This window comes from Dendrobium catenatum, unplaced genomic scaffold (assembly GCF_001605985.2).
Source record: "Dendrobium catenatum unplaced genomic scaffold, ASM160598v2 fragScaff_scaffold_665, whole genome shotgun sequence".
NCBI lineage: Eukaryota > Viridiplantae > Streptophyta > Magnoliopsida > Asparagales > Orchidaceae > Dendrobium > Dendrobium catenatum.
Genome location: NW_021319127.1, coordinates 1,081,634 through 1,153,722, shown reverse-complemented (window position 1 = coordinate 1,153,722; position 72,089 = coordinate 1,081,634). Strand labels below are relative to the sequence as shown.

The 72,089-nt window shown below is 36.4% G+C and overlaps 2 protein-coding genes and 1 pseudogene across 7 annotated transcripts; 2 read left to right on the top strand and 1 right to left on the bottom strand.

Annotated features, from left to right (window-relative positions):
* Nucleotides 1-11,704: 11,704 nt before the first annotated feature.
* Nucleotides 11,705-30,925, bottom strand: LOC110111303 (U-box domain-containing protein 52). The gene is made up of 9 exons (XM_028695698.1): nucleotides 30,227-30,925; nucleotides 18,815-18,867; nucleotides 18,627-18,721; nucleotides 17,949-18,067; nucleotides 17,666-17,860; nucleotides 17,183-17,528; nucleotides 16,988-17,095; nucleotides 16,462-16,890; nucleotides 11,705-12,580 (listed from the first exon to the last, which is right to left on the bottom strand). The coding sequence occupies exons 1-9, from the start codon at nucleotides 30,403-30,405 to the stop codon at nucleotides 11,726-11,728; spliced, it is 2,379 nt and encodes a 792-aa protein (XP_028551531.1). The 5' UTR covers nucleotides 30,406-30,925; the 3' UTR covers nucleotides 11,705-11,725.
* A 10,632-nt stretch (nucleotides 30,926-41,557) lies between these two features.
* LOC110111310 lies at nucleotides 41,558-70,634 on the top strand. Of its 6 annotated transcripts, none has more exons than XR_003701053.1 (3): nucleotides 41,558-42,811; nucleotides 53,174-53,337; nucleotides 70,292-70,634. XR_003701053.1 is itself a non-coding variant. In XM_028695654.1 (3 exons), exons 1-3 carry the CDS (start codon nucleotides 41,584-41,586, stop codon nucleotides 70,310-70,312), a joined length of 1,251 nt encoding a protein of 416 aa, XP_028551487.1. In that variant the 5' UTR covers nucleotides 41,558-41,583; the 3' UTR covers nucleotides 70,313-70,634. The 6 variants fall into 6 exon arrangements, 4 of the variants coding, with proteins under 4 accessions (XP_028551487.1, XP_028551489.1, XP_020698778.1 ...); XR_003701054.1 differs by having other exon boundaries at nucleotides 53,149-53,337; XM_028695654.1 differs by lacking the exon at nucleotides 53,174-53,337 and adding an exon at nucleotides 43,256-43,257.
* Nucleotides 49,849-51,340, top strand: LOC114579842 (annotated as a pseudogene).
* Nucleotides 70,635-72,089: the final 1,455 nt, after the last annotated feature.

Sequence of the window (72,089 nt, the reverse complement as noted above, 5' to 3'; positions counted from 1 at the left end):
ATTTTCAGTTGAAATAAATATTTAAAATCAGAAAGTTTATGCATTTAATGACAATATTTAAAATAAGTGTACATTACACAAGTTTTCAAAAAAAAAAAATCATGTCATCATTTATTATATTGTACTTTATATAGCTTTTTCAAAAAAAAAAAGAGAAAAAAACCCAATTCTAGCTTCTTTTCGAGACCTTTCATTTCGACGAAGCATGGGCTGCATAGCACTCTCTGCAACCTCTCCATGGCTAGCTCCACCATGGTAAGTGACTTTGCCAACAAAGAAAAAATATCGCTTGTGACTATATATCTAGTCAAGCTCGTGAGCTTGAGTTTGAATGATCGAGCCGAGTTCGAGCTCATTTGTTGGGCTCAATTCGAGCTCGAGTTGTCTATTTGAGTGATGAATCGATCTCGAGTTTGTTGTGTCTTGAGCTCGACTCGACTTATTTATATCCCTAGATAGAAACAATGTCCAAAACCTTCCTATTGTTTGGGTGACATTATGAGTGTTCTAATGTGTGTCACTCACACACTACTAGTCTGAAGTCTCAGTTTAGGGTCCATTTGGGACGGCTTTGATGTTGTTGTTTTGTATAAAAAATTGTTAAATGGATGTTTGGGGGCATTACAGCAGATCTGGGTTGGAAAATTTTTTGCGGCCCATCACTGCTTCATGTGACCTTTCACTGCTTCCCGTGGTTTCAAAGGGCAAAAATGTCGTAAATGCCTCATTCATGCAAAAGTGCTTGATTATTCTGATATTCCTCATCATCGACGATGTCATGTCGTGACCATGCCACAACAACTGTTGTAGCTCGGGTGGGGGTGGTCGGCAACGACAAATCCTTAGCATAAGACTTACTATCCGTGCATCAACTTTCTGGGTCAAGTATCTCACATCTTCTTGTTAGCATGCGGTTCATTCACATTAAAGTGTACCTACTCTATTTACTCCTTTACCTATATTAGCTTATTTAAAGCTCTCTGTACCGTCACCTATATGATATAGAATTACTTTTCCATTTCCTTTATTCTCTCTGTCGCTGTTTCATCCCGTCTCTGCCAAGGCTTCCTTGGCAGCTCTTTCATGGTATTAAGAGCCACAAATGGGGGACTAAAGCTCCACTTCTTCCCTCCCTCCCTCTTCCTATAATCCCGCCGACAACAATGCCGATGTCTCCATTCTGGCGCCTCTTAAATTTCTAGTCTCCAACATCAATAACCTCATCCCTCATCCTCTCAACACTGACAACTATGCTATTTGGCGGATTCAGATCATCCAACAATTTTATGCTAATGGGTACGTCGGCCACCTCATAGGCAGCAGTGCTCCGCCCTCCATAGAAGCAATGCAAGAACTTGCTTGCTAGCGACTCATCGATAGCAATTTGATCTCTGCTCTCTTCTCCACAATATCTGTAAAACTCCTCCGAAATGCATTTTTTTAGTGCAGTTAGTCCGTACGAACTAACTTTAGTATGGGACGAACTGAAGAAAATTGTGAAGAATCTGTATGGTTCGTCTGGACGAACCTGTACGAGCCTCGACGAACCGTCGGGACGAAATTTGTCCAGAGAGAAAATCGTCCAGGAACGAATACACTTCGTCTGGACGAGATTTGTCCAGAGGGTAAATCGTCCCGGGATGAATGGAAATCATCTAGGACGAACATGTTTGATAAGTATTTGAATTGAGATATTTTGGATCATTTTGAAGAGAGAGAAAAAGCTGGAGAGAGAAAGAGAAGGAAAAGAGAAGAGTGCTTGGTTTTGGAGCTCGCGGTGCGCTTTTCGTCTGTCGCCGTTGTTGGAAGATTTGTTCGCCTTGCAGTAAGAACTCCGAATCCTATTTCTGATTTCAAAGATTTTGAGTTTTGGTATTTCTTTGCTCAATTTTGTGTTTCTGTTACCGAAAAATGTGCATATCTTTGTATTAACGAAACTTTTACCGCGTAACTTTTGGTATGTTATTGAAATGATGTTTTGTACGATTTTAGCATTTTCTGGAAAGTTTTCACCAGATATTTTGAGTTCGGTGCAATTTTTATCGAATAGGAAATTATCTGGACATTGGAAAATATTGCTTTAGTACAAGTAAAGCTTTGAAACGTTGTTTTATTCGATTTCTGGTAATTTGGTGATTTTCTTAAACTGTGTTTTAACTCTGTTTGGAATTCTATCGACTGTACGATATTTTAAGGGTTCTCCTTAATTGAGCTATTTGTATTTGTTGTTCTATATGAATGTGCATATGATTGAATCTATTACTATTATATTCTAAAAGACAAGTGAAGACTGGTTGAACCGTTGGTTGGAGATTGATTTGACCTGTACAGGATGATGGGCCGACGGGCTTTCCTTTAAAAAGGGCTTGGTGTTATCCTCTATTGATCATGGATACAACGATTGAGAGTCATAAGGAGATTATTATGCTGACGGGTGGCCGACGGGCAAAGAGTGACGACTCTATTATTGAGCCAACGGATATACAATGGATATACAACGATACATTGAAAAACGCCTTAATAACCAGTGATTGTACTTGTTAAGTAAGACTATTGTATTGTATTGCATGTTTAAAGTATTGTTCTTATGATTTATTGATGGAATTATCGATATTAAATTGATCTATTGTTTACTGATTGATTTATTGATTATTGTATGAATTTCTTGATATCGACCGATTTTTTGATTTATTGATATTGAATTGATTTATTGATACTTTATGGATTTACTGACGGATTTACGGGTTTACTGTTACTGTACGATTTTATTGATACTGCATATTGTACATGTCACTGAATACATATACTGATATGGATATTGATATTGCATTGATTCATTGATACTATGGATACCGATATTATTGATTCATCGATATTATGGATTCATTGATACACCGACTACGAACCGATACCGATACTGATACTACTGATTCACCGATACTACTGATTCATTGCACTGATCTTATGGCACGTGATACACCGAATACTAATTGATACATGTGATTCATGTGATTTACCGAGCACGTGATCTAGAACATTACTGTATTGATATGATTTTAATGCGTTGATTTATTTTCATTGTTATTATTGATTTATTGATTTGATTTCAACTATTTTTCACGATGTATTGATTGGATTATTTTATATGATTTCATACCAATTGATACTATTGACCGAAATTGATTTCTTTATTTAATTATCTAATTGATTCTATTGATATGATTGATTGATGTTAATAATACGATATTGATTTGACGGATTTACTAGTACGGACTTATTTACTGAGGATTTATCGTTACTGTGCGGATTTATCGTTACTGTACGGATTTACTGTTACTACACGATTTCACTGTTATAGCATAATCATTCACGTCGTCACAGGATTGTTACTGATATTGATACATACGCTGCTACTACTGATTCACTGTACTGACATTATACACGTGATATAGATTACTAGATTGCATATGATTTATTGAGCAAGTGATATTGAATAACTGGAATAACGACGATTGTAGCCCTCAAGTCACTCGAGAGTTCTTCAGCTTAAGAACGAGCTTCACCACCTACAAATGAAAAATCTTACCATGTAATAATATCTCTCGCAAATAAAGTACATCGTCGACAACATCGCTGCCACAGGCTCCAAGATCGATCCGGAAGACATTGTGCTCTCCATCCTTAATGGGCTCCCAACTACTTACAATTCTTTCAAGACAGCCATCCGCACCTCTTCTATTCCCGCAGATCTTGACAACCTATATTTGCTACTTTGCAGTGAAGAAATCCATGTCAATCAAGAACTTCTCAAAGATCAATCCACGCCTTCGTCCACAACCACTCTTTATGTTACTTCCTACAATCAAGCAAAAGGGAGAAATCAAAGACGCCCAATATGGAACAATAATACTTCAACCAGAATATCCTCTCCGATTAATCCTGTCACGCAGCCCATAAACATAAGCAACCAGTGCCCAACTTGCCAAATATGTGGCAAAACAGGACACATAGCCATAAACTGTTGGCATATATGCAACTTTAAGTACGCGCCAACCACTTCAAACGGGCCTCGAGCCATGCTAGCTCAACCAACATCCTATGGGACTCAAGATTGGATTCTTGACTCCAGCGCCTCCACACACTTGACGCCGGACAATACTCATCTCTAGCAGCCGTCCACCTACACTGGCCAAGATACCGTCTTTGTCGCCAATGGCTCCACATTACCAATTCACAACTCTGGCCAAGGTTTGCTTCCACTACCGGACACACCTCATAAGCTTCAGTTATGCAATATTTTACACGTTCTATCTCTTACTCACAATCTTCTATCTGTCTCCAAGTTAACATCAGATATCTCAATCTCAATTACATTTGACACTAATGGTTTTGAAATAAAGGATTCTCAGGACCATCATCTTCTTCTTCGTGGACATCTTCATAACGGGCTGTATCACATACGACCAGCTCCGGAGGCCCCTCCCCCCGCCCTTCATGCCAGCACCACATCTTCCCAGCTTTGGCATGCCCGCCTCGAACACCCGAACAATAGACTTCTTTCTTTTCTTGCTAAACAAATTCTTGATTTTTGAAATGTATCTTTTTCATTTATATGCAAATCTTGTAATGTGGCTAAGAGCCATAAGCTCTCGTTTAACAAAAGAAGCTCAGTTTCCTCGTCTCCATTTGAGCTTATACACTCAGACGTGTGGGGACCGACACAACAACCATCCTTAAATGGGTTTCCATACTACGTAATTTTTATCGATGATTTTACTCGTTTTTCATGGATTTACTTCATGCATTCTAAAAATGAAACGTTTACAAAATTTTAACAATTTTGCAGTCTTGTTTGCACTCAATTCTCAACTACCCCAAAAACCTTTCGTTCCGACGGCAGAGGTGAATTCGTGAGCACCGCTTTTAAATCCTTTCTTCAAAACCATGGTATTCTCCATTAACTAAGCTGTCCACATACACCTGAACAGAATGGCCTAGCTGAATGCAAGCACATACATCTTCTAGATCTCACCCGCACTCTCCTACACGCGTGTCAACTACCAAATCAATTCTTGTCTGAAGCCACCTCCACAACCAACTATCTCATAAATCTCCTCCCCTCCAAATCCATCTCGCTCCAATCTCCCTACCACATTCTCTATAACAAATTTCCAACCTATTCTCACCTTCGCACCTTCAGGTACCTCTGTTATCCATGGCTACAACCCTACACCACCAACAAGTTTGCCTCTCGCTCTTCCGACTGCATCTTCATCAGATACTCCTCCATCCACAAAGGTTACAAATGTTACGTACAACCTCGCCACACATAAAGTTCACATCTCTTGTCACATAGTTTTTTACGAACAAATTTTTCCTTACACCTCAACTGCCACAAAATGCACACCAAACACTCTACTTACCACGACTGACACTTCCCCTCTACTCCTAGTCCCAACTTCAGCAACCATTCCCTCAATTTCTTCTGATAACACCAAACTTCACACTCACTCTTCTACTCCTAACACCCAACCCGCTACATTGCCTGCTTCTCCCTGTCCAACCCAAGACATGAGCTCAGAACTACAATCGGCCCCTCTAATTCCCAACCGTCCTATTCACCCTATGACAACTAGATCCAAGTCTTGAATATCAAAACCCAAACAATTCTTTTCAATACTCAGCAACACTACCCCTCCCTCCACTCCGACAACCTACAATCAAACAACCAAATTCGACCACTGACATCTCGCTATGGTCGAAGAGTTCACCGCTCTATAAAAACAAATGACTTGGTCTCTTGTTGCTCCTCCGTCGAACAAGAAAATTCTTGGATGTAAATAGATGTTCAAAACCAAAGTGATACCTTCAGGTCAAGTTGACCGTTACAAAGCTCGACTCGTCGCTTTGGGCTATGACCAAATTTATGGAGAAAATTACACCGAGACTTTCAGCCCCGTCTCCAAGATGCCCACCATCCACCTACTTCTTACTCTTGCCCTGCACAGAAAATGGCAAATACTTCAACTCGATGTTTCCAATGTCTTCTTGCACGGTGATCTTCCAGATGATATCTATATGCGCCAACCACCGGGGTTTGCAGATTCTTGATCACCAAACTATGTATGCAAGCTACATAAATCCCTCTACAGGCTCAAGCATGCACCTAGGCAGTGGTTCCAAAAGCTAACAAACATCCTACAATCTCACGGATTTCGGTTCAGCCTCTCCGACCCATCTCTACTTATTTTTACTCACAGTCACGTTCAGATTTTTCTACTAATCTATGTCGATGATATTCTTGTAACAGGGAATGATTCTCTTTACATCCAGTCACTCCTTCAAGATCTCAGCTCCCAATTTACTCTCAAGCAGCTCGGACACATTTCCCTCTTTCTTTGCATATAGGTTCTTCAAAACACCAAGGGATACTTCCTCACACAACAACACTATGTAACCAAAATTCTCAATAAGGCCCACTTTACTGATTGCAAGGCTTCACCTACACTACTTGCTCCTGCTTCAGAACACATACTCGACACCAACAAATCGTTCCATGATCCCTCTCTCTATTGTCGTCTCGCTAGATCTCTTCAATATATATCAATTACCAGACCCGACATAGCATTTGCAACGAATCGTACTTTCCAACACATGCATCAGCCCACGGATCAAGACTTTCAAGCTCTCAAACGTCTTATATGCTATGTCAAAGGCACTCTATCCTTTGGCCTACCGATAGTCACAGGCGATCTACATCTTCGAACCTTTACCGATGCAGACTGGGCCACTAACAACACCGACAGGAAATCCATCTCTGGATTTTGTATTTTCTTGGGTCCAAATCTCATCTCTTGGACCGTCAAGAAACATGTAACCGTCACCAAATCTTCAATAGAAGCTGAATATCAGGCTCTCTCTGTAGCCACCTCAGAACTTATCTGGCTTCGTCGCTAGCCGCCGAACTCTCTCTTGTACAAGACTCTCCGACGATCATCCACTGTCACAACATCTCTACCATCGCACTCGCCAAGACCCAGTCTTCCATGCTCGAACGAAACACATCGAAATTGACAGCCACTTCATTCGGCAACACATCTCCTCCGGTGACATCACCATCAAGCACATTTCTTCCAAAGAACAAATCGTGGACATCATAACTAAACCTTTCTCAATTGCCCTCTTTAACAAGCTTCATTTCAAATTAACCATTCAATCCTTAAATGATTAATTTGAGGAAGACTGTTAGCATGCGGTTCATTCACATTAAAGTGTACCTAGTCTATTTACACCTTTACCTATATTAGCTTATTTAAAGCTCTCTGTACTGTCACTATATGATATAGAATTACTTTTACATATTCTCTCCATCTCTGTTTCGTCCCGTCTCCGCCAAGGCTTCTTGGCAGCTCTTTCAGTTCCTCCCCCGGGCCGAATCCGCTCTGCACCCTCACCTCGTATCTCTGATCTTCGGGAACTTCATGCCGCATCTGACGGGGAATGCAACGGCTAGGGCAAGATGGACATAGTTCGTGGCCAAGTTCATCTGAAGCCTACCGGTGATTCTAACTGGGTGCTTATTCTGATAGAGATGATTTTCCTGCGTATAATTTGACTCACAAATCCAAGGCTTCGAAGGGAATTTATCTCACGAAAATCATGACAGGGAAGAATCAAGATGCGAGCTGGCGGATCAAAGTCGTGCTACTAGGATTGGCATGTCTAGTGAGTTCTTACAGTTCAATAAATTTGTTCGCTGTTCATTTATTCAACTCATCTTCTCCTTTTCTGTTTGATGTTTCCAGGGGATACTTGCTAGACGAAATCATGAAAAAGATGGAACTTCGTGATCTCCAATTGCTATTCAATGATGTTTTATTTCATTCTTATTTTTGTATTTTGGAGCACTCAGGGCTGCTAGAGGATTGGCATTTCATATCTACTTATATTGAATTCTATATTTTTGTTTACATACAATATTAAAGCATAATAATTTGTTGTTTTTATGTTTTGTTAAACATAATTTATTACAGCATAAGTAATAAATTATGATTTTGATTTCCATTGTAATATGCTCTGTAAGGCATTTTATGCATTATATAGAACTGCTCATATGCCTGATGTCTCATGGGATGAAGTTCTGCAGCAATGCAATTATGATATCCTAAAGTTTTTTATCAGGTTGGTTTTGATTTCCACTGTAAGCAGTTGATATCTCGAAGTTTTGATTTCTGAACCTTCCTTTCATCCTCAATTCTCTGGATATATGTTCTGCTCATATGCAATTATGATCATTAGAATCGGAAGAGAATTATATATCATTAAAGCAGGTTTTTGTACAATAACAAAAACTACTGTTTGAATTTATATAGTTTAAATTTATGTACAATGAGGGTAGTAATATAAATTATTCTTATACAGCAGCATCAAAGCAGTTTACAGTTATACTATCCAAACAAAAATATTGTTTTATGTACGGAAAATTCAGAAAATAGCTTTCTGTGCAATAATTTCACAACCCGTCTTACCTATAGTTGTAGCCGTCCCAAACGCACCCTTAGTTTTCCCAACCTAACTACATGATCCCAATCATATCTTAGAAGGTTTCTCACATCCCTTGGGTTTCCCGCCAATAAGATATACTAGGCTTTGGAAAAGAGATCCCACGGGAATCAGCTAGGGTTTCACACAAATACGTAAGAAAACAATATTGTATGGAATAAATATCATATTAATAAGTAAAGTTGCAATAGAATTACTGAAGTGAAGTAAGGATTTTGTTCGGAAATCATTCCATCTTCCCGTCTTTACTCTCTCTGTAATACTCGAACCGGATCGGCCTGGTCCTGGTGGGACCGAGCAAGCCGATAACAGTGCTGGTCTCTTTTGCAGGAACTTTTATTCGGTCAGAACACCTGATGTAGCTCTACATCCGGACGCCAATAAAATGTCGTCACATGCTCTTATTCTTTACCGTGCGGTCAGACGACCTGGCCCGGACTGGAACACGATATTGCTATGTATTAGCTGATTTGTGCAGACCAGGGTATTGCTAGGTATTGCTCGGTAACGAGAAATACCACTCTGTCAAGACCAAGACCTAGCAATACCAAGCAATACCGAGTAATACCCCAGTTTTGCTAGGTATTGCTCGGTATTGGTAGGTATTACTCGGTATTGGTAGGTATTACTCGGTATTAGTCTTGGAAGAGCGGTATTTCTCATTATTGTCAAGCAATATCTAGCAATACCGAGCAATACCTAGCAATACACGAACATAGCAATACCGGTTTTCGGTCCGGGTCGTCTGGCTGTGCGGTAAGAAGTAAGAGCATGTGACGACATTTTATTGGCCTCCGGATGTAGAGCTACGTCAGGCGTCCTGACCTAATAAAAGTTCCTTTCACAGGCAAGTGATCCAAGCGGTTCCCTTGCTAGGGTTCCCTCTCTCCAATCATGAAAATCACCTGATTGCGCCGCCTTTCTAAATTATTCTGCCTTTGCCGACCTTCCCTCGCTATATAAATAAAACCTTGGCATCATTCTATCCCCCTTTTGTCCTCTTAGCAGCAGCGAAAATCCTATTCTCCTTCTTCATTTCTTTCTCGAGCACCTCTCAACAAATTCTTCTTCTCAAACTCTTTTCCTATTACAGTGTGTTTTCCTTCTCCTTCTCCCTATCCTTCTCTCTTTCTTCTTCTTATGTTACTAATAGTCTAATTAAGACTTCTTTCAATTTTATTGTGAGATTAAATTTGATTCCTATAGTCTTAAATTTCTCATAGGAGTTTTGTCTTTCTTTGAAGAGAAAGTTTTATCTAAATTTGATGTTCGACTTAATCAAATTCTAGATTATTTTTATATACATTAGATCATATTTTTTTCATAACTAAATTGTTGTTTATGGCATGGCTAAGGTGGATTAAGACATTTTTCTTTATGCTTCGATGCGTGCTTAATATTCCAGTTGTATCTTGTATATGCATGTCTCTCTATGTAAATACAAAACAAGTCTTTATATCATTTCATCATGACCCGTGTGGCCGGAGTGTACAGCCTTCCGATTCCAGAGTGTGACACTCTAAATGATATATTTTGCCATTTCCTCTAATTCTTTATCAATTTTCCTATAAAAATAGGGTGAAATTCCATTGTTTCCATGAAATTTGAGAATGGGACAATATATCTTCTGAATGGAGAGAAATAGTAGCTAGAATGTGGAGATTGGTGGTAAGATTCGACACAGAAGGACCTATAGCCATAGGAGGTGGAGAACCGCTACTGGATGTTCGAAACTCGGATTAAACAGGTGGAAGACTTCCGACTAGAGGTGGTGGTGGGGGTGGGGGTATTTCATTCAACCCTTATTAGATTAGTTATAATGATTCAAATAGGTTCTCATTTAAAAAAAGTAATAGTCTGATATAGGAAACATTAAATTCTAAGGCTTATTTGGGACAATTTTTTTACTGTTTTATTTTTTAGACATCAATAACAATTTTTATTTGGTCACTACTTTTGACTACTTTCAATAAATTTTTGTATTAGAAAGTTGATTTCTAGCAATTTTTAAAAAGTTTTTTTTCTAAACAACAGCTTTGCTATCACTTTATAAAAAGCAACCGTTGTCCCAAACGAACCCTAAGTCAATCATAAAATTAAATTTTATCACTTTAAAGCAGCAACAATTGTCCAAAATCTAGAAACTACTCTATTGAAATAGTACAACCTCATAGAAAATAGCATCTACTTTCTAAATTGTAGGAAACGAATAAAAATTATAAATATAAGCAAATAATTCAAATAAATCCCTTTCAACACTCACATGCTTGATCAAACCAAAGCTTGGGGATAGTTTTATTGGAGAATGCATCACTCAATTCCTCTTCAAAAGCCATTTTGGCAGCAATATTTGAATCTCACATCTTCAGGCATGGCCTAACCCCTACATTTTGTTAGAATCATTCTGACTTAACAAATTTCCTAAAAGTTCTTAGGATCCGCTGGAGCAGTGTATCATACCATACGCATGTTACTTTGATATTTCATTTGTGATATATGGCACCTGGGACAAATTTATCCAAGCCAAGTTTCTAATTTTACAAAATCCCTGATTTCAACATGTCGGCCTTGCTGAATCCCGTTGTATAGCAATTTTCTCTTCATTTATTGATTTGAATGAACTGACAGCCTTCAAGTTTTGTTTCATCTGAGGTCTTCCATGAAGCCAAGTTAGCAAACTTCAGGCAATTGTGAATTAAGATTAACCAATGATTCTTCCATAATTTTTTTTAATACAGATTCTATTAATTGGAGAAGGAAAAAATAAATAAATATGAATAACTTACAGCTGACATGCCCTACACTATAATCAGCCATAAAATTATAATTTTCTTCACCTTTAATATCCATCCTAAGCCTGTAACATCCATCCAAAACGTTTAGCTTATGCAAACCTTCTTTTGTTTTGAATCCTGTGCTTTTATCCAGCTTTGACATCATCATCACTTGGTGATGTCGACTTTGCTGTAACACCAGCGTTGCTTGCAACCTGTTCCTGGAATTGACAACATGAACAATGTTAAATTTCAGGTAATTGAATATGGTTGTGCCATGTTTTGTTTAGAGATCTAGGCTTCGTTTGGGACAGCTTTCTTACTTCTTCTTAAAGCAGCTTTTTAGTAAAAAATACAAAAAATTTTGTATTTTTTACTAAAAAGCTGCTTTAGGAAGCAGTAAGAAAGACATCCGAAACGAAGCCCGAGTCAACTACCTGCTGCATGAGTGGCCCTGTCCGTGGCTGTGAATTGTTGTTGCTATGTGGCCTTGGTGGAGTGCTGAAATTGCTGCCAGTCCTGCAGCTTTTTCCTTTATGTCGTCTGTTAGCTTCATGGTCGCGTCCAAGTTTTCTTAGTTTGTTCAGCTCTGGCAAGACTACTGTTGCAAGATCAGGCCGGTCCTTTCTCCTCAGTTCAGCACATTTCAAGGCAAGCTTAGCATAGGAAAGTGCATCTTCTACTGGCCAATCAGTTATTGCTGGATCAAGAAGCCTTGCAAATGTTCCTTTCTCAATTGCCCTCTCCACATGGTGGGTGAGGCCCATTGGAGGCTTAGCCGTTATCATCTGAAGCAGCATTATTCCTAGAGAGTAAATATCAGACTTGACGCCGAGCATCCCAGTTTGTTGGTACTCAGGGTCGATATAGCAGAATGTTCCTGCAGTTGATGTCATGTGGTACTGTGTTACAGTGTCAGCCACACATGGTGGCACAAGCCTTGCTAGACCGACATCGCTGATCTTGCTGACATAGTTTCGGTCTAGAAGGATATTTGCTGGCTTTAGATCACGGTGGACCAGCGGCTCAGGTTTTGCCTGATGGAGGAACAAGAGTGCAGTAGCTATTTCAGCTGCAATTTTGAATCTTGTGCTCCATGGAATTGGTGGGGTGTTTCCTTTTCGGAAGAGCCTGTCATCTAAGCTCCCATTGTCCATGAACTCGTACACTAAGCATCCATTCTCAGGGCAGGCGCCAAGTAGTAAGACCATGTTAGGATGACGGATGCAGCTCAAGACTTCAACCTGAATAGTCATCATCACCGGGTTAATCCAAAGCATGATGGATTTGGTAGTATAGCAGTTGGGTTCAACTTTTGTTTCGATACAACAACAATATGGTAATCAGAATAATAGTTTGGGAACTTGGATAAAATTTTGAAGTAGGTTGCGCAAATTTGGAAGGAGTTCAGAAGTATGAAAGAAGTTCAATCCAGAGATGAGTAGAAGATACTTTACTCCCAAATAAAATGTGCATTTTAAAATTCTTATTATTTGTTTATTGTGCCCAAAGCTTATGTGAACCAATGGAAGCAATAGTGGATGTAAGCCTCATCCTTCTTGCTTGGTCCATATAAGTTGTGGGCACAAGAAAAAGCAAACAAGCATTCTTGCTAGGGCTGTGAATTTAACTAAAAGATTGAGGATAGGTTGGAAATCAAATCAATTTATGATTTGGATCAAAATCAACTAGCGGAATAATGAGCCCGACTCATCTTGAATTGAACTTAAACTTAACATTGAAATGAATCAAGTCAGCTCGAGATCGAACCAAAATGTCTATATACGTATGTATGTATATGTAAATGCCTATATACATATGTTTATATGTATACATTTATATTTGTATTAATGCATATATACATGGATGTATATGTACGTATGTATGGGTGCTTGTTTCAAGCTTGGACTATGAATTTTTTTAAAATTATCGACAATTGATAATTTGTGGCTTGAACTCAAATAAATAAGGTGATCTTGTTTTGAATCAGCATCAAATTGAGCAAAACTATAGCCAGATCCATCTCTATTTGAGATTTAATTGAATGACTAGGAGCTAATCTTGTACAAGGGTTATATCAACTTAAGTTTGAACCATTCACACCCTAATTCTTGTAACTTGCTGTTGCATCAGTATTATTGAATGGATAACTATTATTCAGAAGGTTTTATGATATTATTTATATTAAAGTATGATATTATTTATATTAAAGAATGTTTAAGCAGCTGGTATTAAAAGTAAATTCAGAGACCCAAGTACTAAAAGATGCATTATACAAGGAGATTACTTTTGACTTCTGAAGATTGGTTTGTTTGTGTTTATTTGTATTATGTAGCAATGCTTTTTATAGGAGTAGTTTAGGAGGATATATCAAGTAACTACTCTAATTTTGAATAATATAATTTTTCAGATATTTCAAAAATCTACACGGAGCACTACAACACTGTGCTTTTGGGCGCAACGGCTTTGAGAAGCACCAAAGAGTGGCTCCTCAAGGCCATAGCTCTCTGTTTTACAATAACTTTGGAATCACATGTGTCGCAACGACGCTGGGCAAGGTTTAAATTTGCACAGTTGGGTATTGAGGCATTTTTCGTTTGTGAGGTGAGGAGTAAGCCTCATTGCGTTTTGAGGCATAACCCTCAAAATCTAAACATTGCGTAAAGTGAAAATAAAAATTAAAAGTGATTTTTATATAATACCTAAATAATATATTAAATGATGGCATATTAACTTATATTGAATTATAAAGTAATAAATTTACATACATATGAAACAAAAAATTGCTTAAGATGTAAAGTGGTAGGTGATAATTATGTCAAATTAAATTGAAATCCAAATATTACAGGAACAAAATAAAATAAAACATATAAATTAAATAAAATTATCATATAATATCAAGTTTAGCTCTAAATTTTTTATTTCTCAGTTTCCTACTCATCTATGTTTAATTCCTAAAGAAAGTTGAAATAATTGACAACTAAAAAATCATATGTATTATCATTACTAAGTGGATTTTTTATTTAAGTCGTTGTCATAAAAAATTATTCTCTTCCTGCCTCATCATGTAGTGTGGATACCTCTTAATGTGCTTCTTTTTCAATTATTTCAGTCATCTTCATCTTTCATAAATATTTGTCATCAATATAAAGATAAGAGTAATACTCCAAAATTTTTGGAAGAGATAGTGGCGGCGTGCGGCTTTTAAGTGATCCCATATAGCAGCTGCAACAGTAGTGGCTACGGTGAAGGCGGAGAGCTAGAGGACGAGAAAGTTGTTGCAGTTTAGGGGTGCAAGAAGGCATGAAATATTTAGGCTTTTGTATAGGATTTAAGTATATTTTAAATAAAAAATACATAAATAAAGTGAGGCGTACACCTCATGCCAGCGAAACGAGGCATGCCTCAAGGCGGACCTCAGCTAAGATGAGGCGTAAGCCTCATTAAAAGAGTTTGAGACGAAAGCCTCAAGACTTTTTTCACTAGAATTGCGCTGGGGCGGGCCTCAAGATGAGCCACATATTGCTCAATTTTAAACAATGGTGCTGGTTACTTGGACGCCACGGCGCAACTCACTGAAATGATAGGTTGATTTGTATTTTTACTTTCACTAGTTAAAATGAAAATTATTATATTCTGTATGATTTGAATAAGAATAATAATTATGATATTTTAATACAAATATATTATTAATGTAAACATTGTGAATGAATATGAACATATGATTGAGTAATAATTGATTATTATTACGTTTGTAATATTATAATAATAGTGTGTTTGAGAACAAGTAAAGGCTTGTTATTTAGTTGGGCTTATTTATACATATGTTAAATGCTGGGTCGACACACTTTCCTTTAAATACTATTATTTATGGTGTTACTCTTTATTGATTTACTGATTGAGAGTTATAAAAGTTAATTATTATGTCGACAGACAGGAATGACGACTCTATTTACTGAGTCAACGATTAATGATTACTAAAAAAATATCACATAAGCTAGAACTCTTTACTTGTTTAGTGTATATATAAAATACATTTTTTGTATTGATTTACTAAAAAAATATCACATAAGCCAGAACTCTTTACTTGTTTAGTGTATATATAGAATACATTTTTTGTATTAATTTACTATTACTGTACTAAGATACTTTCATTGTAATGATTTATGTTCACTGTATGGATTTAATGTTACTGTATTGATTTTATAGTTGCTGAGCATTTGATTTCTATTATTGAACATGTGATATGAGATGATAATACTAATACTAGTATAATTGAGCAACCTGTGTACACTCCTATATGATTACTGCATAGTACTATTCAATATTGCTATAGATTTTGATAGTTTTCTTAAGTACTTCTATTTTATTGGTTTATATGATTTCATTAATATTTGGACAATATTGCTAAGATGCATGATTTAAGAATGATTGTTTATTGGTTTACTTCTTCGACATTCGTACTGCACTATTTTTTTCAATTTTATTATTTCGGCATGTGTTTTATTATTTGTGTAAAGATTTATGATCATATTGACTACTACTATTATGAATTGAATGATTATTTGCATGCTATTTCATTTTCGTGCTTTGAATCCAGTAAGAATTTTGGTGACGGGCAGAGTTTTTAAGCTCATTATATGTGATTTAATGATTTCAAGTTAGAGAAGATGATCAGGAGCGTGAGACTAATCAGATACAAGATTTTCATGGTTTACTATTGTTTTGTCTCGTAATTATTCTTTTATAGTCAAAAGTGGGTAGACAGTATGTTGTATTTATATATCTCCTGACTATTGTATGTGATTTTTGGATAAATGAATGCATATGTATATTGATCTTTTGATCAATAGATTTATTTCCGCTAATATTTTATAATTGGAAGAAATTAGATAATTATGATTATTATTTTTATTAAAAGATACAATTATTTTTAATTTAGATTCTAGGACATGACATATCATCCCAATTGTCATAGGGATTTGTATAGTCTATAAAGTACTTTATAGTTCATGTGATGCTATTGATGTATTTGAATTTTGAACATTTTGTTTTGGTTATTAACTTTTCTTATTATCACTAGAATGTTTGCTGTTTATCTGCAAAAATCAAAATAGTGATTTACCTCTTGTTGGAATTGTTTTCTTCCCTGTGCTGCTTCTGCTCTTAAGACCTTAATGGCAACTGGTGTATGATCCAGATATGCCTTGTACACAGGTCCATAGCCACCTTCACCAATCTTATTTTCTGCAGTGAAGTCATTAGTTGCTGCTTTAATCTCATCAATGGTGTATCTCCTGTAGCGGGTGTCAGTTTGAGTTAGTGCATCCAATGCTTTCTTCTTTTCTTCAGCCTCATGCCTAGCTTTCCTTTCTGCATTTTGTCTCTTATGTGCTTCGAGCTCAGCAATCTTTCGTGCAGTTTCAGCTGCTTCAACGGCAGCTCTACATTTTACTTTCTCCATTTCAGCCATAGCAAGAGCTGCTTCTTCTGCATGTCTTAATTCCTCAAACTTTTGGGCTTCTTCAATTTTCCATTGTTGAAGCTCCATTGCCTGCATCCAAACAATTACAAGATTTTACAAACTTAATCTTGGCGCTTAAGGTTACAAATATCTTATTTTAATGGAATAGCGGGAGAGTTTTTCTCACCTTCTGTTTAGCTGTTACAGCTTCTTTGCAGGCATTGCTATACATCTCCATTGTTTGCTTTAGCTCAAGTTTCAGCCTTCTCATTTCAGCCTCAAGTTCTCGATTCACCTAAGATTCTAAAAAAACAGATTAGACGATGCCTAAAAATGAACGTCACATTACAAATGATGACTTCAATCATTTTCTTGCACTTACACCAGTAACTGAGTGTCGTTTGCTTGTAGGACTATCAACAGAGGCTGAAGAAAATTCAAGAGAATTTCCAATGTTCATTGATTGGAAGCTGTGTCCTTGTATATCAATGTCATCTGAAAATGAGCTTCCATAATCAACAGAACTTCCAGACAGGTTAGCAAAATCGAGCTTCTCCATGAACAGATTGTTGGGTGGCGGTGCTGAACGAGCTATGGAAAGTGGCCTATCTCTTGCAGAAGTATTCAGATAATCAGGCATAAGATCTATTGATCTTCGTTCTGTCCTTTCATGCAAGGGGGTTGGTGGACCTGAAACTCTCCAGCTCCTCCTTGAATATGATGATCTACTGTATGATGCAGAAACGGGAAGTGAGGTCTTATCCTGTTATAAAACCTAAAATGCTTTGTATGTTGGATAAATAAGCATTCATATCATCTTTCTGTTATAAATTCATAAATCAGTTCAATGTTCATAGGCACTTACCTGCTTGAATCTTCCTGGTCAGGTAGGACTAGTGAAGTTGCTGTGATGCTCAATTGCCTTGGTGGAATAACGTTAGGAGTTGAGTTTCTTGCTGCTCGGATGCTAGTTGTTTTCCCTTTGGAAAGGACATACACAGCACAGAAGTCTGGTGCTGATTTCATCAGGCTACTTGGGACATCAAAACTTCTGAGTTTTCTGCATATTAGAAGAACTGATGTTAGTAAGGTTTGAAAGGCTCAATATTGCGTTGAAGATAAAATGATGTGCGGTGTGTTGGATAGACTTCATGATGCTCCTATTTGAAGCCCCAACGACTATGTTTTGGATGGAGCTGGCATTGATGTAATCAACTATGGCCTTAGAAATATCAGCACCCTCCAGGACTACCTCCTTTAGCTGCATCTGCAAATTCCAAAAAACAACATGTAAGCCTGATGTATCTCTGGTGTTTTTTTCCAATGAAATATGAAAGGCAATACCACTCTGCCAAGGATTCAAAACTATGGTATTTTATCTAAAAAGAAGCTTTCTTTTTGAAAAAAAAGTGATTTTTAGCTACTTGTTCAGGTTTGTGGTGTATCACAATCTCAAATTTTATGACACAATGCGTTCTTTGGCATCTTTTCTTGTGAATTCTTTCAAATTCTAAAATGCAGAAAGTCATGAATGAACATCATCATCATCGTCGTCATCAACGTTTTTCTGATTATTTGGGGATGGTTTTATGAATTCCGATTGTTCTGTTGATGCAAGCATTTCTTAATTTATTCCTATACATCTTATTTTGAATATCCTCTTTAAATATCTCCATAAATTATTGCAATATTCTCCATAACTACTCAAATCTTTATTATCTTCTTCATATCTAAACTCTATTTTGTTTCTTGAATCAATCTATAATATACATCATTTTATATTGATAATAATGGTGATGAAAATGTATAGTTCTGCTTATGATTACCCCTTTGCGAGCAGTAAACCCCCTATAAGGGAGAAACAGCTGATTTACTTCTTCATCTGCTTGATCTCTTGTGGTTTCCGGCCCAGCTTCCGTCTCTATAAAAGCAACCAATGGGGATTAGAAATGACATCATCTGCATTACTGAAATCAGGCATTGCAGCTTTTCATAGAAACATATTACAGTGTACTAAAGAGAAGAGCTATATTGATCTTAGGCTTTGGTAAAATTGTGTTAATATTGCTGTAGAAATACCGTTACATAGATAAAGTGCAGAAACAAGGAAGGAATTTTCGAAGCATAGTTTTGATGCATAAATCAAAGTAATTTTAAATGGCATCAAATGAATGCTTAGTTTTGTGTTCGTTCTTCTTATTTCATTGATGTTTGCAACAACATCAACAGAGTTTCTAAGGCCTTTCATATTTCATAGTTATAAATCAATTCAGATACTGTGATGATTTGTAACAGACTTTTCCTCTTTTTCATACATCATATTTGAGTCCTTTTGAGGTAGTTGTGGCTATTTGTAAAATTAGCTGCAGAACTGTTGTGTTTTAAAACAGATTTTTTGAAAATTATTATGGATGTTATAGATTTTTTTCTTAAAAAAGTTAAACGAGAACTATTTTATAGCGATATGCCTAATAGATGCATAAAATTAAGTTAAAGTGTTGTAGAGATGAGGATGCTCAGGTGGATGAGTGGTTTTATTTTTAGAGACATAATGCAAAAATAGTATATACTGTTGAAGCTTTCGGCACAGAGCTCACAAACAGCTAACAAAAGAACAGACGAAGATAAATAGGAAATGAACATTAACCATAGCATTGATTCATATGTGTTCTAATACACTTGGAGATAACTTTATACATAATGGTAGAAGGAGAATTTGTAAATACTAAAATACCCTAGGCTGTTACATAAAGTAGAAAAGTGGTTGTTAGTGGGGGCTGGCAGGTCTAACGGACGACAGCTCTGTGATTTGGTTGGAGTGTGAGGAGAGTGGAGTTGAAATGCTCGTCACCGTCCCTCAAGTTGATGGTTGGGAGGACTAGCAACTTGCTTTGAAGAGTTGACAATCAAGTAAAGGGAAAAGGCTTTGTTAATATGTTTGCAACTTGGTCGATGGTGGAATGATGAACCGCAAGGTGTTTGGCTTGAATGCAGTCACAGATGAAATGATGATCAATCTCGATATGTTTGGTGCGTGCATGAAGGATGGGGTTGTACGCTATGGACATTGCTGAGATGTTATTGCAGAAAATTGGAGTGGTAGCTTGCGAAATAAAAAATTCATCATAGAGATGACGCATCCAAATGATATCGGCGGCAGCAAAGGCGAGAGAATGATACTTAGCTTCAATGGATGAACGTGCAATGGTAGATTGTTTCTTGATCGACCAATTGAGAAGGGATGTTTCGAGAAAAATGCAATAGCCTATGGTGGATTTGCGATCAAGGTTGTCAACAACCCAGTCAGAATAAGCAGAGAGCTGAAGCTCTGATTTCGGGAGAAAGAGGCCATGAGTGATTGTGCTCTTCAGGCATCGAAGTACTATTTTAAGCAGCTGAAAATGTAAGAGCAGTGGTTGATTTATATATTGGCACAGTTTGTTGACTGAAAAAGCGATGTCGGGGCAAGTGGACGATAGATATTGTAAGGATCTTATAGGAAGTTGAGGGGGACATCAGAGCATGAATCAAGGCGTGGCCGTCGATCTACGGCCACGATCGAGTCGTTGTATTTTGTTTTGAGGCCATGAGTGATTGTGCTCTTCAGGCATCGAAGTACTATTTTAAGCAGCTGAAAATGTAAGAGCAGTGGTTGATTTATATATTGGCACAGTTTGTTGACTGAAAAAGCGATGTCGGGGCAAGTGGACGATAGATATTGTAAGGATCTTATAGGAAGTTGAGGGGGACATCAGAGCATGAATCAAGGCGTGGCCGTCGATCTACGGCCACGATCGAGTCGTTGTATTTTGTTTTAGTCATTTTTTTCATGTATTTGTCGTTTATTATGTTATTTGTCGTTTATTATTTATGTTTTAATTATTTTCCCGTCTTACCCGATTACGTTATTGCCTAAGTGGTAACATCCCCTTTGGAAATAAAGTAGATTTCCTATTTTCTTTTCCCTGTTTGCCGCCCAACTTCTGTTTTCCCTCTCTCACCCGTAACTCCCCTCCTTCTCCCACTTCTTCTCCACATCTCATCCCCTATTGTTCACAGCCATACATTCAACCCTTCCCATCCATCCTCTCTACATTTAGAGCTTATTTTCTTCTCAGATTTGAGAAGAAAACCTGAACTATTTCAGGCTTCTTGACAGCCATATCTAGAAATTCTTTGGAGGACAATTGGAGGTCATTATTTCTACTACTCGAGAAGTCTATCAACTGTTATTGACTCTCTACTTCCAACCATCCATGAATGGCGGATCCGGAGACTGAGTACGGTATCACGTGGGACGACGACGGCTACACCGACATCTTCCGTTCTACATTCTTCGACGTGAACCCGGAGATCGATCATACAATTGAAGAATACGTAGATCGTATTTTGTTCCAATTGACGAAAGCCATTGAAGAGCATTTCGAAGGTCTTGAGTGGAGGATTTCAAAATCTTCTTAACGAAAGGTTTTTCTTTCTACTTGTCATCAATTTCTTCTAATTCTAAATTCTCGTTTGGTTAAAATTGTATTCGCTAAAGCCTACTCCGAATGCTCTTGCTAAGCTTAGTAAATCATAGGAATTGAGCATGATTTCTATGTATCCTAAATCTCATTGTTAGATTATGGATTAAGTTGGAAGCTACTATTCTGTGTTGTTTTTATTTTCTTAATTATCTTGAATGTACAAAATTTGGCGCATGTGATTTAGTTTATGCAAGATTAACTCCTTCATTGTTTTACTCGCCGTGGATAATTGCTAGTAATTTTATTCTGAACTTATTCTAATCGAAGAGTTGTGCAAAGCCTAAATAAAACTCATAAACATTGCATCTAAGTAGTCCTGCATCATCTGGTATCAGAGCATGGCTAGCATGCGTTACATGTGCTAGAATTCATCCTAGGCTATTACTTAGGCTTGCATATTTAATTTGGCATGCATAACATCTATAAAAACATTTTAATCTTCACTTACATTTGCTGTCCAGAAGTTTATGCATACATTTAGTGAGCATTAAGTGTTGATTTTGGGTATTTAAGTGCTGCCTTCTTCGTAATAACTCTTCTAGTTGTCTAGGAACGCTTTGCACTTTGTTTTAGTTGCTGTCCAAACAATTTCTGCACCATTTAGTGTCATTCTAGGGAGTCTACTCTTGTGATAGGTGCTGTCCGCTACTTTGTTTCACTCCCAAGTGACCCCTAGTGTCTAGCAATGGACCCGATAGGACTTCAAAAGAAGTTAGATGACCTAGTTAATATAGTGGGCTCTATAACTAAAATGATGAAGGAGAAACATGTTGACATTCCCCACTGTAGGTATGTGCACCAATCGGTCAATCATGTCAGTCGGAAGGTTACCCATTCTATTTATCAACCTAGTCATGAATCCAAGCCGCAACGACCTCACTTAGAGTCACATGATCGTTTGCCCACTTTTAATGGTTCATCGGACCCTTACTACTTTAAGGAGTGGATTAGACGATTAGAAGACTATTTTGAATCTCATTGTATTCATGAGTCCCAACAAGCTAACATTGCTAGGTCTCTCCTGAGTGGTCATGCTTGTCAGTTTTGGATGAGGGTAGAAGATCATAGAGAATTTCGTGGTGAATACCCTATTTTTGATTGGAAAAGCATGAGACGAGAACTTGAGCTGAAATATCTCTCTCTCCCACCTCCCCCTCACCTTACCCCAACACCCAGTAACCTTCATCTAGAACATCATCCTGTCTTTTTTGTTGGGACAAACCGTGGACATCACTGTGGTCAAGACCACCCATACCTTAGTGACATCGATTGGAAAAGCATGAGACGAGAACTTGAGCTGAAATATCTCTCTCTCCCACCTCCCCCTCACCTTACCCCAACACCCAGTAACCTTCATCTAGAACATCATCCTGTCTTTTTTGTTGGGACAAACCGTGGACATCACTGTGGTCAAGACCACCCATACCTTAGTGACATCAGGGTTGCTGCCCCACCCTATAGGTCCTCACCTAGCCTTGATGGCCGACCCTCTATTGGGTCTTCTGTTGGATCGATCCCATGTGACTCCCCACTTGGGCCGAATCCTAGTCATCCCAGTCAAAAAACGTCCCTTGAACCTAAAATTGAGTGCATCCATTTCGTGGATACTAATGATATTATTGATGACGAGGATTTCTTTGATGATGAAACTGAATTGATTGAATTAGACACTGATGTAGGAGATTTAGAACCTTTGAGCATTGATACCTTAGCCCATCTTAATCCTAGTCTCATCAAGGATATCCCGTTGGATAAGGTCTGCCCGGATGATATTAATTTGATCCCGAAAGAAACTGATCAGACCTTGAGCATATTGAAATTGAATTCGGAAGATATTAATCTGAATCTGAATTATTCTGAGCCTAATTTGGAAGATGAACATCCTCTTGTTTTATTGGAATCTGTTTTAGGAGTTGCTCCTTTAGATTTATATTTGAAAGAGTGTGTCAATTTTGATGGGATTTATCTCACCATTCCTCGTACCGACTTTAATGTTAGAGAGAATATTAGCCTTCACTTTCATGTCACCACTCTATCTATCGTGCTCACTTCTATTCTGGACACTGTACCCCATCTTTGGAGTCCCATACATGCGGGTGACTCCTTGGGCTATCCCATTATGATTGTGAGTCAGGACCCATCGTCTGATCATGTTCATGATTCCTCCGTTATGTCCTCCATATTATTGTCTTTCATTGTTAAGGACCATCTCTCTCATAGTTAGACAAATTTGCTAGATTACCCTGCTGCCCCTAGGAGACTATCCATGACCCTAGCTGAAAACCCCTATGGGAATAACATTTTTGCTAGGGATGTCTTCATTGCTCCTCCTACACCCGTTCCCTTAAACATGAAAATCTTATGTCCTCTCATTTTGTGTTTGATCCATTGTTATTCATATCTATGTGCATTTGTGAGTCAGTATGTGTGTGTGTCGGTCTCATCCAAAATTTCCCTCTATCAAAAACTTTGTGAGAGTCCACAATCCATGTCAATCATCATACACACCGAGTTTCTTGCATTCTCATTTGCATTGCATCTGCATGACTTTCATAAAAAAATCGCACGAAAAATTGAAGAGAGCAATAACGATTACAAACTATATGCCGATCTGAAACGAAAATTTAAAACTCTTGAGGTTGGTGACCCCGTGATGGTGTGGATTCGTCCGGAACAGTTCCCGCAGGGAACAGTTAAGGAGTTGTATGCTGAGAGTACTGGACCATTCAAATCGACTAAGAAATTCCATAATAATGCTTGTAAAATAGTTCTGCATGCAGAATTCAACTTCAATCCCTCTTTTAACATAAAAGATCTAGTTGCATATGAAGGTCTTGAATTCAGCCCACCAAATCCATTCATACAACAGCCTTATGTGAACCCACCGTGTGAGAACCCAAGCCCACCTCCACTACCTAATATTACCCAATCACCCATGGCAGAAAAGGTGGACTCGACTCTAAGTGATGACATCATCTCCACAAGAGAAAAGGGACGATGGAGGTATTTGATCAGGTGGAAAAGGAAGCCCAAGTCAGATGATACATGGCTAGATCGCAAGGTGTTGCATTTTGTTTTAGTCATTTTCCCGTTTGACCCCGGTGCATTGGAGATCTACAAGATAATCAGAGATGCTTACTCGACGGAGTCGAGCTTTCTCCCACCACGGAAGAATGATGGGGACATCAGAGCATGAATCAAGGCGTGGCCGTCGATCTACGACCACGATCGAGTCGTTGTATTTTGTTTTAGTCATTTTCATGTATTTGTCGTATATTATGTTTTTTGTCGTTTATTATTTATGTTTTAATTATTTTCCCGTCTTACCCCTTTACTTAAAGGAGGTCGTATGTAAGCCCTAAGGTCATTGTGGTCTTCTTATTTTGAGTTCTTTTGTAAGAGGCTATTTATAGCCCTCATGTTGCTCTTCATGAATTAATGAATGATTATTATGAGAAATTTCTTGTCCTTGTGTGTTGAGAGTGTTTGAGAGTTTTTGGAGAGAACTTTGGAGAAATCCCTAGGAGAGGAAGATCGGATCACCCACCAACCTTGGAGACGGCCGGGTTCGTGGTCTTTCTTTATCTTTTGTCTTTCCTCCTTCCACCACCACCGCCGTACATCATTACACCCAAACCCTTCTCCATCTCCAAGCCATCATCTCCTCCCAATCGAACTCTCCCCGCCTCCTCCACCACAAGCCGCCGGCCACATCACCCGACCCCTCCTCCTCCCTCAACCTCATGATCCAAGCCCCCACCCGGCCTTTCCAAACCGCCGGCCACATTCAAGCCATCTTCCCTCATGAGTTTCCTACTTGGGTGTGAGAAGATTTGGGATAATTTTGAATTTCAATTCTTTGAATTTGAATTTCAAAATCCTGCCTAAAATAACTCATATATTTTAAGAAAGCTTCTATTTTAATCTAATTTGAAATTCAAAATTCAATTGGATTTTAATTAAACCTTTCCTAAATATTAAACCTGAGTTAATAAACTTTATTAATCGTCCCTTGATCAAAAATCCCGCCGACTCCCTATGGGGACCATTTAAAGTTTCTTTCCTAACTTCAGTCACTGCCTATGGAAATATTTCTCAAAATGCCTAAATCTCTGGCCGAATTTTACCTAAGCAATATTCGCTAATTCTATTCCTAAATCACAGCCTTGGTTTAGGAAATAATAAAACTTTCCTAACTCCTCAATATCCCGCCGGCTCACCAACCCTTCCACCGCCTCAATTCTCTCCTGCCAGCTTTTCTTTCCTATCCCATTACAAAAGCTGATTTGGAACCTCAGGTTACTCCCCAAGTCTCTAATTCCTATGCCTAAGAGTCCGAATCTTCTCATCAGATATTGGAAAACAAAATAACTGGAATTGTTTTCAGATTTTGGGGTTTTGGTCCACTATTCTCTCAAGGTCTTAAGAGAAATTTCTTTCTCTTTGATTGTTTTCACAAGTGTTCCATCAAGTGTGAAGAGTTGATCATCAAGTACTCATGAATGGCGAATCCGACAACTGAATTCGATCTGGAAATAAAATACGACTTCTTCTACGACAAACTTCTTCAACATCCAGGCGATTTGTTTTTTAACTTTGACTAAGGTGAACTCCTCCCCTCTTTTCAATTATTTTTCTAATCCCCTAATTTTGTAGGTGATGACGAATCACAAGGAGCCGTGCTTCACCTTTGCCTAAGCTTAGTAGACGTAAGATTGAGTGCACTTTTATTTGTTTCTAATCTTATTGTTAGATTAGGGATTTTTGTTGAAAACTATTCTATTGGCATGACTTGATTTCCTATGTTGTTTTGGTAGTCCAAGTGCTTAGTGTACAACTTAGCCTAAACAGAAGTGACCACTCTTATGTTTTATTTGTTCGTTTGACTTTGGTAATAGTCTTAATTTTAATTGCTCTTAACAATAAATCATGCAAATTCTTATTTCATCCATTTAAGCATTTAGTCCTGCATCAGAAGTACTTGAGTTCGCAAGTAACCCTAAGGTTAATACTTGAGTTTGCAAGCAAACATAGCAAGGATTGGCAAAAACAGCGAGAAAAAGGGCTGATTTCAGAGAGAAATCAGTAAAAATCTAGCAGGAAGTAAATTGGAGAAGAAACACAAGGGAAATACTTTGATTCAATCAACGAACAAGAAAAATAAAGCAAGATACAAGTTTCTTCTATTCGAGAGGAAGAAATATTCTCCAAATCTCTAATAAAGCCTAGAGCCCAAACAAAACAAACCCTAGATCTCAAAATTCAGCAAATCTCAAGATACCCTCAACCCTAGTCCCCAAAGGACTAATTAAAGCCAAAGGAAGCTTACAAAATCCCTAAATTGCCCTCAAATCTAGCAAGGATTGGCAAAAACAGTGAGAAAAAGGGCCGATTTCATACAGAAATCAATAAAAATCATGCAAGAAATTTAGTACATTGGAGATGAAACAAAAAAGAAATACTTTGATTCAATCAACGAACAAGAAAAATAAAGCAAGATACAAGTTTCTTCAATTCGAGAGGAAGAAATATTCTCCAAATCTCTAGTAAAGCCTAGAGCCCAAACAAAACAAACCCTAGATCTCAAAATTCAGCAAATCTCAAGATGCCCTCAACCCTAGCCCCCAAAGGACTAATTAAAGCCAAAGGAAGCTTACAAAATCCCTAAATTGCCCCTAATTAAAATCCCCCCTCCTCCTTAACACAAATTTAATTAAGTAGAGGGCCCCACTAGGGCTTCCACCACCCTTGGTACCGCCATATGCTTGGGCCGACGGCTATAGCAATGAATCGGTCTCTATTGGACCGGTTCAACTGACCCCTCCTGAGCCGACAACATAACATGATCCTGCAAGTTTGCGAAATAACTTGGTTTGGATAAAGTTTTTTGTAGATCGGAGGGTAGTTTGGAAGTAAATGGTGTCTGTAAAGGTTTGCAATTACTCATGGCTGTTGTTTGAAGTAGCTCATTTATGTAGGATTGTTGAGAAAGCTGGAGGCCTGAAGCAGTCCATGTTAATTGAATATTGAGAAAGCAGGAAAGTGGACCAAGATCACGGGTCTGGAATTTTTGTTGAAGTTTATTGATGAGTGAGGAGATGAAAGTAGAATCATTGCTGGTGATGAGTATATCATCAACGTATATCAGAATATATATATATATATATATATGAAGATTATTTTTTTGAAGGCTAAGAAAAGAAGGATCGGCAGAGCTTATGGTGAAATGTTGAGTCGTAAGGTAAGTGGACAACGTAGCAAACAAGAGACGTGGTGCTTGTTTGATAACATTGATAGCTTTATGGATGGGACACACATGGTTGATATGAGTAGGATCCTGGAAACCTTGTGGCTGAGTCATGTAGATGATTTCAACAGTGGTTCCATGAAGGAAAGCATTTATAACATCAAGCTGAAGTATTGGCCGGTCATGATGTAAAGCAACTAAAAGAAACATGCATATGGTGGGTAATTTAACAACATGGTTGAAGGTTTCATTATAGTCTATACATATTCCTACTTGAATCCTTGAGCAACGAGACGGGCTTTGTAGCGTGTGATAAATCATTAAATCCATAGGCAAAACGTCTGAGTTTGTAAATCCATTTGCATCCAATAATTTGTTGGTTGGTGGGAGAGGAGGTTTAAGAGACCACGTCCCTTGAACTTGAAGTGCGTGAAATTCATCTGACATGGCTTCGCTCCACTAAGGGATTTTGTTAGCAATGGTAAAGCAAGTAGGGGTAGTATGGAAAGTGTGATGAAGATCCAGGATTATTCTTGGTTTAAGCGAACTTGTATGTAACCGAGTGAGCATGGGGTGAGTAGATTTGGCGTTGGCAGGAGGAGTGTTAGTTGAGGAGGTAGCTGGAGAATGAGATACGGTGGAGGGCATAGAGATGACGGGTGAGGAGAATGAGCTGGGAGAGGATGTTTGTAGGACTGAAGAAGAGATGGTAGAGTTATGTGGTTGAGCAAAGGTGGTTGTTGCTGTAGTGTTGTTTATAAGGAAAAAGAGTGGTGCAGTAGGGGCAATTCCGTTAGTAGTAGGAATGCTAGTATAGCTAGCGGGGATGGAAGGAAAATCATATTCGTCAGAGAGAACATGTCGAGAGATGACTAGCTTGCAAGTGGTAGGATTATAACATTTGAATTGTTTCTGGTTGGTGGCATAGCTGAAGAAGAGGCAGGGGCAGAATGTGGGGCGAGTTTGTGAGGAGCATAAGGTTTGAGCCATGGGAAATAACGACATCCAAAGGGGTGAAGCTGGTATAATCTGGTGGACCATGATATAGTAGTTCATTGGGTGATGTAGATGATGTATTTAGGGAAGGGAGGCAGTTAATGAGGTGAGCTGCGGTTAGGAGAGCTTCAGTCCAAAATTGAGGTGGTAGATTAGCATCAACGAGAAGAATTCGGCCAGTATTGAGTAGGTGCCTGTGTTTACGTTCTACGGTGCCATTTTGCTGTGGGGTATGAGCTCATGTATACTAATGGGTTATGCCAGGTTGGGAGAGAAAGAAACTCAATAAGGTATTGAGGAATTCGCCTCCTCCGTCAGTGCGGAGAGTGCGAATAAGTAGATTAAGATGCTTTTGAATAACATTTGTGAAGTGAATGATAGATTGGGAAACCTCTGATTTTTGTTTGAGAGTATACAACCATATGTATATGGGATAATAATCTACTAACAACAAATGTATACGGTATAATAATCTACTAACAACAAATAGTAGTGAAAACCATTATAAGAGAGCATAGGGAAGGGACCCCAAACATCAATGTGTATTAATTCTTAAGGAACCTGAGATATATGGTGAGAGGGGGAGAAGGGGAGCCAATGCATAAAGAGTGAAATTTCTTTGATATATCAGCTAGAGTGTTGGAGTTGGGATGGCCGAAGAGACGATGTCAGGTGTGAGCTGAGGACGGAATGGCGACGATAGAAGCAGCAACAACGATGTGGGACGTACTTGACATTGGAGAGAAGAAATTTGAGTGTAGGTGGTATGGTGACATCGGTTGAAGTGGTGGTGTCGGATGTGAGAGCCGGAGGCGTATTTGGAGCTGATGCGGTGGAGTCATCCATTGCAGATGACGAAGAGAGCCGTTAGGCGTGTGACTTTGATACCATGTTGAAGCTTTTGACACGGAGCTCACAAAAAAAACTAATGAAGGAACAGAGGAAGAGAAACAAGAAATGAACAATAACCGTAGCATTGATTCGTATGTGTTCTAATATAGAGATAGCTTTATACAGAATGGTAGAAGGAGAATGTGTAAATACTAAAATATCCTAGGTAGTTACATAAAGTAGAAAAGCGGTTGTTAGTGGCGGCTAGCAGGTCTGATGGACGACAGCTCTGTGATTCGGTTGGAGTGTGAGGAGAGTGGAGCTGAAATGCTATTGTCATATATGTTAAAAAAAAATGGAGTAGCTCTAGTGTTAGATGAGATTAGAGAGAGTCGTCTAAGATGTTTTGGTCACATAAAATGCCAGCCTTCTGATGACCTGATTAGGAGTAGATGTATTAGATCTGACATATATTAAAAAGGTAGAGGTAGATCTAAAAAGAATTGGTTAGAAAGTATTAGATATGATCTTTTTTTAATTAGATTTAAAAGAGAATTTGACTCTAAATATGACACAATGAAGAAAAAAAGATTCATGTAGCATACCCCACGTTCTGGGATAATCGCTTAATATTGTTGTTGTTCTACATAAATTATTGAAAATAACGAGAAAGTTATTGACAGATAAAATTATTGCTTTGATATGAAAATCTAAGCAGTGAAAAAATTGCCCCAAGCAAAACCTCTATAACTTCTCTCATTTTATGCAGGAGCATTGCAACAATCAAATTAATTAAAATATATCATCACTTGTGATTGTTTTCAGCTACAAAATGAAAGAGGAAGGGTACCTACTAGAGGATTTGCTCCGGACATGAATGAGAACAACAATCCTTGTTTTAATGAGATGATCAACGGCCCATTTCACGGCATGCTGGCTGTTCTTGTCCTTGTCGATGGCCACCGCAGTTGGGCAGATTTCTGATACAGGGCTTCGGTCGCCCATCAGCTCCGACCACAAGAGACTGAGCTGCAAAGGTACGCTTATCGACCACAGGCCACCTGTAATGACTTCGTTCGCTTGTTCTTTATGCCTGCATTGTAGGAGATGAATGATGGTATGAAGGGAGAACAAAGAGGAGAAGAAGATAAGATCTGTCTTTTTTTTCCTCTCTTCCTCTTTCTTCTTACCGTCATTGCTTTCCCCTCTTTTTTGGGAACAAAATTGTAGCTTCCTGGAATCACGGAATTGTATAGCTTAACTTTGCCAAACTGCTAACGGCTGAGGACCAAAGAAGGGCCAGCCGTTGAGTCTGGCCACATATTTAAGGCAGAGAATAGGTTGGTTGGAGGAGCTAAGGTCATTTTCTATTTTTGTATTTAATCTATTGATATTTTTGAAAAAAATATTCTGAAAATAAATTGAATAGGAGGAAGATTGGGGAAATAGTTATTATTTGGGTAATTACTATGTTTATTTTACATTATTTTGAAGCTAAATTAGTGAAAAATCTGTAGGCTGTGGATTCTTTTGGGAACTTGCTGTTAGATTTGGTCAAACGTGCTGAGGGAGTGGGAGAAAAAAAGCTAGATTTGTTAGAAAAATAATGAGCTTGCATAGAAGTTATTAAAAAAAAGAATTGCTAAAATAAGTTTAAAATCTATGGCAATGATTGAAATGATTAATCATAAAGTGAATTTCAGGTAATTGTGATAGGCTTGTTGCGTATTGAAGTTAGGGGTGTCAATACTTGACATCATACGAAAAGCTTACTTGAATCCAACCCAAAATTTTAGGTTTCGAAATGGGTCGGGTTCCCGGATTCGACCTGTTTGAAAAAAACGACCCCAGTTTGGGTTAACTTGGAAACCCGAACTCAACCCGGTTTAACCTATTTGGAAAAATGAGCGATGTCGAGTCACAGTCGTGTCACGCCATCACCTTGCCTGCCACCGTCGAGTCGCTCAGTCATTGTCGCTATCACTGTCACCTGCGTAATCCGTCGTCCAACACATCCTTCAAAATGAGCTCGCCATGATGCATCACCCCTCTTGCACCGTCGCCCGCCATCGCCTACGCCGATCGTCGTTCAACGGCTCCTTCAAAATATGTTCGCAGGTCGGGTTGGGTCAGGTTAACCCGACAACCCATATAGATCGGGTCTAGGTTGAAATACCTGACCTGTTTGCAAAAATGGGTCAACTGGTGTCGGGTGAACTGGTGTCGGGTCAGTTTCAGATTCGACCCGAACCCGACCCATGACTCGATTTTGACTGCTTTAGTTGAAGCTTTCATTAATTATATGAGAGGGTTTGTAGTTTAGCATTGAATGAAAATTCCACACATACAATGTTAAGTCACAAAGGAGCTTAAAAGAGACTAAGGCATTATTTGGGACAGCTTTCTTATTGCTTTTTAAAGCAGTTTTCTAGTACAAAAGTTAAAGGCTTCATTTGAGATAGTTTTATTTGCTTTTTACACTAGTTTTTTAGTACAAAAATTTCTTGAAAGTATAAAAAAAAGCAGTGGTAAAAAACTGTCCCAAATGAAGCCTTAGGTTTTGTTTGGGACATCTTTTGACCACTAATTTTCGCTAGTTTCAAGAAATTCATGTACTAGAAAGTAGTAAGAAAACTGTCTCAAATAAAGCTTAATTGGTTTTCAAGTGAAAATTTTGAGATTGAAAGTAGTTATATGACTTAACTTAGGTTCAGTTTGGAAAGGCTTTCTTAAATCTTCTTGAAGCAGATTTCTAGTACTAAATTTTTGTACTATAAAGTTACTTTAAGAAGCAATAAGAAAGTTATCCCAAACGAAACCTTAGTTGAAATTATTTCATTAATGTAATTTGTAGATTACAAAGGATACACTTTTGACAGTGGATTCCTTCCTTGCTGATTCTGATGGGTATTGCCTTTATTGGTGATGGTGGATATCAGCCTGGACGATTATAGGCTTCATCGAAGGCTTTAACCTTACTAGTGATAACGAGTATCACCTTTATTTATGAGCAAGGGTGTCACCTATTTTTGCACAAGTGTGACCTGGTTGGAAATGACGAGCATTAACTTTGATATATATGGTAGGCATCAACATTGCTAGTGAAGGTGAGTGTTAGTCCTGTTAGCCATTATGGATATTAGCCTTACTGATTATAATATGCATGATCTTAGTTAGCAATTGTGAACATCAACTTTATTGGTAATAGTAGGTGGCGACGATAAGCTTCTGCTTTATTGGTGATGATGTGTAATGATTTGAAATTTGAGTAAATAAATTTAAAATAAAAATTTAGAAAAATTTGGGCTGGAGTGCTGCGACGTTATGAGTGGGAGCGCAACGATATGTGGAAAGCGTTGCCATGACGTTGAGCTCTCTATTTTACAGTAACTCTAGAAGCGACATGCAATGCTGCAAAGCCAAATTTAGAGTGTTGCAACTATCAACACTAAAAAAATATTTTTTATGATGTAAATTTCCACTTCATCACTAGCACCATTCCCTCCCCCTCCATTTTATTTTAGCTGGGTGGGTAAGGAAAGAAGAGGAAGAGAAGATAATAAAGGGAAAGGAGAAAGAGGAAGTGGTTCGGAGCATTTTCATTCACTAGTTATGCTCAAAGATTTCTTCTAATGGTGGTAGATAACTCGAATCCTACCTTTGTTTTAAATGATTTTGAGCTCTATGATTTTAATAACCAAAATTGATAAAAAATTATTTCTCATGATTTATCAAACTTTTATAATGTAACTTTTTGTATATGATATATATGATTTTTATGAGTATTTTAACTTTACTATTATTAAATTTCACCAAATAAATTGATAATTATGATTTTTCGAAGTAATAAATAATGTATAGATTTTTTTGTATTTCATATATTATTATATTTCATATATGATATTGAATAGCTAGCATAGAGAAAATGATAAGATTAATATGTTATAAATATGGTATTTGCATATAAGTAAGAAAAGTTAATTGTTAACAGTATAATTAATATGTGTTAGCTTTTAAATTAATAATATTGTGTACATAAGGGTAGGTTGATGGGTTTTCCTTTAAATAAAAGATTTGTGGTATAATCTTGGATATTATCCCGTAAATGATTACGGAGGCGGGTAGAGAGTGATAACTCTTTATTATTTATTGAAAGCCATGTGTTAAAATAAATGATTGATTGAATGATTAATGGATTGATAAGACTGGTGGATGATTGATGGAAGGATGAAAACACCATATTAAAATTGGATGTCCTACCATGCTATTTATAATCGTATCCATGATTGTATTTACATGTTAACATATGAATTGATTGATAGATAGAATTGATATAAAATTTATAGAATTAGCATTGAGATTGATACAATAAGATATATCACATAACATGAACTCTCATGGATGTTGATAAACATATTGATATAACATGCTGATCAACAGATACATATGACATACCATTTGTTAGAAACATATCATAGAATCATTAACATGAATATAGTTGATAGATAATTCATGGTTGTTTTACTGTACAACATATGGTATTGATTTATAAACTTTTATCTATATTTCTTTTAGGTCGATATATTCCTATGCTTAGTGGGATGCTTTCAGTTTAATAATCATATTGATTCTTAAATTGATTGCATAAATATTTACTATTTATACTGATGATTAGTGATTTTATAATGATTGAAATTAGCATGCATATTAATTCTTGAGATAATTCATTGAAAGTATTGGTAGTTTTGGGGTCCTGCTAAGTTTTGTAAACTTATATGATCTATATTGTTTTTAGGTCTAAGAAAGGGTCGGGACCCTCTTATTATTATTTAGGTCGGGACCATCTTGAGTGAGGTTGATCAGTACTTTTAGGTTTTTCTTTTGCTTATGTATTTTGTCTATTCTTTTGTAGTCAGTAGTTGAGATGAAATATTTCTATTATAAGTGATCTCCTTGTTACATGTAAATAAGATATTGTTAAGTGAATCTAATGTTGCTACTTCAGAGAGAACTCGTTGATCTGTGTGTTCTCATATGTTTGTAGGATTCGTAACTCTTAGACCTTCATAAGGTTTTCAGATCCATTAAGAAGTTTAGGAAAACCTCATGATTAAGGGAGGAGTGCATTCTTAACGAGATGAAAAGCTATCTTGAGCTTTTCTCCTGAGGTTACCAATTTGTTATTTTACGTCTTGTCGAAAAATAATTCAATGAAAGTAAGCAGAATGGTGTCAGTCAACACTATTTTGTTTTTCATCACCATTGATAGATAAGAAACTCCCATAAAGTTTTAATTTTCAAATGATATGATATTTTTAATAAAAACTCTTATCTATTGGAAAGATGACTTGATATGAAGGACATTAGCTTTGGCGTCGATGATGAAATTCAGCTTTTTTTGTTGATGAAGAATGACATCAACTTTGGTGTCGATGATGAACTTCAGCTTTACTAATGACAGTGAATGTTTCCCTTGGGATGGCTCATATAATCTTATTGGTGATGATATACATCAATGTTGATGACAATGAGTCAACCTTATTGATAATGATGAGCATTGACCTTGGTGGTGGTGGGTGACAAGCTTATTGGACATTATTAACGTTAACCTTATTGTGATGATGCACATCAGCCTCATTGGTGATGGTGAGCATTAGACTTATTGACAATGTTGCTTATTTGTGTTGGTATCGGTGATGAGAAACATTCTCGTTAGTGATAACATGCATCGACTTAACTAGTGATGACGAACATCCATTTTATTGATGATAACATTCATCAGCATTGTTGAAGATGGTATGCTTCAGCTTTATTATCAATGTTGGACTTCGCCTTTATTGGTGATAATGAGTATCAAGCTTGTTGGCGAAGACAACGATTAATTTTATTGGTGCTATAATTGATTGTCTCGAGTTGCGCGAAAGATCTCATTTGAGATCTAAAAAGGTTGTTACACTCACTTAACCACAATTAGAGCACATACAATTTTCCTTGCCACACATGAGAATAATAACATATCATAATACATTATAACACATAACAATGTTATGCTACAGTTATACGAATACCTAGTAACTACATCATTTGTGTGCTGCATAATGTGGCACACAAATGATGTTATGCTACATTTATTCTTGCAAATGACAAAATGAGAACTACCACATTATGCAGCATACAAATGATGTAGTTACTAGGTATTGAGGTATTCAGCATGCAAATTATCATACATGCAATTTGAATAAAAAGAGGCTATTTTAAAATTAATTTCCATAGATACAATATTCTTCCATTTCAAACTTATGTGCATAGCGGTGTAACGAAGCCAAGCTGTCTCATGAGCGAGCTTTGGATCGACTCAATATATAGCTATTGAGCTAAACTTGAGCTAGTATGGACTTAACTCGTTACCCTGCTAGCCGGCTCGTTTAATATTAATATAAAAGAAACTTAAATATTATTAACATTTTAGATTTGAAGTGCAATTTGCTAAAATTATTTAAAACATATATCATAACAAGTAATTCTTTTTTATTTCACAGTTAATTTCTCATTCTTTTAACCATTTTTTTATATTAATTATTTGAATCACAATAATTTTCACTCTTTTATAATAAATGAGTCAACTCATAAGTCTACTCGAACTCATAGAATTAGGTTTCGTTTGGAACAGCTTTTGGCCGTTGCTTTTTTGTTTCTTTTAAAAAAAATTTATATTACAACTTTGCTTTGGAAAACTGTAAGGAACCTATCCTAAATGAAGCCTTAATCTTAAGCTCGAGCTTGAACTTGAACTCAATTAATTAATCAAGCTCAACCTTAAACCAATGATGACTCGAGCTCGACTAGACTCATTTAAACCCTTACATGCACAAATACTTTTTTGTTGAATGAAGACAATGAAATTTAAATTTCAAGCAAACATAATTCTTCTTCATGGGAATTAACTCCCAAAACAATACGAAATTAATTCAAAAATTAAGACAAAATTCACTTTCTGAAAATGATTTTAATAAACTACAATTTTTTTCCTGAAAGAAACTGTGTTTGGGGATCACATCCAAATTGACTCCTTTGCATAGATGATTTTGAGGGGTAAGAAGGATTATATATGTCCTTACATTTAAAAGAAAGAAAAATTTATTTTTTAAACAAAATAAAAAAGATTATAAATGCATTTTCTTTTATTGAAAAATAAAATAAATGGTATTGGCTTTTCCATTTAAAATTTTTTCTTAGATCACATGACATAAGCATTCACAATTTAGAATATTTTCAAATCTTAGAGTATAGGATTGTAGTAAATGAAAAAATTTAGAAAGTTAAAAGAGGGAAATTGATGTTAGCGGTTCAACCTCCAACTGATCTACATCAGCTCAGTGTTTACCAATAATCTTTTATTAATAGCATCCTATGTACATTGATAGGTGGATTGATAGATACTTGCTCTTCTTCTTCATTAGCAATGTTGTTAATATTGATGACTCACTTTTTCTCTCTAAAGAGAATGTGAAAGTAGTGATTTGTAAATTGAACAAAAATGAAATTGGTGGTTAGATAACTCATATTATAGTTAAGTTTTGAGACATAAGTTGTTTGATGGCCAATAGCAAGGTTTGGTCATCACTTGAATTTAGGGTTGTATATAAATGTAAGATTATTAATATATTGAAAAATCATATTTACAACATTAAACTTTGTGCGACTTGTAAATGTTTCATGCTAGAAAATTCATGGCGGTAGAGAGAGAGAGAGAGAGAGAGAGAGAGAGAGAGAGAGAGAGATTAACTTAGTTTTATGCAAATATCTAGTACATATAGATAAATGGCATGCTAGAAAATTCATGCCTTAATGTTGTTAGTGATAACAGATGACGAAGTTAGTGGGCGTTAGTGTAGCAAGACGATAATGGATGGAAGACCAAAGTCGGGGAACGATCAACTGAAGGTGGTTGGAGGATCGTAATTGGGTGATAGAGGTTGAAGGATCATAGTTGGGTGAAGATGTGACACTTCTAAGTTCGATCAGCATTCAGCTATACCCGTACTGACAAGATTTGGAAAAAGGTAAATTTTAAATTTTTGAGTTTTGAATCCATTTGTATGTTATTGGGAGTACTTTAATTCTTATAAATGATTATGTGTTCTAAAATGAGTTCCAAGTGTTTGATGTGAATTTTGTCAAAATCTAAAAAATATTACTATTTTAGCTAAATAGTGACATTTATTTGATCCGAGCGCCTCATCATTTCTGCAGTACTAGATGCCAAATAATGACATTGCAACACTTCAAGCTTTGGAATTTGAGTTTGAGCTAGCGACGCAGCACTATGTTATTAACAACACTTTAAATTAAAACATTTCCACTATTCTATTCATTTGATCGAGCAGCCGACTGATTAGGAGAGAGAAAGAGAGGTTTTGAGAGAAAAAATGAGTTTTGAGCTGCTTTGGGCAGTTTTTAACCGTCAATCTAGTTGAAAAAGTTATTTGGATCAAGGTATGCCATATTATGTCTATCTTAAGTTCAAAAAATATCAAATTTTTTTAAATTTTTTGATTAAATTTATATTTGATATTTCAATAATGGATGCACATGCTCTGAATCATATCTATAATTTAGAGTTTCATTAGAAAAAAAATATATAATATTTTGCATTCATCAATCCAAAATATTTTATTAAATGTTGCAATAATTATTCTACCATTTTTATATAATAATAGAAATTCCAAAAATATCATTTTTATTTTAGTAGGATAACTTACGCATTTAGAGTAAGTAGTAATAGTTTTTTATTGCAAGTAAGCATAACACTTTCTTGTGGATTTGACACTCTACTTTATCACTTTATTACTTGATTCAACACTTCTAATTGTGTATATTTAAGTGGAATTCTATTATTGACATGTCAAAGAAAACCTAAGTATTATTCAGTACTGACAAAATAAGCATTTATTACATAGTCTGTAATAAAGCCTTGCTTGCTTACATGCACAAGTCCACCCCATCAATTATAATCCTTGAACCACTATCGCTCAAGTATGTTCCTTTGACTATCTTGGCCTGACTATGATCCTCCAACCATAGATACCTAACTATTATCCTCCAATCACTGTTGCTCGACTATGACCTCATATATTGTTGCCCGACTATGATCTTCCAACTACTATTGCCCGAATATGGTTCTCCAACTACTACTTTCCAACTAGATCATCTAACCTTCCCTACCCAATTAGGATTCTCCAACCACCATGGTCCGACTATGAACCACCTTCGACCATGACCTGATAATAATCTTTCGACTATTATTTCTATATTATTATGCTCTGTCCACTGTCACCCAATTTTAATCTTTCATCCAATTGCTTAAGTAAGGTCTCTCAACCTTCATTGGCTGGCTATGATCCTTTAATAATAGTTGCTAGATTATAGTCCTTGGATCACTATCACCCAACTATTATCTTCTAACATTCATAGTCTAACCCTCTAATCTCCATCGCTTGACTATGATCCTACAATGACTGTAATTTAGCACTATGAAGGTTATGAGAAGGGTTGTAGAAGTTGCTCGACTATAATCCTCCAACCGCCATCATCCAACTCTAGCCCTCCAACTACTATAACCCAACTACAGTCTTTTTATCACCATTGCTCAATTATGATATCTTGTACACCACTATCATCCAATCATATTTCTTTGACCACCATTACATAATTATGATCATCCAATCACCATCACCCGTCTATCATCTTTTAACCATCGTTGCATATTTAAGATCATCCGACAAATATTACTTGACTATAATTCTCTAACCACCATCACTTGATCACGATCTTTTGACCACCATCACCTGACTATGACCTTCTTAGTTCTTACCCTTATTATCCAACTAATCCTTTGACCTTTGTACCACTATTACCTGAGTACAATCCGTTGACCACTGTAGCCCAACTATAATACTCCAACCACCATCTCTTAAACTACAATCTTCTGCGTATTATTTCTTAGCTACACCAACACCCACTGACTTCACAACCTATCATCACCAACTATGTTAATATGCACCGTCATCCATAAGATTGATGCATGTTGCCAAAATTAACTCTAACTTTTATGCTAGACTTCTTCATCTCTAATTTCCCCTCCTAAAGAGGGAGCAACCAAAATAAACAACAAAAGATTTCCTAAATATAGCTCCCATACCATAAGGCTCTTCCAACTTTCATGATGAAATATGTTCTATACATTTGTACGTCTAATATAGTTCATCAACTCCTTTTTTTAATCATAGTAAATGACATTATTTATAATTTTTAACATACACAACAACAACAACATCATCATCATCAAGCCTTTATCCCACTACATGGGGTAGACAACATGAATCCTTTTTCTTCATTGTATCTTGTCAAAGTCAAATTTTTATTTAAATCTAATAAAGAAAGATCATTTCTAATATTTTCTAACAAATTCTTTTTAGGTCTACCTCTACATTTCTTAACATAAATCAAATCTAATACCTTACTTTCCTAACTAGGTCATTGGAAGGCAACCATTTTATGTGACCAAACCATCTAAGGCGACTCTCTCTAATCTTATCTTCCACTAGAGCTACTCTAACCTTTCACGTATATGCTTATTTTGTATCCTATCTCTAAGGAAAAAGCCACTCATCCACCTGAGCATTCTCATCTCTATAACACTTAACTCAGTATTATGCTTCTCTTTTAATAGCCAACATTCGATACCATAAAGCATTGCAGGTCTCACCACCATCTTATAGAATATTCCCTTAAGTTGAGAGAGACTTTTCTATCACACAACAAGCCCGGTGCATTCCTCCATTTCAACCATCCAACTTGAATTCTGCTGATAATATCCCCATCTATTTCACCATCACTCTTAACAATAGATTCAAGATATCTGAAATGTGTATTCTTATTAATAACTTGATCGCCCAAAGTCATAATCCCCTCACTAGGTCTATTACTACTAAAATTACACTACATATATTCATTTTTAGATCTACTCAAGCGAAAACCTTTAGACTCTAAGGTTGACATCCATAATTCAAGTTTACCTTCAACTCCCTCTCTAGTCTTATCAACAAGAAGAATATCATCATCAAAAAACATACATTTATTGAGAGGTCAATTGAAGCCAAAATTTTGCCCGACCACTAAACGTCGCCTAATTTTTGATCTCAGGTCGTAACTGGATTTCAACCCGACGATTGATTATTGTAATATGATAGTCCTCAATTTTAGGGACGAGCCAATTACTTGTAATCCAATCAAACACTAGTGAAATCATTTGAACTAGGCGTGGCCCCGTGTTTATTCCCTTTTTTAGGGTTTTCCAAGTAAAAATTCTATTGTATCTTTTTTCTTTTGTTTATGTGCTGGATATTCGTATAATGCCGAGACATACATTTCTAACTCTATCACTGCGTATATTCTAGCCCACAACAATATGTATTTTTTTCAATGTAAATACATGAGTGTGGTGTATATAGCTCTCTAAATCAGGTGGTTGCTCTATATATACATCTTCTTCTATTAATCATTCAAATAATACATCCACTAATATAATTTAAAATGATTGAAACATGTAAAAGCAAGGAGTATGTATATAAGTAAAATTAGAGATGAAATGTTAAACCTAAAATAGTTGCATATTAATATTTAAGAATGTGATTGCATTTAGGTAATAATTTGAACTTGAAAAGAAAAAAATGTCAATTTTTTTTTTAATATTTTGTGGTATCGGGATAGGAAACTCTATGATACACTGATATTACAATTTTTTATTATAACATTATAGAAAAGCTCAATTTAAGTCATATATATCATCTTCTTAGTTATTACGATGAAATTGCATTAAAAATATATTTTGAGCAGATTTATGTCAATTGAATAAGATTAATGTTGATCTAAATAATTTTAATTCTTATAAATTAAAATAAATACATTTTAACAATATTAATCAGAATAATTAAATGATATTCTTTTAAATATATATGCAAAATTATAAAATTGCTTTAAACTTTTTTGAGGAAGGTGATACATAATACTATAATAGGAAAAAATTTGTTCATAATATATTTTAAAAAATATATAATATATTTTTTTAAAATTCTTATGTCAAAATTTAACGAGACCTGAATCTAACTCTGGAGACCCCTAATGGCTCTCTCCTCCTCCTGCGCGGGTTCCTCAAATCCCCGTCAGCCGAAAGCCTTCGCCGTCCGATCTTTCCCTTCTCTCTGTGATCCAGTCGCCACCGCCGAGGAACAGCCGGCGGCAGATGGCAATCTTATCAGCGGTCAAAAGGCTCCGCCGAGTCCCCTCATCACTCCTCCGGAACCTACTTCCTGCGGCCCTGGAAGTGATTTCATTTCTTATCGTGGAAAAATCTTCAAGACACCTATTGTCTTCGCTACCCGCAAATTCCCCAAAGGCTGCGGCCCCGTCGCCGCCTCCATCCCCAAACCCTCCGATGAGGCCTCGACTGATATCGCGAAGAGAATTCCTGAGGAAGGGAGTGATGAAAAGGATGCGGAGAATTCTACTAGAAAGAGTTCTCAGATACCGGATTTTGTCGAAGGTGCTGCAAGGTTCCTTAGGCCCGAAGGTTATGAGGCCAAGGTCAAGGTTGAAGAAGTGAAAGAGAAATTGAAGGATATTGTAAGGCGAATTCCTGAGAAAAGTATTGGTTTGGGAAAATTTTCGGAAAATACTTTAGTTGGGAAATCATTGGGTGGTAAGGATGGAGAGAAGCATGATAAAAAGAGTTCTCTTATGCCTGATTTTGTTAAAGATGGTAAGAGGGTCAGTAGGCCTGAAGGGTTGGTAGTTATGAATAAGATTGGAAAAACGGAAGAGGAATTGAATGATGTTGTGCGGAGAACTTCTAAGGAAGGGAGTGGTTTGGGAAAGGTTTTGAAAAATGATGTACTTAGAAAATCATTGGGTGGAAAGGATGGTGAGAAGCCTAATGAAAAACGTTCCCTTATGCCTCATTTTGTTAAAGATGGTAGAAGGTTCTATAGGCCTGAAAGGTCAGAGCATATGAAGAAAGTTGAGGGCACGAAAGAGAAATTGAATAATGTTGTAAGGAAAATTTCGAAGGAAGGGAATGGCTTCGGCAAGATTTTGGGAAGTGATATCGTTGGGAGATCTTCGTGTGAAAAAGATGGTAAAAAGCCTAATGGAAAGCGTTCTCTAATGCCCGTGGAAAGTGGTAGAAGCGAAGGAAGCCAGTTATTGGAAGTTCGGGGTGAGCGGTTGATTGTGCAAGCTTTGATGGCTGCTAAGAGGTGCCCATGGATGCAGGGAAAGGGGAGAGGTTCCATTGGTTTGCAATCTGGACAGAAGAAACCCAGAATCAGGGCAAGCGGTAATTCCAAAAAAAGTAATTTTTTCGGAACTCTTGTTCTTTTTTTTTCTCCTGGCATTTTAGATTGCTTTCATTGCTTCATGATGTTTATTAAAAATCCTTACTATTTTAGATAGTGTGTAGGCACCGAACTTGGGGAGTTATTTCATGAAATGTTAATTTACTGATTTGGTGCTGATTTTCAATATTATTGTCTTAAATGAATCGTTTGCTATTTACCAAATATACCATTTTTTTCTACTTGTACTTTAGAATGGTTCTATTCCTGTGTGATTAAATACTTCTATGCTCAATGTAGAAGAACTGAACCAGTATTTTTCAGTTGCACTTGATAGACAACAGGCTAATTCTATGCAAATCTACAGTGATTGTTGGATCATTGATCTGCAATTCTCTGTCTCCTCCATTAACTTCAATATTTTACAACATCTGAATGCCCTACATATGTAATTATGGAAGAAGTCCTTCTGTATGCTTTAGCAACAACAACAATAACACATCAAGCCTTTGTCTCACTATGTGGGGTCGGCTACATGAATCCTTTTTCTCCATTGTGTCATGTTAAAAGTCAAATTCCCGTTTAAATCTAATAAAGAAAGATCATTTCTAATTTAGTAAGTACTTATAATTCGAGGCAACGTAACCAATGGAAATGAAGATTGTTACATCTAGTTAAGATGTCCTTCAATAAAAGTCATTATCAAGTTAATTCTTACCTGGCCCATTTGACAGATTTGATTCTGGGATAAAATTGTGTTCTTCAGCTCTAGTATAACAACTTGCTTTTGTAGAACTACTAACTGTTGCAGATTAACTAACCCAAAACATGAAATTTTCTAAATTTTAGTAACTAGGCTTTGATATCAAGAAACACAAAGTGTTTGACAATGTTTATAATCTATATATTTTTTTCTTTAATAAATTTTCCTCATCAAATTGTAACTTTGAAACATTCTTGTTACTAAATGCTTAATTGCGCACTAACATTATATAATTGGCCGCACTAGATTTATGTTATCTCATCTAGAGTATGAAGGGCTTATATAGAGTATAAATATTCTTTTAGAGTTATAGGAATTTAGTTGATCAAATGTGAAATTAGTTTTTTCTTTGTTAACAAGTTCAAGAGAACTGTAATATTTCTTGGGGTTTGATGTGCGGAATGGGGATTTTGGAAAGTGCATTGTAAGCTATTCTGAGTGCATGTCACATTCAAAATTATAGTATGTCAAAAAAATTTATAAAACGCTGGAGATATTTTGGAAAAATTATCTATCTAATATTTATCACTTGATAGTGCAGGTTCCTTGTTCGGTTAATGTTTTTTGAACTTCAAATAAGAAATTTGGTCTACAACATCATATTACTTTTTCATTGACTAAGCGGATTTATGCAAATTGAAGTATGGAATATTAACTTGCACTATGTAAATATTTGGAATTTACTTGGAAATTAGTAAATCTCTGCTACGCTTTGAGGGGCACAACAATTTTAATTATATCTCTTATTCAGATGAGATAAAACACACTAGTGGCTAAATGTGTATTCTCCTTGGCCGGGCAATTTCTTAGAAACGTTTCAACAAACTTGCATTGATTTTATTAGAAAAGGAAGACAGGAAGTGCATACGTTATCACGGTCAACCATGGATTCCATGTTGATTCAATTAGGAAAGGGATTGTTGGTTCAAATGAATGACATGGCAATTTATTGGCTGTTTTTTTCTTGTGAAAATGTTTGTTCTATTTGTGCATGTTCATTTGTTTGTGAATTTGCAAGAACTAATGAAATAAATCATCATCAACAACAATATGCTTATCTAAACTGTTTAGGGTTGATTTTTATATATTCATTTTTCATTCGTTCTTGCTAAATTTTATCTAAATTCTTAGACTTATTCTTCACAAATCATTGTAGAAATTTTTTTTCATGTTTCTTTAGGTTTATTTCTTTTCCTTCTTCATTCGTAGACACATTATTTCATTGTTAGAGTGCATTTTTTTTTCTTTTAAGCTAGCCAAACAAAGAGATAGGAGTATTAAGGATTTAGTTCAAGTGAAGTGTATTAAGGATGAAGATCAAAATGTACTTTTTTTAGAAGAGGATATTCAACAAAGATGGATGAGATATTTTTCTAAGTTTTTCAATGAAGATTGTGAAAATTTGATTGACTTTAATGACCTTAACACTCTAAATGAAAATAGAAATTTTTGATTTTATCGGCGTATTACTAAATCTGAAGTTAGAGAGGCTTTAAAGAAAATGAAGTATGAGAAAGCTGTTGGACCTGATGATATTCCAATAGAGATGTGGAAATGCTTAGGAGATGAAAGAATTTCTTGGCTTACTAAACTTTTTAATATTATTTTGAAGATTAAAAAGATGCTAGATGTGTGAAGAATGAGTGTGTTGATTCCTATATTTAAGAATAAAGGTGATGCACAAGATTGTGTAAATTATAGATGAATTAAGTTGATGTGTCATACTTTAAAACTATGGGAGAGAGTTATAGAGCATAGGTTACGGTGTGATACTAATGTTTCTCAAAATCAATTTGGATTCATGCTGGGTAGGTCTACTATGGAAGCCATACATTTATTGAGAGGTTTGATGGAGAAGTATAGAGAGAAAAAGGAAGATCTTCATATGTTATATTGATTTAGAAAAGCATATGATAAAGTTCTAAGAGAAGTGCTATGGAGAGTTCTAAAAAAGAAAGAAATTAATAATGCTTATATTCAAGTCATTTGGGTTATATATGCTGGTGCTGTTACTTGTGTTCAAACACAAGATGGTTTGACCAAGTATTTTTTAATTTTAGATGGATTACATCAAGGATCAGCCTTAAGCCATTATCTTTTTGCTTAAGTCATAGATGTTCTTACTAGAGATTTGTACGAGAATGTTTTCTGGTGTATGCTTTTTGCTGATGATATTCTTCTTGTTGATACGGCTAAAGAGGGAGTTGAAGGTAAACTTAAATTATGGAGGTCAACCTTAGATTCTAAAGGTTTTCATTTGAGTAGACCTAAAATCAAATACATGGAGTGTAATTTTAGTAGTAATAGATCTGGCGGGGGTTTTGCGACTTTGAGCGATCAAGTCATTAATAAGAGTACACATTTTAGATAACTTGGGTATATTGTTCAAAGTGATGGTGAAATAGATGAAGATATTATTAGTAGAGTTCAAGTTGGATGGATGAAATGGAGGAATGCATCGGGCTTGTTCTGTAATAGAAAAGTAACACTCAAACTTAAAGGAAAATTCTATAAGATTGTGGTTAGACTTGCAATGCTTTATGGCGCAGAATGTTGACCATTAAAAGAGAAACATAATATTAAGTTAAGTGCTGCAGAGATGAGGATGCTTAGGTGGATGAGTGGCTTTACTCTTAGAGACAAGATATGAAATGAGCATATAAATGAAAAGGTTGGAGTAGCTCCAGTGGCAGATAAGTTCAGAGAGAGTCGCATTAGATAGTTTTGTCATAGATAACGGTGGCCTTTCGATGTCCTGGTTAGGAGAGTAGATGCATTATATTTAACCTATGTTAAGAAAGGTAGAGGTAGACCTAAAAAGACTTGGTTATAAAATATTAGAAATGACCTTTCTTTATTAGATCTAAATGAGAATATGACTCTTAACCGGACACAATGGAGAAAAATGATTCATGTAGCCGACCCCACGTAGTGGGATAAAGGCTTGATGTTGTTGTTGTTGTTTATGTTCAAACTACTTGGGGTTATTTAAAAGCAACTTATCCATTACATAAATCACTCTAAGCAACTTTCTAATCATTTCATAATTTATCATTCCTGAAATTTTCATGATTTTATCTTGATATTCTCATTTTCGTCATGCCCAACTTAGTTGTCAATTTTCTTTTTAATGTCTACTGGTCAAAATCCATACAAAACAGTTGGCCTAATTATAATTTTATAAAATTTACTTCAAATCTCCATGATATCCTTTTCTTGTATAATACTCCTAATGTATTTTTGCTTCCTTCAATACTTTTTGATTATTTTTTTAGCACAAGAAATCACTTCCATGGTTGATTTTTGCATGAAATGAAATTGATTCTCATAAATTGAGCTTTTTTCTAAAAAAAAATTATGTTTCATTACTCTTTCTGAAAACTTCATCGTATGACTCATACATTTGATTTATCTATAATTTCCAAAATCTTGAGCATCTCCCCTTTATTTTAAATTTTGGTATTCAAATGCTTTTTTTTTAATAACTTGACATTCTCTTAGTCTTCATAGATATTTTATTTGGTTAAAACTTTTTCTTTATGTATCTTTTTCAGACCTAACTCATTTCACTTATTATGGATAATCAGTCATTTATATCACTATTTGTTTATTATGGCTTTTCAAAATAATTCCTTATTTAGAACTACATTTAATAATTTCACAATTCAGCATTTCAGTCTTTCCTTAGCCTTCATCTTTAATTAAGTTTTTATTATATTCACTAATTATACTTCTAATTTGTTCGAAGTCTGTAGATCTATTATCTTTTGCCTTAGCTATTTCATAAACTTCCTTTTCTCCTTTCTTAATACTAAAGCCTATTTGTACATCATCAAATATTGTAGTTTATGTTCGCTCACTATCATCTTTGCAAAGTTTCTAGTTTTCTTATAATTTTTATAAACCTAAGTGCCATTTAACTTTTACCACTCTTAAAATCATTTTTTTTCCATAATATCGATATTCTCAGTCTATTATCAAATCTCCTTACTAACATATAAAATGTTTATGTTTTCTCTTAGGATCTTTGGAACAATCTTCTTAAAAGCCATTATCTCCCAATTATTCTAATTTTGTTCTTTTAATAACTTAATCTTGAAAGATTAACAAGTTTTCACATTTCAAATTCACCACATTATCAAAGAGAAAAATTTTCATTTGATTATTTTTTTAGAATCAAAGTAGACATTTGTGATGCATCGACACTTCTTCTCAAGGAGGTATGCAGTGTTTGACATATATCAGACACGATACGCATTCAACATGTTTCAGATACGTTGAAGATGTATCTAATTAAAAAAAAAGTAAAAAAAATTGAACACGCACGCCTTAAATATTTTATGAGAAATTTTAAATATAATTTTTGCACTTTCAAAATTTTTTTATTAAAAGATAAAAATTAAATTTCTAATTTTCTCTCCATAGCCTCAAATCAATTGTCATTACTCAATATCATATTACCCAAATATTCTCATTTTCATTTCTCTCTAGCGGGTTATGACTAATGTTTCATAACAACGCTTGATATCATCTCTCTGATGCTGTCATAACATCAATGTTTTAAGGCCATCACAAACATTGAAGTCTGATGCTATTTTGACTTTAAGGCTCGATGCCAACAATTTCTACACCCACAATCAAGCCCCTACACCGTCTTGACATCTCATCTTTATTCAACGTATTATCAACGTTGATGACTGACATCATCTTGACATCAAGGGCCGACGCTGTCTCTACATTGAAACCCAATGCCCATTGCAGAACATTGATGCTCAGCTTTTGATAGCATTGTCATCTTTCCTTTCAATGCCTGACACGACATTCTCACTTGACTCTCGATATCTTAATATTAATCATTTTAAGCATGGATTTTAGTTAAATGACTTATTATTTCTTAATTATTCTTAATATTCTGCTTATTCAATTTCTTTATATCATTTTTAAGATCTAAAAATTATAATACCGTGTCTAACTCATGTTTGTGTCCTATATTTTCATTATTTGATGTGTCCCATGTTTGTGTCATGTTTGTGTCATCATGTCTGTGTATGCATCATAGATATAAATTTGTAATTATCACTTTATATAGTGTGGTCAAACTCTCCTATAAAATAACCTTACAATATTTGTATAAAGATTTTTCTTCCAAGTAGAAAGACATATATATGTGATTACATGGCTCCACTTTTGAAAGTAATTTAATATTTTTCTTATTTCTTAAAATATATATCCACTATTGCAATATTGTAGGTTACTACGAAAATCAACTATAACCTAATTACCTAACCTATTATATTTCGATCCCCCATACCATACTATCTAGATTCTTCCCAATGACTATATACTATGAGAATTTATATGTTTGTTTAAGTCGCCCCAATAAAAATCTTTTCTTTTGCAAGTATAAATTATAGTTCTCAAAATTAATTTTTTAAATTATCTTTTAAGCCAATTTTAGGAATAGTAACACTATTTATATTGATAATATATTTTTTTTTTTACTTTTAATTGTCTTAGTAGCAAACACCCTATCATTAATGTAATTCGCTTCAACATTTATGTTTTAAGTTTCTAACCATTATCAGCCCAATCATATTTGTTTTTTTTTCCTTTTTAACATACAATAATTTTCTCTAATGTGCTTGGAGTTTCCCCTTCTATTAATTTTTGAATATTCATTCATAGTCCTCAAATTGTATCTAGCAAATATAATTTTAATTTTATAACTGTGAACCCTTTCTTACTTACCATTGTGGTGCATCACTCGGGGGTGGTATACTAGTCAACTCTTGTCTACTTTTAATTGCAATCAGGTTAAGTTATGGTATGTCACTTGCGTCTGACATCTTTGATGGCCTTTTCTATTTTTATCTCAATTTGATGATGCTGAGACACTTCATCCCCTTAAGCTCTTGCCCACTCCTCATCACAGTTGGGTTTCATGATAGCTTGTTACCTCCAAGGAACGCCTAACACCGATAACATTCAAAATTAGATTCATTCTTTATTAATTTGGCATAAGTGTTGATTAATTGTTGATTTGATATTAATACTGAACTTTTCTCACTTGGCCTGAGATTAGCAATGTCCATTTTAGATTAAAGCAACAAAAAAAAGTCTAAAATAGTACGAAGACATATTCACATAAAATATAGTGGATGATATGATGTCCCTTAGTTTGTGAAGCCAGTGATGAATCTAGCAGTTTCTTTGAGATAACCACGAGTAGTAAGCTATTGAAAACACATGTTGGTGGGTTTCTTTGTATGTGTTGTCTGAAAAGAGGACTTAATGATTATTTGTTCGCCGGAATGCGAAGTGAAAATGTTTGTAGACAAAAATCCTATAAAACAGCTTTCAAGGAATGGGTCAGACCCGACCATTTCTCAAGAACAATAGCTAAGGGTCCTGATGCTACCACTTTGATTTGGAACCTATATGATGTTGCGTATGATTTCATTAGTCATATCATTGATTTGGAGGAGATCTCTTGAAAAGTATTTAGTGCTCTTTTTGGCCAACTCTTTATTATCTCTTTGGCTGAGTGACATGTTCTCTCATGAAGCCCATTTTTTCAATTATGAATCATGACTAAGTGATCTTACTCATATTACACTTATTGCCCAAGCTGTTTGGCCAATAGGAGGTCCAAAAATATTGATGGGGATGTGGATGGTGGTTTTCAAGGAATACAAATAATCTTTGTTTTTTTTAGATTTGGCGAACATCTAGAATCAATCATGAATTACGACTCTATTTTACCGTAATTGATGCATTGTTCTTTGCATCTTTAATTCCTTTTGCTATTGGTTCCATTATCACAAAGTCGCTCCTAAATTGACTTGGTTCCAAGATGTATAATCTATGTTAAATCACAACTTAGCTAAGTTACTAAGACTTGGGTCTCTTTCTTGGTCGGGACACCAAATCCACGCATCTTTACAGATTAACCTATTTCTTGATGCTAGATTTGATTTTAAAGAAATATCATTTTCTCATGAATATATCTTGAATCAGGATCTTTTGGCTCAACCCTATCTAAGTTTTGTCGACCTTGAATCCTTTTGTCGTCGCAAGGCTGGCTAATCGTACGTAGCAGGAGCAAGGGAAATCCCCTGGTTCTGGAAGACACATGAGTCCGAATGCTATGTTGAATGTGCGGCCGACACTACACTACATAGCTACCTGTGTAGGTGAGGCGTCGATCGGTCCTAGAAATGGAAGCAACGGCACAACGATAACACTTTATCTTTCTTAGCGTTTTGTGGAGGATTAGATCCAATAACAGGGGTCTTTGACTGAGTGATATTACACACCATCATTTAGCTATTGCGATTTTATTCCCGATTGCAAGTCACATGAATAGGACTAATTGGGTCATTGGTCATGGCCTGTAAGACATTTGAAAGGCTCATAGAGGTTTATTTACGTTGTTATGACATGCTCAATTATCTTTGAACCTGACTATATTAGGTTCTTTAATAATTGTTGTAGCTCATCATATGTATTCCATGCCTCTATCCATACCTAGCTGTTGATTATGGTACATAATGTCTATTATTCACACATTATATGTGGATCAGGGGGATTTCTTATAATTGGCGTTGCTGAACATGCAACCATCTTTGTGGTAGGAAACTATGATCCAACTACTTGATACAACAATCTATTAGATTGTATCCCTACACACCATGATGCAATTATATCACATCTAAATTGGGCATGCATATTTTTAGGTTTTCACTGTTTTGACTTGCATATTCATAATGATATTATAAACGCACTAGGGTATCCACATGATATGTTTTCATATACTGCTATATAACTATAACTCATTTTTTCTCAATGGATACAAAACACCCATGCTTTATTGCCTGATGTAATAGCTTCTAGTGCAACAAGAAGTATCAGCTTACTTGGGGAGGTGGTGAGTTGGTAGCAAGGGGCAACAAAGTTGCTTTGTTACTTATCCCATTAGGAACTGAGAATTTTTTTGTTGGGGATGGGGGTGGGGGGAGGGGGGCATGCCAAGTATCCACCTGGGATTATGTATTCTTAGATCTATTTTGGATATACAATGCAATCTTGATAGTAATTTTCCATTTCAGTTGGAAAATGCAGTTGGATGTTTGATAATCTTGCTAAAAAATTTCCTATAGCTTCTCAGCCTCCGCCTGAACCACTTATCTTCTACCAATGAATTATTCAATTTTTATCTCTAACATTTTTTTTGTCAAGTTCTGCCTCATCATCTAGGGAAGCATCTACTTATAGTTAGTCATCATAATGTAGTTATATTGCTAGCTAGTTGCATTCGCCTTCATGACTACACAGTGGAATATGCTTGCTGAAATATCAATCATTTTTCTTTGCAGCTAATCTAAGTTATTGGGTGTCAAAAGAATAATCTATAAATCATGATGATAGATCTTTGTACAACAATGAGGCCTTCCTCGGTGCCAGTCGAGAAGTTGGCATCTCACCACTTATTTCTATATACATTTTTTAATTTTTTTAGTAGTGGAGGCTCTACAATTTCCTTGCCTTTACCTTGGACTTCTCTAGGGACTTATTGAACTAATCCCTCGACCATCGCCTTGGCCTCCTCTTTTATAAGTCAAATTTTTGAAAACTACATTTTGATCTGCAACAATCAAGAATTTATTCACAAGTCATTATAAGCCTAAATCATAAACCGTCTTCTTCATAATATTTCTATTGTTGTGTTTTAGTTTCCCTATTTTTTCATAATTTTTTGGCAGTGGCGAAATTCCTTAAGAAATTGGCACCTAACGGTACAAGTGGGGGTTTTGGTACTATCAGGTGTCTGTTTTATAAATCGATTTCAACAAAATTTTCTAAATAAAATAAGTTATTTTATGGATAATTTTCTATAATTTTTGTAGCCCAATAAGTATTTACATGAATTTTATATTAAGAATTGATTATAATATTATTATATTAATATTAAAAAACAAAAATATCAAATAGCACTTACTTATGCCATTAACTCATTTCATCATTCACTTTTAACAGAGTAAGGAAACAGAAAAAAGGGAATTTAGGAGAAAAAGAGAGATAGAGAAAATTTTAGTTTTGGCAATCATAGAGTGATTTTCGTCAATCGATCCAGTTGAACAATTTGCTCGTCTCGTTGTAGGTTACATTTTGCCTATTTCCGATCAAATTTGTATTTTTGGTATTTTTCCGATCAAATTTGTATTTTCATTACCGAAAAACAATGATAATTTTGTTTTGGTAAAACTTTCACCGCGTAAATTTTTATATGTTATAGAGATTGTGATTACGAACATTTTAAGTATATTCTTGAAATTTTTTCCCGGGTGATTTTGAAAAGCTGTGATTTTTGCCTACTCAAAAATTTATTTTGACATCTAAATATAGTACTTCAGTTCAATTAAAACTTCATAATGATGTTTTACACAATTTGTAATAATTTGGTTATGTTTGAATTGTGAATTTTTACTCTGTAGTATTCCTATTGTCTATCGTTGGGGCATTTTGATAATTTTTGAATTTACTACAATTATGCTTTAATTAATAAAATGCATTGAAAAATATGTTGTAAAGCATTGTAATGTGATACCGACACCAGTGGACAACCGAGGTAGGATTCTGTTACGCCGGCGCCAGTAGGCGACCAAGGTGGGATTCTGTTATGGCGGCGCCAGTGGGCAGCCGAGGTGGGATTTTGTTATGCCGACGCCAGTGGGTGACCGAGGTGAGATTCTGTTATGCCGGCGCCAATGGGCAGCCGAGGTGAGATTCTATTATACTGGTGTTTTTCTGTTATCCAAGTGTTGTTATGCCGAAACCAATGGGCTACTGAGGTGGGATTCTATTATGAAGTATTTGCTTATAACTCAGTTCATTTCAATATATTTAATTGTATTTAATTTTAGTATATGATTCAACACAGTGATATCAGCTCTTTTGGTTTTGATTATTGATTTTTATTTTAGGCTATGATAGCCTAATGAGCCATGTTAGCTCATTCCTGCTTTTAATTTTGTTTTTAGACCTGGGGAAGGGTAAGGGGCGAGCTGAGTAGTTGGGATAGTAGGCTCTGATTTGTGCTATAGGTATATTTTATTAGTTTTGATTTTTGCAGACTTGACTTTTATTTTTTTGTTGTACTCTATACTGCCGAGCACTGTTGTAGATAGATTTTAGATTATATATGTTTTGGATGATATAGAAAAAAAAATTATGTTGCGATTCAGTAGTCTTCCACCTTATATTGCATTCAATAGTAGCTCTGTGTGGTATATAAATTGGAAGTTTTGTTTCAGTACTTCTCCAACCAGATCTTGGGGTCAGTCTTGTCACAATCAGATATTCAGATATTGTATGACTTGTGTGTTATCGGGTCATATCTGATTGGGTTGTGACATCCTCTTTCCTTATTCGATGCAATTTTGTGCTTGTGGTATGTTAGGAAGGAACCTCGCTAGTGTTGAGGACTTGGACTGTTGTAGTGGGTAGTGGGAGATTGTTGAGGAGTGCTTGCTTCAACAGGGGGATCAACTTCTTTAGATACAGAGTCATCCACCTCTTAATCCTTGACTAGTGACTCAATAATTTCAATGTTAGAATCCTCTTCTTCATATTTGTTGAATTTAATTATAAATTTCAATTGCAAGTCCTCTTGACCAAGAGTAGATCATCCTCATCCACATCCCCTTTGTTAATTGCCTTCTTAAGAAATTGGCCAACTTCAGGTTCTAAAGAAAGGACATCATTTGTAAAGCTACACCAATAAAAATAAAAAATAAAAGTAAATGAATTTCTTAAAGAACTCGTCTTATAGTATCAGTCCTATGTATCTCTGCTAAATACGAAAAAATTCTAAGTAAAGAAAGAAGGAACTTGCGAGCTTGTAGTTGCTCTAGTAGATTGTAATCAATCTATGTCTCCTCCAAACTGAGGTCATTCATCTCAGTGTATTGGGCTCATTGATCTTTGCCCAAGAGGGGAATCTGGGACCTCTCTGCTGAGAAGGGAAACGGCTAGTTTAAATCAATCACTTCTTGGTTGACTTCTCAAAAGAGATAGTATTCTTAAATTTTTTATTTTATTATTGCCGACCATTTTGATTTTTTTGGAGAGTAGAATGAAACTTTTTTTAAATGCCTTCATAGAGAAGGGTGGAAAAAAGTAGGATTGACCATGGGATCTTCTTCTTCCTCATATAACAAACTAGGTTCATTATCATATTTGTCAACAACGAATAACACAGTATAGCGCAAAAGTCCCCATGGTGCCATAGCACAAAGTGCATGTCATTTTAAATATGACAAAATATTTAAAAAAATTATGAATCAAAATATAAGTAAATATAAAAGATTATTAAATTGAAAAGTAAATCATCATGATAATAAAAACAACAAAAATGATGCTTATGTTTTAGTGTTGAACACCTCATCCACATAAGTTCCAGTGTAGTTTGAACAAAACTCGACATTCTTTTCAATACCTAATTGTGATGGAGATAACTAATACAAACATGTGCACCATAGAATCTTGGAGAACAAAATAAAATTTGGAAATAGCAAACTCAACATTAGAGGAAAGAAATGATCCCTTTATTGAAGAAGTTGAGTCGAGTCACTACAAAGTGTGTGACCTCCGGTACGGGGAACTCAAGAAATGCTGCTGTTGGCTATGCAAGGAAGACAAGGTGGCCTGTTGTGTGTGGTGTGCTTGGCCCAATGGGATTGAGGCCAAGCGACAACTATGCGTCTGAGATCGTGCTGCTTTAGGATGCATAGACACGAATGCTAAGACATGAATACGAGATGGATGCGAGACATTTATTATTGAAAATATATGATACAGACTTGCGTTGGACATGACACTATAATTTTATATTTTAAAAATTTAAAATAATGCATATAAATTAAATGAAATAATAAAATAAAATTATAGTGTTATTATGGTACTCATTTTTTTATCACATATTGTACAATACACAAAGTTATATACAAAATATCACAACTTAAAAAAATGCAGATAAAATCAGTGCATTAAAATTAAACGGTATATTATTTGAAAATTCGTTTATTAATGATATTTTGTTTTGTATTAAACCTATGTAGTTATAGCTAATCACTATTTATTAGGAGGGTTCATCAACGTTCTATTTGAGAATTTGGTTTTTATTTGGAGGACCTTAGGCTTCAGCATCGATAGAAGAGGATGTCCATCATTGCCTCATTGGGTTTTTGGGTTAGCTTTTGCATTGAGAGGGGAAAAAGATGACGGTTGTTGGACTTTGGAGTCAGGCTTTGGCATCGAGAGCGGAGATGAATTAGGGAGACGAGTTTTTGCGAGAGAAGTGTTGGAGAAAGAAATGAAAATTTAAAAAGTGAGATTTTTTTATAAAATCTTAATTAAGTTTTTATGACACGAGTGTCGAACATGTGTATTTGATTTATTATTATTATTTTTTAATTAGGTACGTGACAGTTGTGTCTGACATCTCAGATATACTGCATATCCCTTAACATAAAGTGTCAGCGCATCATAAGTGCAACTACTATGCGTGCACGGTCAAGATGAGGTCAGAGGAGTGCGTGCATAGAAGGGGTTGTGCCAATGAGATGATTCCCTATTTGAGGGAGACGATACAATGCATGCACAATGTCTGAAATTGAGTGATCGGGTATTGAGGCGTTTTCTTTCCATGAGGCAAAATATATCAACTAAAAAAAAGTTTTAATACCTATTTTATTTATCCAATCAAAATTACATTTGTCATTTGGCATCACAAAAGGCGACTTGTAGTCAGAACTGCGGAAGAAGAAAAGAATTAAATAAAAATTTAAAAGAAGGATTAACAGAGATTTTTTTTGGAGATCTTGCCACTAATAATAAATTGTCTCAAAATGAACTCACCTTTGGCCATGAACTGATCTGATTTGATTTTGTGAATTCCATGCATCTTCAGTTAGCTGTGATTTTAGCTTTCATAACAACTACTTGGCAGAAAGTCTCAATAGAGTCGGCGAATAATACCTTCATTTTGGTAATGTATTTGTTGAAGTTGATCCTTTTTAGATCGTACTTGTTCTTCATGGAATACATGCATGGACAAGTTTAGTTGGTTGATTTAAGAAAAAAATTCAACTCTCTTTAAGGATGCCACTTAAAAAAATTCCCTGAGAGTGTTTGACATTGCACTATGTACATCCCTTGAGATTGCACTATGTACATCCTGCGAGCATCCTCTCAAAGTTTAAGTTTCTGCCTTCCTTTTATCAGTAGTTAGACCAGCGATTTTTCTTAGAGTTTCTAGCTCTAGGCTGGCTAAGTTTGAAGGTGTCTTTGAATTGTTCTCTGCAACAAAATCAACCAAAAAGGAGTTGGAAGAGGAAGTATTTAATCTCGAATTATACTTCTCTAGAAGATTATTATAAAATTTTACTCAAGAAGTTGAGCAAGTCGCACTCTTAGCAGCTTTTGGTCCGAGTTTAATACTTGGCTCTTCACCAATGATCAGAAGTGTTTGGGTGACTTCAATTGCCGCTGCTTCAACATGCAGCTGTGCGACTTCAACCCCAGTATTGTATTAGGTGGCTGGATGACTTCAATCTCATCTATCTCCATGGCGGCTGAGTAATATCTATTTTTGAAAGAATCACCACTTGATTTATTTCTACTCTTTCCTCAGTAAGCACTTTGCGAGTTGGAGGTTCAGTAGCTGACATCTTACTTAAAAATCTCGCTCATAGAGAAAATAACTACATTAAAGTTGGTTAGCATAATTAAATTTATGCAAATTATTAACTTTTCAGTTTTTAAAAATATCAATATCTCTTCCTATTTCAACTTTAACTGGTGAGAGGGCAATCATTGGTAGAGCATCATCCTTTTCAACATAAGCAGGAGTGAAATAATGCTAATCGATCAAAGACTTTGATGAGGCAGTGAGCTCTTGGATACCCCCTTCGACTTTATCTCTTTTTTATTATCAATTTCTTCTTCTTTTTTCTTTTTGAAAGAAATTCTCTCCTTTTTATGTTTGTCAAACAGGTTTGAAACTATATCATCCTTGGAAATATTGATTTTATCCTTTGGAACTTCCATCTTTTACTGGTATAGGTGAATGCAGATCTCAAAGCATTTGAATGAGAAACAGTAATCTCATATTTATAGGCTGTGTTTAATGACGTGGACAAAAGGAAAATCAAAACTTGCCATCAATTGATTGATTAATTTCTAACATTAAAATAAACATTTATTAGAGTTTTATGAATAAGTAATAAATTCTTTATTCTAATCAACGGAATGCCTTAAAAAAAATTCTTTATTCTTTTCATAGCAAATTTTCAAAGAGGTAAGAAAATCGGGGAACTACATGTATATTCAAATATCTAGAAAATTGAGTTCAAGACAAGTCAGCCTAGTTCAAGCTAATTTGACACAATCTAAGGTGTGAGCTTGATGCAAGCAAAAAATGGAAAAAATTCTAATTTTTGCAAGTTAAAGAAAATACTTCTTAGGAACTTCATACAAATAAGGACACCATTCCAAAATACCATATTAAGAAAAAATACAACAAAAGACGAAAGAAAAATTCACTTTTATAATAGAAAAATTCACTTTTATAATAGAAAATTCTAACCTAGGCTTTGATACCAAATTGATGCAAGAAAAAATTAGAAAAAATTCTATTGTATGCTAGCAAAAGAAACACTTCCTAGAATATTCAAAAGACTCCACTTTAAACAAAATAGAAGACCACTTTATATCATATAAAAATGACACTTACAAACTTATAAAAGCAAACACCTAAACTTGCTTTTTTTTATTTGAGAAGAAGGATACATATGACGTCGAACTTGCGGAGAGAAGAAAGAGGTTAGAAGCCGAGATGAAAAGAGGACAAGCTCGCAAGATTTCCTAGAAGGAGGAAGCACGGAACAAGCTCGCAAGCTTTTCCAAAGAAGGAAGAAGAACTCTCAGGTTTTTAGATCCAAAAATCAGCCATAACACACTCTTTTTTTGCTTACAAAACATATACTATATATAGAAGAAAAAGGGCAACCAAATAGCCACAAAAGGGCCAACAATTATTCCATAACAGCACCTGAAAAGGCAACACAAGAAACCAGGAAAAAACAGCCAAGGGAGGAACTGAAGGGAGCAGCCAGGGGGAACGGAACAACCACCACCCACAGGGAATCGGGTAAAGCAGCCAAGGTAGGGAAATCGAAGGGACACAGGGAAGGGGAAAGGAATAGGCAGCCAAGGGGAGAAGAACCAAAATGGGGAAACCGAAGAGTCAAAAGTAATGGGGAATGAACCAAATAATGACACTTTATGAGGTTAATAAGAAGAAGAAGCTCATTAATGAGTTGTCTTTAGTAGAAACTTACTAAATTTTCAACTTAACTTATTTTGGCCCCTCCTTGCCTACATCAATTCTCCTCCGGTTGAAGAAGCTCATCTTCCGTAGTGGTTGCTTTTGATTTATTCCGATGAGACGAAGGAAGCGTATCTAGCTCTTGAATCTTTGCTTCATACATTTTTAGAATTTCTTCTCGTTCTTGCTTAAATTGTTCTTGCAGATGCTTCTTTTTGCTCTGATACCAAATTGATGCAAGCAAAAATTAGAAAAAAATTCTAATTTTTGTAAGCAAAAGAAAATACTTCCTAGGAACTTCATACAAATTAGGACACCCTTCCAAAATACCATATTAAGACAAAATACAACAAAAGACGAAAGACAAATTCACTTTTATAGTAGAAAATTCTAATTTAGGCTCTGATACCAAACTGATGCAAGCAAAAATTAGAAAAAATTCTAATTTTTGCAAGCAAAAGAAACACTTTCTAGAATATTCAAAAGACTCCACTTTAAACAAAATACAAGACCACTTTATATCATATAAAAAAGACACAAACTTATATAAAAACAAGCACTTAAACTTGCTTTTCTTGATTTGAGAAGAAGGATACATATGACGTCGAACTTGCGGAGAGAAGAAAGAAGTTAGAAGCCGAGATGAAGAGAGGACAAGCTCACAAGCTTTCCTAGGAGGAGGAAGCACAGAACAAGCTCTCAAGCTTTTCCAAAGAAGGAAGAAAAACCCTCATGTTTTTAGATCCAAAAATCAGTCATAACACACTCTTTTTTTGCTTACAAAACATATACTATATATAAAAGAAAAAGGGCAGCCAAACAACCACAAAAGGGCCAGCAATTATTCCATAACAGCACCCAAAAAGGCAACACAGGAAACCAGAAAAAAGCAACCACTAGTCAAGCAGCCAGGGGAGGAACCGAAGGAAGCTGCCAGGGGGAACGGAACAATTATCACAGGGAACCGGGTAAAGCAGCCAAGGCAGGGAAAACCGAAGGGACACAGGGAAGGGGAAAGGAATAGGCAGCCAAGTGGAGAAGAACCAAAATGGGGAAACCGAAGAGTCAAGGGTAATGGGGAATGAACCAAATAATGATACTTTATGAGCTGAATAAGAAGAAGAAGCTCATTAATGAGTTGACTTTAGTAGAAACTTACAAAATTTTCAACTTAACTTATTTTGACCCCTCCTTACTTACATCAGAGCTTATTCGGTCTAATTGGTCTCAACTCAAAAAAGCTGCTCTAGTCTACTAGAGAATTCGTCTCAAGCAAGAGACTAGAATCTTATAGCACATTGAACCAACGAGAACAATAAATGAAGGCCCTAGTGACTGCTCAAAGGGGCGACTTCCTTCGTAAGGAAAACTATTGATCGGCTACTTGAATATTTGACCACCGATACATGCCAAGCCAACAACTTGTTAGGAGCTATGCAGATGACTTTATGAAGTTGGACATCTTGATCGGTCTACACAACTATTAAATTTTCCTCTTATTTTCTGTATAGTCGTATATGATGCTAACTCTATAAAGCTTAAGTCCTAACTCAAATCTATAAATAGGAGGTTTGAGTTTGAGCTCAGTTTACGCAAGTTTTTATAATCAAGCTTATTAACCAAAATCTGAATGCTTTTCACTCTAGAGTTCTTCTTTTGTCTTTATTTATTTATTTATTCTCTTTTTACTCATTATTCTCAGTAAGTTGGATGTGATTCATGTATAATTATGGATTCAATAGTCCAATTTCCTAGCCTGTGAGATTTTGGACAATTATTTTGGAGCCCTTATAAAATTCAGGTTGGTTAAAAGGCTGAAATTTTTCAAGTTTGCGTTGATTTGTGCAGGTTTTTATAGTTTAGTATGAGTGACAATGCCTTAATTCACTTTAAATGAATAATCTTCATAGAAACATATCTTATGTTAATTCCACTCTGCTACCCTATCTGGTTTTATTTAACTTCGGCTGGATAAATTAACTCAGTACACAACGCATCAAATCAACATCAAGATTAATGCCTTGAACTCATAGATTGTACATCATTCCAGCACATCTAGTTCCTAAATGATGAAAACTTAGCCATCCAGCGGCTTGCCTTCTCACTTGTTTTGATATCTTGATATGGTCAAGTGCATTAATTGCTGAGCACCACTGAAGCTTTTGATCTGGTCAACTGACAAGAACCAGAGTGCGGCGATGCAAGTGGATGTGGAGAGTTTCATCGCCGTCCAAATTTTCTGTGAGAGCTATACGAGCCACAAGCAAGTTACAGGATTGACAAAGCAAGCTTGTCATGACCACTTTGGTTGCAGCGCTTCTCCTTGGCTTGTGAATTTTGGTGGCAAGATTCTATTTGTAATGCAATGGTTTCGGTGCATTGGGTGAGCTGGCAAAGGTTGATGCGAATGCAAGGCTAGCTGCCTGTGAGAACTAGAGCAGCTGCAAGTATAGCAGCGGACAAGTAGTATAGAGATTGTAAGGCTAGCCAAGGCATGCTAAAAAGTAGTAGAAAACATTTGATTACTAAACTAGGGATGTGTTTAACCTTGGATCAGGGGGTACTTGAGTAGGGGTTAGATGGTTGGGGTGGCGTTAAAATAATATTAAGAATAAAGTGATATACCAGAAAACTAGCTAATCTCTTATCCATGATGAACCCATGCATTAATTCACAATGCAAGGATGTTAGTGCTATAGATTTACATTCTCATGATGAGTAGCTAGATGAGGAAAATGATGATGATAATTCTCGGCCTTTAATTTAATTGTCTTTCATCTTTTGTCCTAGAATATGTGTGAGATTTATGCTAATACGAAGTCACAAGCGACTTTATGTTACATTATTTTTCATCTTATACTTTCTTGGCTAGCTAAACCTTGTTGCCTGTTAATTTTCTTATTAATTTATATTGATGATTATGACTTGAATAAGGTAATTTGTTAGGCCGGTTCACCTTGAATCGGCCCAGCTGGCCGAACGGCCGGCTGAGGTCTACAAGCGGCGGAACCTGTCTGCCTTCCTTTCTCTTGCCTACCCACATTGTGGGCCCCACTAGTCCGATTGAATTCAAATTGAAAGGAGGGGGCGGCTAGGGCTTGGGAGGAAATTAGATTATGAAAGTTTTTGTATTAAAGAGCATGATATGTTTAGGGAGGGATTATGTTTTAGTTTGTTCTCAATTAGGGTTCCTTGGCAACTTGGGCTCTAGAATCTCTTGTCTAGAGATTTGGGAGAGACGATCCTCCACTCGAATTGAGGATCTCTTGTATCTTATTTTCATTATTGTTTGGCTTTGATTTTCCTACTGCAATATATCATTTTGGGGTTATTTTCACCCAGATTTCCCATTATTCTCTCTGTTTTTCACCAATTGGTGATAGGTTTGCTTGTGAACTCAAGTATTACCCTTAGGGTTACTTGCGAACTCAAGTACTTCCTAACAAATTGGTATCAGAGCAAGTCTTGGGACCGTTTGTGGACTAATTTTGGCGAATTCCTGAAGCTGTTTTATGGCCGGGAAAGGAGAAAGTTGCTATTTTTGTAATCCAAATCTAGAATTTTTGGATCTACAAAAATCACGATCGAGATGACGGCCAAAAAAGTAGATGCGCTTGAAGAAAGGCTTGAGGGGGAGATGAATCAATTTAAGACAACAGTGGAGGAAAGGATTTCCTCCATGGAAGGACAAGTAGCTGATCTCCGGGGCATGATGAAGAAAATGTTGAAAATCCACAACTAAATGACGACTTCTTTGGCAAAAGGGGTGGAAGAGAAAATCACAAATTCTGAAATCCGTAGGGAGGAAGAAGAGGTGGAAATCATGGAAGGAGAAAGAAGAAGATCCCATATGGAGCCCCCCATCTGGAGCCTGTCCAGAGGGAAGAAAGAGGAGGTGGATATGGGGAAAGCCCGGAGGGATACGATGGCCTCCGAGGTGCTAATTTTGAAGAAATAAGGGGGGAATTCGAAGGGGGTTTGGACTATGGCAGGGCAAGGGAAGATCAGGAGACGTGGGGAGGGCCGAGCACTTGGGAGAGGGGAGGCTATGGAAGAATAAGGAGGAATGATGGAGATCAGAAGGTGAGGAAGCTGAATACGCCCATATTTGAAGGGGAGGATGCTTATGGGTGGATTTATAAGGTGGAGAGGTACTTCGCCGTCAATGGGCTAACAGAGGAGGAGAAGCTGACAGAGGCGGGCTTGTGCTTGGAAGGGAAGGCTCTGTCATGGTACCCATAGAGAGACCAGAGGAGACCTATCATAAACTGGAGGGAATTGAAGGACTGCATTATAGAACATTTTCAAACCGATCAGGGAGGAGATTTCTATGAGCATTTCTTTGCTTTAACATAGGAGGGATCAGTAGCAGACTACCGGGAGCGGTTTGAGCACCTGGCCAGTAGGGGGCGATTATCAGATGCTGTATTGGAGAGAAATTTCATGAAGGGGTTAAAGGCAGAGATTTGAGCATCAATGGAGGTTATGATGCCTCGTGACTTAGGGGAGGCCATGAAGTTGACACAGCTAGTTGAAAATCAGAGAAATCTGGAGAGGGAGCCAAGATTAACAACACATGGAGCACTTACAGGATGAAGACCATTCATCTAGCACCTAAAGTTCTAACAACAGGAGGAAGTCGGGAGGTCACCAGGGAGAAGACAATAGGAGGGAGTGGGGGAAATTTCTAGTGACTGATAGAGAAGGAGATGCAGGAGAAGAGGGCTAAGGGGTTGTGTTTTAGGTGCGATGAGAAATATACGCCTGGGCATCGGTGCAAGGACCGAACTCTTTATGTTCTTACCGTATGTGATGACAAGAAAATTGAGGAGGGAGGTGAGGAGGGGTCAAAGGAGGAGATGGAGGAGCATTTGATATGGTCGAGGTTTCCCTGAACTCGGTGGTAGGATTCACTATGAATCATACCATGAAGGTGAAGGGAGAGATAGAGGATATGGAGGTGGTGGTGCTAATTGATAGTGGGGCTACTTGCAATTTCATTTTCACTCAGGTTGTCGACCAATTGGGAGTGAGATTGGTGGATATCAGTTGTTATGGGGTGATGATGGGTACGGGGAAGGTGGAGAAAGGTCAGGGGATCTGCAGAGGAGTGCTACTGACTATCCAGGGGATTCAGGTGGGGAAGATTTTCTTCCATTGGAGTTAGGGAGTACATATGTCATCTTGGGGATGAAATGATTGCAGACTTTGGGAGACACTAGGGTAAACTAGGGAACACTCACGATGGAGTTGATGGTAGATGGAAGGAAGGTGGTGATTAAGGGAGATGTAGGGCTATTCAAATCTATGGTTTCTCTTAAAACTATGGTGAGGGATATACAGTTGGCGGGTGGATGATATTTGATGGAGCTGCACAATTTGGAGGGAGCTAGATTGGAAGAGGGAGGGGACATACTCCTCTCCATAAAATCGCTGATTAAGCAATTCTAAGAGGTGTTTCAACCACCTCAGGGATTGTTACCGCAGAGAAAGCAGGAGCACGCCATAATTTTGAGAGAGGGTGTGTCACCCATCAGCGGATAGCCGTATCGCTACCCTCAGTTTCAGAAAGATGAAATTGAAAAGTTGATTAGAGAGATGCTGAAGACAAGAATCATCAGACCCAGTGTTAGTCCCTTATCTAGTCCAGTTCTAATGGTGAAAAGGAAAGATGGCAGCAATTCTTTTTGGACTACAGGGTGCTCAATAAAGAAATTGTACCTGACAAGTTTCTCATACCAGTTATTGATGAGCTGTTAGATGAATTAAGTGGAATAGTGATCTTCAACAAGATAAATTTAAAATCAGGATACCATCAGATCCAAATGAAGGAGGATGTGCCCAAGAGTGCCTTTTGAACTCATGAGGGACACTATGAGTTACTGGTGATGCCTTTTAGCCTCATCAATGCTCCAACCACTTTCCAAGCACTTATGAATAAGATTTTCAAACCCTATCTCAGACGATTTGTACTGGTATTCTTTGATGACATCCTGGTCTACCGCAGGACAAAAGAGGAGCATTAAGAGCATTTAAAAAGGGTGTTAGAGGTGCTGTAGGAGCACCAACTGAGAGCCAACTTGAAGAAGTGTTGCTTCGCACAAGCTAGTATAGAGTACTTGGGCCATGCTGTATAAAAAAAGGGTTGATAGCATATAAGTCCAAAATTAAGGCAATGCTGAAATGGTCAGTGCCTAAAAATCTGAAGGAGCTGAGGGGATTCCTAGGACTGACATGTTGCTACAGAAGATTTGTAAAGGAATACAACACCATAGCATGACCACTCACTAAGCAGTTGAAAAAGGATGATTTTTTATGGGGGGAGGAGGCCAGATCAGCATTTGAGAGCTTAAAGAAGGCTATGACTACGATACCGATCCTAGCTTTGCCAGATTTCACTCAGATCTTCATAGTGGAGACAGATGCATTCGGGTATGGGTTGGGTGCAGTGCTTATGCAGAGTCATAAGCATATTGCCTATTTCAGCCAGGTGTTGACTGCTAGAGCCAGACTGAAGTCAGTTTATGAGAGAGAGTTAATGACCATCATTTTGGCCATCCAAAAGTGGCGGTCCTTTCTAGTAGGGAATATTTCATTGTTAGGACAGATCAACGGAGCTTGAAATACCTGCTAAATAGTGGATGGTGACAAAGGAGCATCAGTGGTTGTCCAAGTTGTTGGGGTATGATTTTGAGATTCAGTACATACTAGGAGTGGAGAACAAGGCGACAGATGTCTTATCCAGATGTATGGAATAGCTGCAGACAGTGGCACTATATGTTTCTTTGATGCTATATTGGGAGGCCATCAGAGAGGAAAGTGTTAGGGATGAGGATTTGGGAAAGATCAGGGTAGATTTATTGAGGGAAGAGGGTAACCATCCAGGGTACTCATTGGAGGGGGCAGACTATTATATCAAGGGAGGTTTATGATGCCTTGGACTTCGATCCACATCTCAAACTTATTCCAGGAGTTTCATGGAAGCACTGTTGGAGGTCATTCAGGAGTGTAGAAGACATACATGAGGCTTGCTTCGGAGCTTTACTGGAAGGAGATGTATAAAAATGTAGAGGAGATGGTTGCCAGATGTAAGATATGTCAAAGGAATAAATATATGGCTATGTCACTAGGTGGACTACTATAGTTGTTGGCTCTATCGGGACGAGTATAGGAGGAGATATCCATGGAATAGATGGGCTACTCCGTTTAGAAGGTTTCACGGTGATTTTAGTGGTGGTGGAAAAATTGAGCAAGTATGCTTATTTCATTCCCCTCCGACACCTTTACACTGCGGTGACATTGGCTTCATCTTTCATCAGAGAGGTGGTCAGATTGTATGGAGTGTCAGATGCGATAGTATCAGATAGAGATAAGGTGTTCCTCAGCTACTTTTGGAGGCAGTTGTTCAGATTATAAGGAACAGTTCTGAAGAGTAGCACAACTTACCACCCACAGACGGATGGCTAAACAGAAGTAGTCAACAGGAGCTTGGAGACTTACCTGAGATGCTTTGTGTCGGAGACACCCAAGCTATGGGCCAAGTGGCTATCATGGGCTGAGTATTGATACAACGCATCTTTTCATTCTGTTTCTCAGATGACCTCATTCAAGGTGTTGTATGGATAGAGTGCTAGAGGATTTGAGGGGAGGGATAGAGTGCTAGAGGATTTGAAGAGTCATCTACTGAGAGCTCAACATATTATGAAGAAACAAGTTGATGGGCATATGAAGGACATCCAGTTCGAAGTGGGGGAGAGTGTGTTTTTGAAGATCCGACCATACAGACAGAAGATATCCACCAACAGGAGGAATGAGATGCTTGCTCCTAGGTACTTTGGACCTTATGAAGTGCTGGAGAAGGTCAGAACAGTAGCATATCGGCTAAACTACCACCAACAACGACTATACATCCGGTTTTTCATGTATCTCAGTTGAGAAGGGCCATTGGTGACTATACAGCCATCCCGGAGTTACCGACGTTACTTACTGAGGATTTAGAGGTGGTTCTGGTACCCTTAGAGCTGATGAGGGTTCGCCAGAAAGAAAGATGGAACTAATGAAGTATTGATCAAGTGGAAGAACCTTCCTGATTACGAGGCCACGTGGGAGCCATATCAAAGGGTGAAACATCAGTTTCCTTGTTTTCACTTTAAGGACAAGGTGATTCTTTTGGAGGACGGTATTGTTAGGCCGGTTCACCCTAAACCGGCCCAAGGGCCAGCTCAGGTCTACAGGAGGTGGAACCTGTCCGCCTCCCTTTCTCTTGCCCGCCCACATTGTGGGCCCCACCAGTTCAATTGAATTCAAATTGAAAAGGAGGGCGCGGCTAGGGCTTGGGAGGAAAATTAGATTAGGAAAGCTTTTGTATTAAAGAGCATGAGATGTTTAGGGAGGGATTATATTTTGATTTGTTCTCAATTAAGGTTTCTTGGCGACTTGGGCTCTAGACTCTCTTGCCCGCCTCCGTTTCTCTTGCCCGCCCACATTGTGGGCCTCACTAGTCCAATTGAATTCAAATTGAAAAGGAGGGGGCGGCTAGGGCTTGGGAGGGAAATTATATTACGAAAATTTTTGTATTAAAGAGCATGAGATGTTTAGGGAAGGATTATGTTTTGGTTTGTTCTCAACTAGGGTTACTTGGCAACTTGGGCTCTAGACTCTCTTGTCTAGAGATTTGAGAGAGATGATCCTCCTCTCGAATTGAGGATCTCTTGTGACTTGTTTTCATTATTATTTGGCTTTGATTTTCCTACCGCAATATATCGTTTTGGGGCTGTTTTCACCCAGAGTTCACATTATTCTTGCTGTTTTTCACCTATTGGTGATAGGTTTGCTTGCGAACTCAAGTATTACCCGTAGAGTTACTTGTTTATGTGGTGTTGTGACATGTTTTCATCTTCGTAGAACTTTCCACATCATCATGCATTTGAAAATAGTGCTTAATACTGGTCTGCCACTGTTTCCATTTTTCCATTGGGTTCTTTGTGCTTGAAGCATAATTGATCCCATGTTTCCTGGCTTTTTGTTATGTGGCTGACCGGTTTCATGACAGTTATATCATTAATGCTATTATCTGAAGCATTTTGAAAGTAGTGCTTAATACTGGTCTGCCACTGTTTCCATTTTTCCATTGGGTTCTTTGTGCTTGTGGCATAATTGATCCCATGTTTCCTGGCTTTTTGTTATGTGGCTGACCGGTTTCATGACAGTTATATCATTAATACTATTATCTGAAGCATTGTAAAATGGTTAATTTAAATTTTCTAAAAAAACCCCCCCCCCCCCCCCCCCCCTCCCTTTTTTTTTTTTGTGACATTTCATAATCCTTCTTTATTTAATTTCCCCACTCTCCTTCGTGATGTAAAAGCCAGTCAACGTTCTCTTATCTCCATGCTTACTATTGTATATAGCAAAGTATGCTTAATAGCCGTTGAATTGTGGTGGCAGGCCATGGCGAACTTCTTTGCCAAGTGGTTATATCTAGTAGGGCCTAAAGTTATCCTGAATCTTGGTATTCTGCAACTATTTTCCATTCAACTTGAGAATATTCAATCATTGTTAATTTGTGTTCTCTTTTGTCAGTTTTCATCCTAATTTGCTTTGCTTGATCTCGTTAAAATTGCATCAAGTCCCTTCGCTTTTGGACCAGCCTTCACTTTGGTCCTTCTGTTTTAAAAATTAAGGCTCTAGTCCCTATGATTTTAAAATGCCTTAAGATCCATAACCTTCATTTCTCTGTTGGTTGTTTTCGTCATCGGATTCATTTATTCTGTCATGGAAATTTGATTTAGTTTCTGGCGCGTGATGCATATTTGATGCAAAACATACTGTCAATGACCTAAGTGAATAATTTAACATAAATATCAGAATTTGGGTGAAAATTTTGCAACACCAAGAGTCGAAAGATTGATAGAAAATACTTGAGTTTGCAAGTAACCCTAATGAAAATACTTGAGTTCGCAAGCAAATCTAACAATAATCTGTAAAATCAGCGAGAAAAATAGAAGAATTTGGGTGGAAGCAATCAAAATCAGTAGATAATTTTATTGAAATCAAAGCGAAGCAAGAATGAAACAAAGATATAATTGATCCTCAATTCGAGAGGAGGATCGTTCTCTCCCAATCTCTAAACGAGAAGCCTAGAGCCCAAGGCACCAAAGAGAACTCCAAGAGAAATAAGGCATGCCTTAACCTTAGCCTCCCTCTTCTTTTTAATACATACTTCTTAATACAAAGCCAATAAAATCAAATTCAAATCCAATTCAAATGAATTTCTCTAATTGTTGCCAGCCCCCTTTCCCTCTCTCTAAATCCCTCCCAAAATGGGCCCCTCAATCCCCACGGAAGGAGCGGCTTAGCTCGTCTCCTGTATATGTGAACCGGTTCAAGCGGGGCCACTGTGCCGGTTTGGGTGGTTCAGGAAGAACCGTATCAAAGATCTGTTAAAACAGAATAATCTATTGAAATTTCTTCATCATTTATTTGGTAGTAATTTTATAACGAAATCAACTGTACTTAAAATGAATAGGGTTAATATAGAGTTAGTGATCAGGGCTATATAGTTGATTTTTTGCAATTCCTTTCAGTGATTAATCTGCTGGCCAGCTGAAACCTGTAAGGGCAGTGAAATTTTTTTCATTTTGATTATATTACAACTTGATGTTGTTTAATGAATTCCCTTGTTATTTATGCTATCAGAAGCAACTGGAACTCTTCTTGCTGTGCCACAGTTTTAAAATTGATCATCAGTGTAGTTGCTAAAGAGTTTGTTTAATCGATTTGCTGTATTTCTTCTTGTTACACACATTTCAATTTGTTTGTTGCCCGTGCTTATAAATTGGGTTGAAAGATGCTGATGTCTTCGGCTTTGTTAGGGATGACTTTCTTACTGCTTCTGAAAACATTTTTTTAGTACAAAAATTTTAATTTTTATGCTAGAAAGCTACTTTAAAAAACAATAAGAAAGCTGTCCCAAATGAAGCCTTCTTTTAAGGCATCTATTATTCTAAGGTTTCGTTTGGAATAGTTTTCTTATCATTTTTTAAAGTAACTTTTTAGTACAAAAAATTATTGGCTTAAAAATTTTGTACTTAAAGCTATTTAAGAAAACGGTAAGTTGTCCCAAAAGAAGTCTAAGGCTTTGCTTGGGATGGCTTTCTTACTACTTTCTAAAGCAACTTTCTAGTACAAATATTTTTAGTTAAAAAAATTATTTTTACTTTAAAAACTTCTTTAAGAAGCAGTAAGAAAATCGTCCCAAAACGAAACCTAAGTCATCTCAAGTAATTTCTAAGTATATTAGTGGTAATATAAACTAATTTTCTCCCTAATAACGTGGATATGCAGGTTGAACAGTTTATGTTTTGATTGAAGATTGCTAATAGAAGATTAATTTCTTAATCATTATTGCTTGGACTGAAGCAGAGAGGCTGGAAGCAGAAATTAACAGCTAAGCAAATATTGCACATCTTCTGTAACTATTTTGGTAACTCTGCTCCCTTTTTTGTTAGTATTTGATTGCATAGGCAATTTCAATTTTTGATGATGGCTTCCTATCACCCATGTTTCTATATAATTTGTTCTTTTTCTTCTAATGTACTAATCTTTGCTTAAGAATTGCCCAAAAAAACACACTTCTACATGTTTGTGATATAATCACCTTCCAATTGCAGCACTATTTGAACTTCAAGATTTAAGAACAGAAAAGATGATAATTATCTTGTAGAAAACGCTATATGAACTGTATTGTTGTTCTTACTATCTTGGAAAGAAATGATTGAATTGTAGCTTTTTATTGGAGTTTCAACTTACTTACAATTTGACTCTCTAAGGTAAAACTGGCCATGGTATTTGATTCAAAATGGCAGAAATTGATTAATTTTAATGGAGACTTTGTTTGAGACAGTTTTCTTACACTTTATAAAGCTGCTGTAGTAAAAAAATAGCTTTTTAAAGCTATTATGAAAAGCTGTTTTCTAATATCAAAATATTTTGAAAACAGCAAAAAAGCAGTGGTCAAATAAAAATTATGATTGTGATTTGAAAAGCTAAACAAATAGAAAATTGTCTCAAACGAAGCATAAGTATCATTAAAATTAGCTTAAATTTGGCTCATTTTGGAGCAATTATTACGTCCGGTCACCGAATGCATTCAGAGATCAGTAACCATGCGCCACGTCATCTAAAATTCGGTATTGAGGACTCGGTATTGCTCGGTATACATTTGGATACGTTCGGATTTCACCGGACGTAATAATTGCTCCTCATTTTGATGAAGTTCTAATGCAATTATTAACTCTGTGACGCCCCTTTTTTACCCCTATTATGTAAAATATATGCTATTGATGGATTCCTCACAATCATTATTACAAAAGTTTATACAACTAAATGTATCAGAATAAATTAGAAAATTTATAATAAATTTAAAAGATAAGTGATAGTATCAGAAGTTTTTAATTTGCATAATGCATATTCTTTCTATAGCATACTCAGAATGGTACAGTCAAAATATTAAGATTAATGTCAAAACCGAATGATCTTATTAAGGCCTAATTTACTCATTTTTTATTACGTTAAATTTAATTGTAGTTATTTACAAATATTATGTCAATGAATAAATTACTCTACTCTTTATATTATATATTATCTCATAACTAGTACTAAGTGTTCCGGGGATTTCACCACTTCTATTACGGTCTGGGACAGCTTTTAAAAGAAGCTTTTTACTTAAAAAATAAATAAAATTTTAGTTCAAAAAAATTTTGTATTAAAATGTTATTTTAGAAAGTAATAAAAAAGCTATCCAACTTTTCATGAATATGCCCGTTTTGTATGCTATCTCTAAGAGTATGTCTACTCATTCACCTGAGCATCCTCATCTTAGTAACATTTAACTTAATATTATGCTTCTCTTTTAATGGACAATATTCTACGCCATAAAGAATTGCAAATTTCACCACTATCTTATAAATTTTTTCCTTAAGTTTGAGTGATACTTTTCTATCACACAACAAACCCGAAGCATTCCTCCACTTCAATATTTGACACGAAACGAAAACCCGACCCGAACCTGACCCAAAAATTTTGGGTTGGACTCGACTGATTTTAAAACGGGTCGGGTTCGGGTTGACTCGACGGGTTGCCG

What these genes read in the sequence shown, in the direction of transcription:
- LOC110111303 (XM_028695698.1), bottom strand. Translation starts at nt 30,405, where the DNA reads ATGGGCGACCGAAGCCCTGTATCAGAAATCTGCCCAACTGCGGTGGCC. An exon ending in TCAAATAGGAGCATCATGAA is followed by an intron (nt 17,861 to 17,948) that starts GTCTATCCAACA and finishes TCTAATATGCAG; the next exon opens with AAAACTCAGAAGTTTTGATG. An exon ending in CTGTAACAGCTAAACAGAAG is followed by an intron (nt 16,891 to 16,987) that starts GTGAGAAAAACT and finishes GTTTGGATGCAG; the next exon opens with GCAATGGAGCTTCAACAATG.
- LOC110111310 (XM_028695653.1), top strand. Translation starts at nt 41,584, where the DNA reads ATGGCTCTCTCCTCCTCCTGCGCGGGTTCCTCAAATCCCCGTCAGCCG. An exon ending in AAGCGGTAATTCCAAAAAAA is followed by an intron (nt 42,812 to 57,036) that starts GTAATTTTTTCG and finishes CACTCTTAGCAG; the next exon opens with CTTTTGGTCCGAGTTTAATA.